General features: G+C 42.6%; 3 protein-coding genes and 1 long non-coding RNA gene across 6 annotated transcripts in view; all 4 read right to left on the reverse strand.

Moving 5' to 3' along the window:
* Positions 1 to 17,181: 17,181 nt before the first annotated feature.
* Positions 17,182 to 47,019, reverse strand: LOC149461159 (monoacylglycerol lipase abhd6-A-like). The gene is given in 8 exon segments (XM_089678765.1): positions 17,182 to 20,629; positions 21,477 to 21,577; positions 23,247 to 23,301; positions 32,991 to 33,151; positions 36,793 to 36,925; positions 42,264 to 42,377; positions 43,908 to 44,064; positions 46,534 to 47,019. Coding segments are annotated over 8 exon segments (1,104 nt in total). The 5' UTR covers positions 46,740 to 47,019; the 3' UTR covers positions 17,182 to 20,452.
* Positions 47,020 to 48,362: 1,343 nt separating this feature from the next.
* Positions 48,363 to 49,039, reverse strand: LOC149461160 (hydroxyacyl-thioester dehydratase type 2, mitochondrial-like). Its single transcript, XM_089678766.1, has one exon. It carries the CDS (start codon positions 49,037 to 49,039, stop codon positions 48,545 to 48,547), a length of 495 nt encoding a protein of 164 aa, XP_089534892.1. The 3' UTR covers positions 48,363 to 48,544.
* LOC149461161 (ribonuclease P protein subunit p14-like) lies at positions 48,970 to 57,935 on the reverse strand. 3 transcript variants are annotated; one of them, XM_089678768.1, is made up of 6 exons: positions 57,809 to 57,935; positions 56,980 to 57,092; positions 56,550 to 56,634; positions 53,359 to 53,435; positions 49,691 to 49,736; positions 48,970 to 49,108 (listed from the first exon to the last, which is right to left on the reverse strand). In XM_089678768.1, the coding sequence occupies exons 2-6, from the start codon at positions 57,069 to 57,071 to the stop codon at positions 49,052 to 49,054; spliced, it is 357 nt and encodes a 118-aa protein (XP_089534894.1). In that variant the 5' UTR covers positions 57,072 to 57,092; positions 57,809 to 57,935; the 3' UTR covers positions 48,970 to 49,051. The 3 variants fall into 3 exon arrangements, with proteins under 3 accessions (XP_089534894.1, XP_089534893.1, XP_089534895.1); XM_089678767.1 differs by having other exon boundaries at positions 57,758 to 57,845; XM_089678769.1 differs by lacking the exon at positions 57,809 to 57,935 and adding an exon at positions 57,459 to 57,737.
* Positions 57,936 to 70,027: 12,092 nt separating this feature from the next.
* The window catches only part of LOC149461162 (uncharacterized), a 3,559-nt gene continuing 1,497 nt past the window's right edge, over positions 70,028 to 72,089 (reverse strand). Inside the window, exon 2 of the long non-coding RNA XR_016312944.1 lies at positions 70,028 to 70,222. This is a non-coding gene — a long non-coding RNA (uncharacterized LOC149461162). The remainder of the gene's footprint in view (positions 70,223 to 72,089) is intronic.

Here is a 72,089-nt window from a genome sequence, read left to right on the forward strand (position 1 = left end):
TGGTATACTCTATGTCTTTTCTCTGAATAAAGTTTCCTGCTTCCTTGTTGCAGTGAAGCACAAAAGCACATGTGCACTGTCTGTTCTGTAGGGCTATATACAGATTTATAACACCTATACAAGGTGGAGTGATAACCAACTTGGTCCTGGAAGCTTCTTGTCTCCTCTGTATCACCAGGTATAGTACAATTAGATTGCTCAGTGAGATACCAAGGCTGTGCTGAAAACATTGCAAAAGTGCTAACGGGAGAAAGTCACTTCATCCACATTCCAGAGAGAACCTCATATGTAGGGTGGGTGGGTCTGCTGGGTGAATCAGTGCTGTGTAAGGCTCCGTTCACACCTATGCAGTTTGCTTTTTGTCCATTTTGCAGTGCTTTTCGAAGCTTGTTTTGCATTTTTCTACACGCTTTTTTGATGTGTTTTTACAGCATTTTGCATTTTTTTCTCTGCTTTTTAAAGTGGATTTTTTGTTTAGCTGGGCAGAATATTTATTTATTTCAGGTACTTATATAGCGCTGTAAATTTACGCAGCGCTTTACATATATATTGTACATTCACATCAGTCCCTAACCCTCAAGGGGTGTACAATCTAAGGTCCCTAACTTACATTCATACATACACATACTAGGGCCAATTTAGACAGGAGCCAATTAACCTACTAGCATGTCTTCGGAGTGTGGGAGGAAACAGGAGTACCCGGAGGAAACCCACGCAGGCACAGGGAGAACATGCAAACTCCAGGCAGGTGGTGCCGTGGTTGGGATTCAAACCAACAACCCTAGTACTGCCAGGCGGATGTGCTAACCATTTAGCCACTGAGCTGCCCATATAAATGCAAAATGCAAAACGTGGCAAAAAAGCACTACCATGCATTTCAGAAGATTCTCCATTGAACTCTACTGTAGCAAAAATGCTGCTTTTTGCTTTTGAAAAAGTCCCTGACCCTTTCCAAAAACGCAGAAGCTCAAAAAAACGTAGATGTGAACATGTTCCATAGGAAACTATGTTAAATGGACTGCAGTGCATTTCTGCAAAAAGCACTAAAAAACGCATTGGTGTGAACGGAGCCTAATGCAGGCCATAGACGGGGAGAAAACCGGACTTTTTTTAACAAAAAAAATGAAAAATCGGTCGTTCTATAGGCCGACGTTACCACCAACAGTAAAAAAAAAATCGGCCGATTTTCTTCCCGTCTACAGCCGGCATTTAATTACTTCTGTCCCTGAAGAGAGCCCCGCTATTATATTTGACATTAAAAAGTATTGTGGTTGCAACATTGTATCTATTTATATCCATTTCGGATACAGATGGGGTTTTTTCCCCGGATACAAATAGACACATTGTTGCAACCGCAATACTTTTTGATGTCAAATATAATAGGTGTGGCAGTGCGGTGTCCTGCCACAGTCAAACTCACGTTGAAAACCCTGGATTCTCAACCAGGCAGGTTGAGGGGCTCCAGAGAGTTAATGTATTGCAGAGGAAACTGGCTTTTCCGTTTCCTCATTTATCCATTAAGTTTGTTTTGGGATCTGGAGCCTGGAGATTTCAAAGAGATCTGGGAGGGATGAAATCTCCAATCCGGGGTCCGGGTTTTGAGAACCCCCAGCACAGTGATTGCACAGGTGTGTGCAGGCCTTTTTATAGAGTCCTGACCATAGTTCTGGGCTCCACCCCGGCAGATAGGAGTCAGGCGGGCTCCACCCCGGCAGACAGGAGGTCTCTGCCGTGGAGTCAGGTGGGCTACACCTAGGAGAGGTGGAAGCCAAAAGCAGCAAGGGGCTGCTACAGAATAGCTGTGTGCTAAAGGTTCGCTGGGTGCCAAAAGAACCTTTTGGGAAGAGTCTGCAGGAGGCAGACTTAAAACTGCTTGCAAGCCAGGAGGCTGAATACTATTAATTTGCTTGATGATGGATACCCCTGCGTGGGAAGCATTCTTGTTTATTTGAACTTTCTTGTAAATAAAATTGGGCAAAAAGGCCCTTAAACAGATGCGAGTTGCTGTGTTTTGAAGAAGAGCTCTACCACTTGAAGCGAGCTCCCACATAGGGGACTGGAATTCTTCTTCTTTATCTTCTTCTTCTTCTTCTTCTCTCTTCTTCTTCTTCTTCTTCTTCTTTCTTCTCTCTTTCTCTTCTTCTTTCTCTTCTTCTTTCTCTTCCTCTTCTTCTTATTTTTTTTCTTCTTATTATTTTTTTTCTTATTATTATTTTTTTTCTTCTTCTTTTTCTTCTTTCTCTTTAATTTTCTTCTTCTTTTTCTTGCAGGTCATGGCTCATGATCAAATTTTTTATCGGTAAAAAGATCGGCCGATTTGCCCATCATTGCTGCGAAAATCGGCCGATCGGCAAAATTTTTTTCCAAAAAAAAATCGGCAAAATTTTTTTCCAAATTAACCAATCAAAAAAATCTGACAAAATCCAGAAAAACAGCCGACCAATTAACCCATTAACGGTGCAAAAATTGGCCGATTTTCAACCCATCTATGGCCTGCATAACTCTATATCTCTTACTCAATGACTGCTGTACAAAAGGAGTTGAGAATATTCACACAACAAATCAAGTGAATTTTCTCTTCAGCATATCCCTGTTCACATATTGCACCTGATTGGACCAGCGTTTCTCATCCTTTTCTCAGTCAGGGCACCCTTTCGAGGTGGTTGTGTGCATTGTTCCAGGCTCAGGTTACCCTTTGATTGGTAACATTTATTTTTTTTACATTTTAGACTGGGGTGCTGCGGCATTTTGCATACTTGTAGTATGCAAAATGCCGCAGCACCCCAGTCTAAAATGTAAAAAAAATAAATGTTACCAATCAAAGGGTAACCTGAGCCTGGAACAATGCACACAACCACCTCGATGAAAGTACCTTCACATCAGAAGCCCCATCATGGTGATTCACCAATCACATCAGAGCCCCCCCCCATCATATCATCAGTGTTCTCCATATGTATTAGAGTAACCCTTAAATGTTAGTGTCCCCCCCATCATATGAGAGTACTCTGCATCTCAGAGTTCCCCCATCATGTCAGCGTACTCCCATAACGTCAGAGTCCCCCATCTCATCAGTGTTATCCCCATATATCAGAGCCCCCCCTATAAATCAGAGTCCCGCCATCAATCCCCTCATCTCATCAGAGCTTTCCCTATTTGTCAGAGTCCCCCCTATATGTCAGCGTCCCTCCATCACATCAGAATACCCCCATAAAACGCCAGAGTCCCCAGTCATATCAGAGTTTACCCCCATAACATAAGAGTGCCACGTCTCATCAGAGTTCTCCCTATTTGTCAGAGTCCTCCCTATATGTCCAAATCCCCCTATATATTAGTGTACCCCCATAACACCAGAGTCTCCCCATCTCATCAGAGTCCTCCCTATTAGTCAAAGTCCACCTTATACGTCAGAGTTCACCCTATACATCAGAGTCCCCCACATCATGCCAGAGTCCCCACATCTCATCAGAGTTCTCCCTATATATCAGAGTCCCCCCTATATGTTTAGAGTCCTCCATATGTCAGAGTCCCCCTATACATCAGAGTACCTCCATAAAGTCTGTAATAAATCTAAATTATGATTCGGCACTTATATTGATGGCAAGCTTGCAAAATATTTGGTTTTTATGATTAGTCATAATTAATATTAATATGTGTAAATGGTCTTTTGACAAATGGTAGTATTAGTATTCTTCAATTAAACTGAGACTGAAAAAGATATGAATAAGTTAAGCTGAACTAGCTAAATCAGTTGAAGGTTGAGTATACTATATTTAGGCATAAAGTATCTGGTAGTTACAGTATGTCAAGGTTATTAGAAGTGACTTACTATTACATTATGTATTTTAATAGTATCTGTGTGTATTTAGTATACGTTTCTAACATTGATACATATATAGTTTAGTGATTATACATTGATATGTTCTTAAGCTATATTATTCTTTAAATATATAGCTGAGGGTTACATCATTAGTACATCAGCATACATATGTTCCTGTCCATCAAACATCATATGTATAGCATCCCTTCCTTATATGAAATGGCTTTGCTAAGCAGTAATAATTTCCATAGAAGGTATTAAGATCACTAACTATGACGTACATTTGCCTCATAAAAGACAAGAAGGAACTCGCTCACACTCACGCTAACACGACACTCTTTCATACATAACACACACACACATGGCTGTTCATAAGAACTTTCTGAGATGCTGGAACAGGTGCTGCAAGACAAGAGATCATCATTATCGTCACGTCCGGCTTCTTCTTTCTCGGACTCTGTGTTGGACAAGGACATGGAGAATCGCACATGGCAAGGACAGCCATGACAGATAATGGTGACTTTATCTTTAAACGGTTGCCTTTTATTTCTACAGTAGTTTTATCTACATGGAACTGTTCATAATACGCTTTACATTGTTTATTTTACACCATTGTGTGATAGAATAAAATCACACTTCATTTTTTATTTCAATGGCTCTTTCATTCATTATCGCCTCAAGACACTAGAAGTATTATATGTGTCTAAAAATCCAACAAAGTCAGTGTACCCCCATCTGATTAGACTTCACCCTATAAGTCAGAGTCCCCCATCTCATCAGAGTTTTCCCTATATATCACAGTCCCCCCTATATGTTTAGAGTCCCCTATAATGTCATAGTACCCCCATAACATCTGTGTCCCCCATCTCAACAGAGTTTTTGTATACTTCAAATTTGCCCCTTCATGTCAGATTCCCCCATCACTTCTGAGTACCCCCACCATGACAGAGTATCCCCATCATGTCAGAGTACCCCCATAGCTTCAGAGTCTTCCGATCTCATCAGAGTTCTCCCTATACGTCAGAGCCCCGCATCACATCAGATTCACCTCATCATTGAGTCTTCTCATCACATCAGAGTCCCCCCATCACACAATCCCCTCTCCCCATCAGAGCACTACCATTTGGCTCCAGCAGGGCAAGCAGAGGGCAGAAGGTGGAATAGGTCTGGGGGAACCAGACTTCTATCCTCTCCTGAGTGCTGGGAGTTGGTCCTGTATGCCGCCTGCTCTGGATGAGTGTCATGAGTAGCCATGGAGCGGGTGGGTTGGTCACCTTAGCACCATATAACACTGTGTGTACTGTCCTAGATCATCATTGGTTGCTATGGTGCTGGTGGTGGGCCCCGTCTGCAACATGGCAACTCATTCCACTGCTCCAGGGCAAACTGCTTACGGCACCCAAGGGAACGTAAACAGCACCCCAGGGTGCCATGGCAGCCCAGTTGAGGAACACTGGATTGCATTGCATAACTCCAGAATAAGAAAATATTGTCTAAATATGAAATACATGTGTATTATTACTTGAATCGTGGTGTGTTTTGTGTATTTCTTCCGGATCTGTGCAGTAATTCAGTGTGACACTTTACCTCTGTGCAGGACCTTCCTGTAATAAAGACCAGTCACTGCTGCTCTTTCCTTGTGCAGGGTGTCTGGTCTTGTCTCCGCCCCCTCCTGTAGTTTTCCGCAGGCAGCCTGTAGTGGATGGGTTGTGCTGAACCCCACCCATAGCTCTGTTCTCTGCACAAGCTATGTACAGCACAGTGATAATGGCACCGCTACATTTACAAGGTAATACCTGGGTTTGTAAAGGCATTTAGTGCACAAAAAGTATATAACCTTTATGGCTATTGATGAATTTATTTACATGGAAAGTGTTCAGGATTTCAGCTTTAAATCAAGATGATTATTGTGTGTTTTGTAAAAAGAAAAGTGATTTTAACATATAATTGAATAAAAGGTTTTCTTTGGATATTATGAAATATTGTTATTGCATGACAGAAAAACAAAATTGTAATGCCACCTTTAACCCGCTAACAATATATGTGTAATAAACACTTGTCTTGGCTGCACACTCTGTAATATTGGTCAACATGTCCCACAAAGCTATTCTTGTAGTAGTTATTGCAGCATGAGATCCCAATCTCCAGTATGGGAAGTTACAAAAGTTATTTAAAAAATTAATCATTTGCACAGTCTGTGTAGGATTCAAAGAACAAATTCTGTGGAGGTCTTCTCTGCTCCCTGGGGCTCTAACAGGAAGACCCTCCATCCCCCTCCACCCCCTACCTATAGCACCATGATGGGCAGAAAACGTAGGCTATCTGGAAAAATGATAGGAATTATAACAAAGGCCCTGTGCATATTTTTTGCATATGAAACAAATAACCACTTGACTACCGGGCACTTCTACCCCCTTCCTGCCCAGGCCAATTTTCAGCTTTTGGCACTGTCGCACTTTGAGTGACAATTGCCCAGTCATGCAACACTGTACCCATATGAAATGTTTATCATTTTTTTCACACAAATAGCGCTTTCTTTTGGTGGTATGTACTCACCGCTGGGTGTTTTATTTTTTGCACTATAAACAAAAAAAGAGCAAAAATTTTAAAAAAAAAAGTTTCTCTTTTTTTCTATTATAAAATTTTGCAAACAGGTAATTTTTCTCCTTCACTGATGTGCGTTGATGAGGCTGCACTGATAGGCAGCACTGACGGGCACTGATAGGCAGCACTGACGGGCACTGATAGGCGGCACTGATGAGGTGGCACTGAAAGGCACAATTTATGAGCTGGCACTGATATGCAACAATGATGGGCACTGATAGGCGGCACTGATAGGTGGCATTGACTGATGGCACTGACTGGCGGCACTGCTGGGCACTGACTAGCAGCACTGCTGGGCACTGACTGGCAGCACTGCTGGGCATCACTGATGGGCACTAATGGGTGGCACTGCTGGGCACTTGTGGGTGGCACTGCTGGGCACAGATAGGCGGCACTGGTGGGTGGCACTGCCGGGCACCGATCATCAGGGCACTGATCATCAGTGCCCTGATGATCGGTGCTGATCCCTCCCCTGACAATTGTCGGTTATTGGCAGTACTTTCCTCATGCTGTGACAGTGTGAAGAAAGTGCAGCCGAGAACTGGCAACTGCATTTACCGGTGATCTGCTGTGTCATTGGACATGGCTGATCACGTGGTGAAAGGCCGCTGTGATTGGCCGTTTACCACCTCACATGATCAACTGTGTCCATAGGACACAGCATTCAAAGAGATTGCCGGGTGGGCACGTTCTAGGAGGACGTCATATGACACCCTCCCAGAACTGGCTGGCCGCAGCGAAGCCGTCATTCAGCTATCTGCTGTCGGCAAGTGGTTAATAAAAAAAAAAGACACAAATTAATGCAACTCTGTATTCATTACCATGTTATTATTTTATATGCAGGTGGGGTAAGTATTTGAATTTGAGTCAGTATCATTCTCATAAAATCCCCTGTACAGTATAGCTAAGACTGGTAGAGGGAGACGCAGCACAAGAAACCAATCAGTTGTGCTGTAGACCTTATGAGAGAGATAGAGAGATGAGCTCACCAGTTTTCCACTTCTCCTTTCACTGTCCAATTATAGGCTGGGGGAGGGACAAGACCAGGAAGTGTTACTGAACTTTAGCGGAGGGAAATCAGGTCTCCCGCCCTGGCAGACAGGAGTTTGTTGTATGATGGGAACAAATCTCAGGACTGGATGGGTAGAAGGTTATAAAAAAATATCTTTGGTCAGTAAACGTGATGGGTATGCATATTTGGATGACTATACTTACCTATGTTGAGCTTACCATACATCTGAAGAGCAGTACTGGTGAATAGTGCTGGGACTGATGTGGAGAGTTGCCTTTGAGGTTGAACGTATAGAGGGCTTAAAACCACTCTGAATATGGGGGTCTTTACATCTGGTAAGGCCGCATCTAATACAAACATTGGACAAACTTGGACTTAGCCCTTGGGTGGTTCAGTGGATATGCAGTTTACTAAAGCATAGATACCAGAGTGTGGCTGTAAATGGGGTTCACTCGGAACAAAGACCAGTCACTAGTGGTCTATATCAAGGCTCCGTACTAAGTCCTTGTCAGGGCAGGGCTGTGGAACGGACAGGTAGGCCTAGTGGCAGGGTAACGCACTGGCTGACGACAACCACCAGCAACAGACCGAAGTCCCTCAGGGCGCGGAGTCTAAGTCCCAGGCTGCCCTTCACCAGGGCCCCTGATGGTGGGGATGGACTTGACGCAGCCAGGAACCAGGTCGCGGCCCCCGAGACACCCCAGCTGCGGTAATGGCCGCCGCCAATGGCGTGTAGCTGGTGAGAATGACAATAGCGTAGTCAGGCAAGCCGGGTCAACAACAACGGGACAAAACAGTACAGAACAGTAGACAGAGAATCACAGGTCACGGGTCGGGTTCAGCAACGGAAGGTCAGATCGAAGGAAAACACAGAGAATGGTCTTAGTAACAAGCCGAGTCAGAATACCAGAAGAGTCACAAGCATATACACAGAGCTGTAGCAAGACCAAGACACAAGACACAAGTGCAAAGAGCATGTGCAGATCCCAGGCTTATATGTACTCAGCCACACCCCTCTGGGGGATGGACCTCAGAGACCTGAAGGCATGAAAGATTCCCATCATGCTCAGCAGAAATCCAAGATGGATGCCAGCACATGGAGTAACATAACCTCTGGGAAAAGGTAGGACCTTGACAATCCTGTTCTATTTAATCTATATGTAAGACTGGCCATACATTATACAATTTTCTTGAGCCAAAAACCATATAATATGAGGTCAAACCTAAATGACACTTTCAATTGTATGCAATTAGACAGGCCCTTGCATTACATAGTTGAAGGTAAATCTAAAGGAAATTGTAAGAAAATTGTAAGAAAATTGTATAGTGATAGAACTAAAGGTTTGTTGGGTAACGTTTGTCTTTTTGCTGATGACACAAAGGTGTGTGATAGGGTTGATATCCCTGGAGGTGTTTAACATGGAACATGATTTAGCATTGCTGGAAGATTAATCAAAAAAGTGGAAATTGCAGATCAATGTTTCTAAATGTAAAATAATGCACCTAGGGAGAAAGAATCCCTAGAGAGAGTACAACATGGGCCAGCACTACAGAGGAAAATAACTTGGGGGTACTTATTTCAGATGATTGCAAAATGAGCAAACAGTGTGGCCAGGCAGTGGGGAAAGCAAATAGAATGCTAGAATTCATCACTAGAGGGGTCACCAGCAGGAGGAAAGAGGTCCTGATTCCCCTACATAGCTCTTTAATTAGACCTCATTTAGAATGCTGTGTCCAGTTGTGGAGACCTCACTTACATAAATATATTGATAAAATCAAGAGAACAAGTCCAGAGGGCAGCATTTTCACCAGGAAATCAAAATCAAGAACACGGGGACATGACCCTAAACTAACTGGAGGAAAGTTCAAAACTAATCTCAGAAAGTAATATTTTACTGAAAGAATAGTTGAGGCTTGGAATAAACTTCCAGCAGATGGAGTGAGCCAGTCAACAGTAAATAGCTTCAAACATGCTTGGGACAAACATATGTTTCTATCTAATCCTCACTGTGGTGGTGGGTGACAATGATGTTAGCGGATGAAGAGAGATGTTGTGGAGAACTAATACTTTTGATTCACTCAATGTGGACTAAATTTGTTTATAATAGTTTATAATACTATATTTGTTTTTTTTCAGAGGAGGCTTACATCCTTTTCATTTTCTGTGGACTTTCCTTTATGCACAATTTTTTTAAAATATTTCTGTAAACAATTTTGATCATTTTATTAGTTTTATCAGCGCAAAACGTATTATTGTATTGCATGTAATTAGAGAGGATATGCTCTTATGTGTTCGCTGCTGTCTTTTAATTTATGTACAGTTTTGCATAGTTTCCACCTTGTTTTATTGACTGACAAATAGTAGACCCTTTAAGATGACCCGCTTTATATAGTACAAAATAATTTGCCCTTAAACATCTGTCATTGAACTACTGCAAAGAGTCAACTGTCATTTGATTTAATTTCCCTCAATGTAAGGCTGCACAGAGTCTGCTATAACTGTCAGTTGACTTTATTTCCTCAGCAGGGGCGGACTGACAACTCATGGGGCCCTCGGGCAATAGGGGATCATGGGGCCCCTGTGTCCTTGCCAGGGGTGTATTTACCACAAGGCAAACAAGGCAGTTGTCTAGGGTGGCATTTTTCAGGGGGGCAGCGGCATTTTTCAGGGGGCCGTGGCATTTTTCAGGGGGGCAGTGCCATCCCCTGAAAGAAGGAAAGGAAGAAGGGACACGCGCAGCATGGGGACCATGTGGGATCTGAGAGAGGCTGCGGGCTGCTTGATGGTGTATGCAGAGCCCGACTCTTGTTCCCAGGGAGCTGTGAAGGTGGGTGTCTTATCTCTTGCCAAGGTGGGGGGGGGGTTTGCCAGTGTATGGGGGGCGGTGGTAGTGGAAGGCTCTCTCACCTGGGGATGGGCGGGGGACTGGGGTGTTGTTGGTCAATGTCAGGCTCTCTTCGTGGGGAAGGGGGGTGTTTGCTGGTGTCAGGGTCTCTCCATGGGGGTTGTGTTGCCTAGGGCAGCACAAAACTTAAATACACCACTAGTCCTTGCCCAAACTCAAAAAAGCCTATGAAAAAGGTACCAGGGGCATCTCACGCGGCCCCCTGCTGACCCTGGGCCCTTGGGCAGTGCCCGAGTTTCCAAATGGTCAGTACGCCCCTGTTCCTCAGTGATCTCTTGTAAAGAGTCTGTCAGTTGAGGTTAGTGGAACTATAGGCAAATTAAAAAATGACGCATGCTGCAGTCTAGCATTAGGCTCTGTTCACACCAATGTGTTTTTTAGTGCTTTTTGCAGAAACGCACTGCAGTCCATTCAACATGGTTTCCTATGGAACATGTTCACATCTACGCTTTTTTGAGCTGCTGCATTTTTGTAAAGGGTCAGGGACTTTTTTAAAAGCAAAAAGCAGCATTTTTGCTGCAATAGAGTTCAATGGAGAAGCTGCTGAAATGCATGGTAGTGCTTTTTTGCCGCATTTTGCATTTTTATTCTGCCCAGCAACAAAAAAAATTCCACTTCAACAAAAAAAAAAAGCTAAACAAAACGCAAAACTCTGTAAAAACACGTCAAAAATGCATGTAGAAAAACGCAAAACCAACTGCAAAAAACACTGGAGAGAGCGTCAAACGCAAAATGCATATGTGAACCAAGCCTTAAGGGGTCATTCACACTATGGTGTAGAGACGTCAGGTTTTCTGCAAGCGTTCTGCAAGGGCACAACAGAATTCATTGTTCTCTATGTGCCCTGTTCACACCACACTAGTATCACGTGCAGATTTTTACTGTGCAGAAATCTGCAACGTGTATAATACTCATTGCAGAGCGCATGAAAACTGATGTAAACTGATGTCTCTGCAAGTGAAATCTGCTTGTCAGTTTCCATCAGTTGGTTCCAATGGTCCAAGCCCGTTGGCATTGTTCCTGGCATCTTCCCCCTTGGTCCTTCTGGGTGCCAGTCTACAGCCATTATGAGTGGTTGGCTCAGGAATACAGTCAGCCCGGCACGCTGCCTGGACACGCACAGCACAGTGTACATTCTGCAGAGGATTGCGAATAGACAGGTAAGTGTACTTTACTGTAGAAGAGATATTGCATGTACTCTGCAATAAAAAGCCGACCTGTTTTTAGTTTTTTAAATACAGTTCTACTACTAATGCAACATTCTTTTTTCTACACCCCCTTCCCCAGAAACAGTCATATCACCTGCCAGTAGATCTGTTATTTTTCCATTTCCTTCACCAGGTGCCCACACTGTTCATTCTGCACTGAAAATGCACAGCATCGTTGTCACCCTGTGGACAGGAGCTAACATGAAACAATCTCCTACAGGGTCCCTCCCCTCGGCCGCTCCAGCTGTCTGTCCGATCAGCCACTCTTCCATCCCCAGCGACAGCATTGAATTCTTCCCTCCTATTGGCCAACATCTGGCTAGGTTCACACCTGGCATTTTGTAAATGTGCGGGTTTTTTTGTGGCACATTTTTATGCTACACGTATAAGGCAGCCCATTCATTTCAATGGACTCCCCTACATGCTGCAGACACGCCAGAGTAACTCATGTACCCTTTTGGGAGTTGAACTTCATGCGTTTTTAAACCATGCACTTTGACATATGTTTTATCACATATGAAAATGCACATCTGCTTGCTGTTTTTGGGGTGCTATTAACAATGAATGGCATCATGAGTGTGACATGTTTTCCCTGCGTGCAAAAATGCGCTTTTGCAAGCGTTCACAAAATGCTCCAGTGTGAATGCAGCCTTCCATGGAGTCTGACATTCCCTGTACCTTTTATGCATGCACTAGGCCTGGCTACAGAGAGTTTTGGTCATCCCAGGCACATGCCATGAGAAACCCATTGCTGTCTATGGCTGGGCCTGGCACATAATAATTACTGACAATGCCAAGGCCCTAGTCTTGGACAGGCTGTGCCGTGAGAATGTTTATTAATATGAAGTCTGTATTACAATGTATTCTGTATATTTCATACATGTTATGGCCTTAGAGGTCGGACTTTTTACACGAGCGATAAGATAATGGCACAGAGCACAGTGATCTAGACTATAGGTCAGGAATGTAGCCAGATTATAATTCTCTCTACACTGGGATAAAGGTTATGAGATGTGTGCAGGGTTCAATGCAGAGTCCTGCCAGTCTTGCTGGAAGAGATCTCTAAAATATACCTACACTGATCAGCTGGAAAATTATGAACACCAACCTAATGTTGAGGAAGTCCCCCTTTTGACCCCAAAAAAACCCTGACCTATGGAGGCATTGACTCCACTGGACCTCTGTAGGGATGCTGTGGTATCTGTCCAGTTTGATGCTCACATACCAAGCTGCGGTTTCTAAAGTGAGCAAAATCCTCTCTTGTATTAGGAGAGGTATAGACTCCAGAGAGAGGGATATCATTTTACCCCTGTACAAATCATTAGTAATACCTCATCTGGAATATGCAGTTCAGTTTTGGGCACCAATTCACAAAAAGAACATTGGGGAACTGGAGAAAGTGCAGAGAAGGCCAACCAAACTGGAAAGAGGCATGGAGGAGCTCAGTTATGAGGAAAGTTACATAGTTGCATAGTTAGTCTGGCTGAAAAAAAGACAAAAGACCATCCAGTTCAAAAAAAAAAGTTATAATCCTATACCCACAATTGATCCAGAGAAAGGCAAAAAAAACCAGCAAAGCATGATCCAATTTAAAATATTAAAGGAATTTAATTTAAGGGGGGGATATGATCACCATGTATAAATACATCAGTGGTTCATATAGTGAATTCGGTGTAGATTTTTTTACCCTGAGGTCATCGCAGAGGACAAGGAGGCACTCTTTACATCTGGGGGAAAATTAATCTCCAAATACAGAAAGGTTTCTTTACAGTAAGAGCTGTGAAAATGTGAAATGGACTCAAGTGTTGGTTCTGGTCAGCTCAGTGGATTGCTTTAAAAAAGGCCTGTATTTTTTCTTAGATACACAGAATATAACTGGTTACTAACATGTTAACTTGATCCAGGGAATATCCGATTGGCTCTCGAGGGATCAGGAAGGATGTTTTTTCCCTGCAGGAGCAAATTGGATCATGCTTTGCTGGGTTTTTTCCACTTTTGACACATCAGCTTCAGGGACAATATGTACACTTGTTGCCTAATATATCTCACACACTTTCAGGTGCTATTGTGACAAGATAATCATTGTTCACTTTTCTTGTCAGTGGACAAAATGTTATGGCTGATTGGTGTGTCTTTTTGTCCCAGAAAAAAAACTTCCAATATCCTTGTGTAAATAAATGTGGAATATTTGAAAAATGAGAGTGCCACAACCCAACAAATGTTAGAGGTTTAAAACGCTCCCTTCACCAGCAACTAAGATGTCATTTCCCAGCCCTGATGAAGGGAGAGGAGTTTTGAGCCTTGGAAATGTGTTGACCTCTTCCTTTTCATGCCAAATAAAATTTCTCACTGGACTTATCAAACTTTTGTGATGCTCTCATCTTTCACATACCCCACAGACTACCCCCGAGATATCATTGTCATACCTCTGTCAACAGACAGCTGCCTTTCAAGACCTAACTTTGGACCACTGATTCTCATACACGCCGAAGGCCATTGGTCCTCCAATACATACTTTATTATACTGTGCTTACAGGAGCTAGTTGCTTTTTTTTTTTATCAAGCCCCTGTGTGAATCCAGCTAAATGTACTGACTTTAGCTTTACACAAGCATTTACAAGACTTTTGGCTTGCTAAAATCTGGTTTAACCTCCCTGACGGTATTCCCGAGTGTAGCTCGGGGTAACATTTCAGTACCAAAAGCGGTAACCCCGAGCTACACTCGGGCTTACCCTGCGGCACTGCTCCGGCATGTGTTCTTCACTTACCTTACCCTGCGCTCCCACGATGTGTCCCCTGCAGCGTCCCCGGCCATCTCCTCCGGCCGATGCCGGCATCCAGCTTCTGTGTCCTGTCCCTGTGACGTCGGGACGTACAGGCGCCGCCGCCGCCGCCGGCGGGAAATTTAAAAATTTTAAAAAATGTCACTTTTTTTTTTTTACATTTTACACAGTAAAACATTGCTGTTTCAACCTATTTCACATACATATTGTCCCTAGTGCTTTGTCCTGCGCCCTGCCTGCATTTTGTCTGTTCTTTCTGCCTGGAAACTGAGAAATGTCCATGGCGTCCAAAAAGTGTCCCTTTAGGTCAAAAGCGGTTTAGATCAGCTAGAGAACAGCGATAGTAAATCAGAACCACTTGCAGAATTGAGTGATAATGATTCGTGGGGGAAATTCGTCATCAGAAACTGAAAACGATTTTGCGACTGAGCTCAGCAATGTGCGAACTTGGCGCTCTATTTCACATTTCAGTGTTTTTGGTTTGATTATATTATTGAATTAAATTTTTTATTATTTTTATATTATTTTTATGATTATTAAATTATAATTTATGATTTTGTGTTTCAAATTTTATCATACCCGGGATGTTTACTAGACTCTTGTTCGGACAGATTTCAGTGAGTTTTTCCTAAAAATTACAGCCTACAATAAAAAAAATACATATTTCCATGCAAAAAAATGGTACCGCTTTCAGCACCAAAAATCTGAAATAATCATACCGCCAGGGAGGTTAAAGCTACAGCCTGCACCCTTCTACAATCTGTGTTCAGATTGGTTCTGAACAAGTGGTTCTAAGCTTGTTAAATGTTTATTGTTGATGCTTTGAAGAACAGTGTGCAATGTGAGCAGTACAGGCAACACCTTGCACCTCTCTTCTAATCGTCAGCCTCTCCGCCTCCAGCTTCAGTGTGCCTTGGGTGGCACTGATGGTTAGGCATGAGGTGGATGGCACAAGACTGTTCACCCGGAACGGAAGAAAGTATAAATCTGAACCTGGTGATAACAGGACACAAGACCTTTCAATGCTTGTCCCATATCTAAATCCTTCCTTTATCTGACGGATAAGGAAGAGGAAGTAGAAGCTAACCATTACCCAGCATGTTTTTAAGGTGACACTTCTTTAGGTGTCTTGTTTATTTACCATTATTACATATTATTAAGGCAAGTCATAGACGGGTCATTTATCGGCCGAATTTTCGTCCGCACGAAAAATCGGTCAATAAGCACTCCAGCCCGTCGGCCGTTTTTTGCGGATCTCCACATTTATTTTTATTGTTTTTTGTGGACATTGGTGGCAGCATCGCTGCCAGCAATGACAGATCTTTTGTTTATCAGACGATTATGCCCTGATTATCAGTATAAGCAATGTACTCACTGTATCCTGTCAGACAAGCCTGTTTACATGTGACTAGCTGTGATTGGACACAGCTGATCTCATTGTATAGGGCTGCTGTGATTTCCCCAAAAGACATTTGGACATTTGTCCAAAAGACACAGCGGTCACAGAGTGCACTCAATGCATGCTCCAGGGGGAGGCGCACATGTCCATTGATGTCCTCCCAGAACTGGGGAGCAATGCCTATAGTACGGACGGGAAAAGGTTTAAAAACATTTGTTGCATGAATATCACAGATTTCAAATTTTAGCCATAATTGCTGTAATAGATTCATTTATATTATCTTCATCTCCATGTAGTGGCCAAAATGCAACATAGTTTTCTGAAATAATGAGAAAATATACCACATCCAGGCTACTAGACGGAGGTGACTATTATAGGAATAAATCTATTTCAGAATTTACAGCCAAAATTCATGTGACCTGCACAAATGGGTGGGCATTTGTCCAACAAATGTTTTATAAATAGATCCTTTGGAGCAGAGTCATTCTGAAATTGTTCAAAAATGTTTGCAGTCTGTCATGAGGCCTTCTCCTGGGGAACATCTAAACCAGCCTTTCTCTACCTTTTTTAACCAAGAGGAACCCTTGAAATAATTGTCACATCTCAGGGAACCCCTGCTAAGGTTAGTCCATTGCAGGTAACTCGAAAAATTTGACTCCTATGAACTTTTTTGCTGTTCTGCATAGACATTTATGTACACATGGCACTTTCATTACTATGGTAATTGAAAACATTTATCTTACATTGGTGGTCCGTGGATGAATGTCCCCCTTATAGTGGTGGTTAGAATGCCACCCTTGAAGTCAGCTTTAAAGATCATTGGTGTCATTCTACCTGGCTCTGTCAAGTGATGATGGACCTGGAACTTTGTAGGCACCATCAGATGGGAGACCAATTAACCACAGCTCAAGGAGCCCCTAACAACTTCTGGCGGAACCCTAGCTGAAAATGACTGATCTAAAGGGTAAAATGTATATATTTTTAGGTATGCTGTGTGAATGGGAACATATAACAAACATATAGTGGGGTTTTCTCAAATTCGAAAAGTGTCTGCTTTGACATTAAACACAATAATTCCAGACTAGGTAGGACTGGAGGACATGGCCTTGTTAGGAGGGATGAAAGCGGTTAGAAGGAAGATTGGAAGAAATCACTTGGCATATAAAGTACATTAGATAACAGTATTTTCTATGTCAGTGCTAATTATTATAGCATGATTGATGTATTTCTATCTTACGGTTTAATTTCTGATGGTAAGAAATGCCTAGTTACTAAGCAACCTGCTGTTTATTGAACAAATTTGGGTAGGCGTTGTGTGGAGATCATAATTTCATACCGAACGTCAATTGTGGGAAAATGTGCACAGTGCCAGGACTTAAATGCCAGACAATTTGTTGGGTCTTGTGTTCAGTCTCAATAAGAATTACACTGTTCATAAATAAGGCTGACAGGTGGAATTGTTCTGCTTTTTAATGCAAAAGGTAGTTTATTGTTCCATACATTCATTCACGTAGGGTGATGGTCCCCAGAAATTGTGACACACTCATAAGTTATGCTGTTGAGCGGCTGGTAATAACTCATTAGTGGTTGTTAATGTATTGCAGTCTTAAGGTGACTTCAAAATTCTTAAAAACAAAAGGATCAACCCTGCCGCCGATCAAACACCGCTCTCCTCCACCTACAACCAGTGTTTTACTGCTTTCAAATTGTCTTTATTTTCATCAAACTGATAGATGAATAACATATTAGAAAGTGGCAGGTCATCTTTATTGCTTTAGGCAGTAATACATACAGCCCCAACCCACATCATTGCCAACATTCCAAGCAATAACCCAGGTGGCTACAGTAGACATCAGGGGATGCAGGGACCTGGGAATCGACCACTGGCTCTGATCCATCAAGTAGATAAAGTGGGTGACATAATAAATTACATACTGTATATGATGAACATGTCACTAGCAACTAGCAGCAGTTTTGTTATTCAGGGTCCCCCCCGTAACAGTTTTATTACCTGATCATGGCAGTAGATCTGTTGTATTTTCACTTCCTATAATAGGACAACACAGTTCGCTCTGCAGTTAAATCACATAGAGTGTTGTCACCCTGCGATTGGGTAGTCTCAAACCATGTAATCCTACATTGACTGTAAAGTCCAACCACGGGCACATAAAAAACTGTTCCTTGCAGCAGGGCTGTGCCCACACTGCAAGGGTTAATTGCTCATTTATGTCTAGGGGAATAATAACAGAAAATATACTTACTCGATCCTCTGCTCCTTCCCCCCCTAGACTAGTCCTTGCAGCTTCTGCACCCCTACATTCCCTGAGGTCATGAAGACCAGAGTAGGGTCCATAGACCTGCTTTGGACGTGAGGATGCCGAAGGACAGTCCACCATGGCAGGGGAGCACTGTCTGCTGGAGGATCAGGTAAATAAAACTTTCCCCTTTTCCCTAGACAAAATGAGCTGTAAAGGGGGGGGTCTGGGGTGTACAGCACCACTGCAAGGGATCATTTTTTTTATCTGCTTGAAGTTGGGCTTTAAGAAATGTCAACAAAATTAAAGCCAAACTGGTGATTACACTAAAAAGGCCATTACAACAGTTTTTTTTTTCTTGTGGAAAAATGGTTTAGGCTGGGTTCATACTCTTGCACTGTGGTAACACGTATTAGCCCTGGTTCACATATATGCAGCCGTGCGTGTCGCGTTTTGCGCGGGCACGAGAGCCCATTCATTTGAATGGATTCCCTTGCCCTACAGCACGCAGAGAAGAAATCCCTGCACTTCTCCTGAACGCGCAGCCCACACGGGAACCTCGGGTCCCAGTAAGGTTGCGTTTTCCAGTGCGGGCGGCATGCCATTAGAACTAATGGCACCCGTCCACGGGTCCGCATTTCTCTGTGCGGGTGGTGCGGCTGCATGGATTTTCGTGCAGATCTGCAGAGGCACCACCTGCACAGATGTGAACCTAGCTTAAGTGTACATTAATGCAACATGCAAAAACGTGTTTTGTGATTTGATGCACTGTGATGCCATTCATTCTTAAAGGCACCGAAACGCACCTTAAAAACAAATGTACATTGCAGCGCAGCACAATGGACAGTAATATACTACTGTGCGGTGTGCAGCATTTCATGATACAAAAATAGTACAAGCACCTTTTTTTGGTGCAGTAAGCAGGCCATTCAAATGAATAGACTGTCTGAATGCAACGCATGTAATGATCAGGATCACAAGCAGCAACACACATGCACTAACTCAGTGCAACAGTGTGAACCCAGCCTAAATCATATGAATCAGTACCCCTCTCGATTTTACACAGCTTGTTCCAACCCCTACAACTGATACCTGTGCGGGACAGCTTGGCCTGTTAAAAGAAGTGAAAAAAAAAAACAGCTATTGCCAGGATCAATAGGTAATAATTCTATGTTGGGGGGGGGAGGGGGGTGTAGCTGAGAAATACGTAAACAGCTGTGTTAATGCTAATACATACTGCATCACATATGTATTTTCTGATTTTGCCCATGGTACTATTAGGCATGCTAAAGTCACCTTTCAGGCACACGTGTTATAACTTGATAGGCCACTTTAGCTTTCTCTATGAACCATGGCAGTCATTTGAATTAAACTCCATGGAGTTGATTTACTAAAGGCAAATAGATGGCTCACTTTGCAAGGGAATTTGTCCCGGACTTCCATCATTCAATCATGTGCAAGCACAAAAAGCTGTTTGTTTGTTTTTTATTTTCCTTGTACAAGATTGGGTATTCTTTGCAAAGTGAAACTTCCTTTGCAAAGTGAACAGCCTATTTTCCTTTAGTAAATCAACCTCAATATTCTTATCCCACGTCTTGGTAAGAACATCCGATTGTAATATCTACATAACAAATAATATCCATATTATGAGATGTATACAAGATCATCAGTCTCAATGGCAAATACTAAAATACAGCTCTGTAAATTGTTCAGTCCTTTTTGTGGCTGATGTGAACATGAAAATTTGCATATCAGTTAAGGACATTAATTTGTATTTCTCTGAGTGTGATATTTCATGGAAGCAGGTGTGGCTTCTGATCATTTACATCATGCAGTCCCTTAGATCACAGTGCGCATGTTATCAAAGCTGATTGGTGTATTGTGTTGTCTACACAATACTGCTTTGAAGGCACGGTACCAAAATATTCATATAGTATATTGCACACATTCCAAGCAGTGTGCTCATACTTGTATATCTCAGCAGCTTGAAGGACTGGTACTTCCATTGCACAATGACTCACCAGCATCACAGTAAGGGAAGTCTTCTACCTTTGAGGCCCTATCAACAAATATTTCTGCAACAGCAGTACATTGCATATAATAAACAGGTTCAAAAGATCATCCTGCATTTATAGTGGTTTTAAAGTGTTGGGTGGAGAGTTTCGGTGCATCACATTTGTGACTGGTTTCCGTTTGCACGCTTTAAATTTTAAAAGATCATGTTGACTTTGGAATCACCATCAGCATACCATACCATAATCATCCATGTCCGTCACATGCATTATCGTAAGCCTCTGACACATTGGAAGGGATCTGCATGTGGACTTTACAGGCAGATACTGAAGTCCCAGTCTTGTGTTCACAAGGAACTAAACTACTTTCCTAAGAGTTCTACAAGATCCCCTGAGAAACTCAGAGTGGTACAGTATACAGAGAGGAGCAGAGTTGTCCCAGGCATTTCCTGATTGTTAATCATGTTTTTTATTGTTCTCTGTGGTTTGAAGGGAGGATAAAAAGTCCATCATGAGCTTGGCTGTTTTTCTGGGTCTTTCCATCACTACTGAGTGACCACAGTTCTCTAGGATCTCCACCTGGCTTCCAGGTATGGCACTGGACAAGACTTCTGCTCCAGAAACATCCAAGACCTGTGACAGAGGAATAATGAATGAAACATATTAAAGATGCAGGGAAATCCATAAACTGGAAGCGGTGGTTAGCTTATGCACTGGTTATAGAACGTAGAACTAGTTTGGGATGCTTTGGAGTTTGGGAACATTGTTGGACATTCTAAAATTACTGTTAGTTTAGGAAGCTTTAGAGTTTGGGGGCATTGTTGAACATTATAAAATAGAATTTTACCCTGCGACATGATCTAACATGCTGTACACCCAGGTATGAAACAAAACTCACTTAAAGTGTTACTAAACCCGTAACAGTAAAATCAGTCTGTATATGCAGTAAAGCATGCGTGTTATATTCACTGTGGAACCTAAGGGGCTAATAATCTACATTGTGTAAAAAGGCTGTTTGATCCTGTATTCTCTGTTCCTCCCCTTCTTCAACTGTCCCCAATCCATGTGCTGATGGTACAGAGCCCTAGGAGTCACTCTGCACATGCTCAGTTTAGTGTGTATTGCAAGAGAGTTTTTTTCTTTGGGAGGGTGTATGTGATCGGCAAGGGGCCAATCAGCACTGTCCAGACAGAGGGTTAGGGGTTATGCAGCCTCATAGGACAGTCAGAGGAGAATGAAAAGTCCTCCTTCAAGCTCTAACCAGTGCTCAACTAGGCACTGATAGAAGTCACAAGACTGCTATATACTGCTGATGAGAAAAGGTATTTAGTAGTTTATATTTACTAAAATAATAACATTTCCATGTTCTGTGTTCTGTGGGAGACCAGATATAGTGAATTCAGGGTCCTGGATTTAGGAACACTTTTAACTATGTTTCTATATACTATACATATGTCACAAATAGAGCAAAGAGACCCACCTGGTCCTGTCGACCCCAGATGATCTGGGTGGGAACTGTAATTTTGTCCATGCTTTTTTGAAGAATGTGACGTGATTTTTCAGCAACCAAATCTAAAAACACTGAACAAAATATTGCTTGTTAGTTGTCACCATTATCAACTCAACAACAATATGCTCACAATTAAAACATAGCTAAACTCAAACACAAAAATGTAATAATTAGCAGCTTACTAAACCTTAGATGGTGGCTGCGATAGTTTCCTTTTTTCAAGATTTTTTTAACTTTATTTTTATATGGTATTCGTGCAAATAGCACAGTTCCTATCCCTGAGTGGGGTGATGGGATTAGTAGTTTACATTAGTAGTTTACATATGAAAGATAGCATTTTTCTTGGTCTTTGTCGAAGTACTGGTAAACTGTAAAATATTACATTTTTGTTCTTAGTTATGATTTAAATGGGGCCTTTTGTAGAGTAAAGCTGGATATACACTATTGGAAAAAGCTGATACAGTCTCCACTGTATACAGTGCAGATGGAGGAATCTTCATCATCTAATTGGATGTGGGTGCTGATTGGCCAACAATTTTCCACTCTATTCTATTTTATTTTCAGCTCTCTCCCTTTTTTATGTACTCTTAAAAGTATCAATGTCCTCATGCTTCACTATGGGATTCCCCCCCCCCCTTTTTTTCCCTTTTTCTTTTATACGTCATGGATTTTGTGGACAACCTTTCTAATCTATTTTTTTTATGTTTTTGTGACTCTAATGTGTAATATATGTAAAATGATTTGATATAATTTTTTGCAGTCATATTATTCAGACTTCTGATTGGATTAATATGAATAAGCCCATATTTTAGTGCCTATCCCAAAGAAGCAACCACATATAACGAAACATGTTGAGTTTAAGCACTGTGTAAATCTGTAAGATTGTGGACTAGCGTAAAGCGGGCCATAGATGGATCAAAATTCAACTGGTTCAGCAGGGACCTGACAAATTTTGATTCATCTATGGGCAGGTTGCTGTACAGAAGCCTGTCTCTCAATGAACTTCTTTTGGAAGCCTGTTGACAAATTGTTGCTTGATCAGTGTTGCTGGCTATCGCCAGAGGTCCTGATGAGTGTATTCTGATGGTGCGGATGCCTTTGTGGATGGGGGAATTGATTTATTTTCTTTTGTTTAACCCGCTGATAGAACGAAAGAAAATGTATGCATGGCCAGCCTTATTTATTTTAGATGAAGTCTGTTTACTATATATATATATATATATATGTTAATTGCATTCATTGTTTACATACAATAATATATGTTTTTATTCTTTATAAATCACTGTGTTTGCGGAAAATAAAACCTTCCCTGGAGGTAAAAAGTAGCAACGTCTTTAGACCTTATTCAAACAGGCTGTTAATATGGGCGCTTCTGGTGCATTTTTCCGTTCCCCCAAAAGCCTAACAAGGCAGCAAGAGGGGATCATACACACTATTTAACTTGGCTTGTTGTATTGGCAGGTGGTGCTGCCTGTCAAACCTGTCCATTAAAGTTCATGGGACAGTGCTGCACCTGCAAGTCAAATAATGCTTGGCTTGTAGTTCTGGTGTGTTCGTTCCATGCAAAATTGACATTTGGCAAAAAAAAAAAAAGAAAAAAAAAAAAAAAAAAAAAAAAAAAGGCATTCAGGACTGTACATATTTATCCAATATGGATCACTTTTTAAAGACTGCTGCCATGTGAACCTAGCCGAATACAGTAATTTTCTAATCTCTTACAGCAGATAGACTGTCACTTACACGTTCTGTAAAATTCATTATGAGGAATGCGAACATCAACGAGTCCTTGAAGCACCTAGGAATAAAAATGTTTCAATTGGATTAAACATTAAGGATGTGTTACTAATTCAACTTAGAAATAATTAAGTGCAGACTGGTTTCATGGCTTTCCTCTGCAGTTTTTCTCTTTTTACAACACTGGGGCTATGAATGTAGCAGACAGATACTCTCATAGCACTTCCTTGTAGTTGAACTAGGACCTTTCATTAAAGAATATAAATCACAGCAATTAATTATACTGTATGTGCATTCTTAGATTGTAAGCTCCAAGGATCAGGGCCCTCCTAACTCTCTTGTATTGAACTGTATTGTCTCCCGTTATATTGTAAAGCGCTGAGCAAACTGTTGGCGCTATATAATTCCTGTATAATAATCTGTATCTGCACTTACAGTTTTCTCTCAGTCCCCCTGCAAGGGCCCACAAATACCTGTTGAACCTACCAGTGAAATCAGCCAATGCAGCTTCCTGTGATGGTGTGGCAATGATGCTGCATTGCTCCTGAAATCAGGGCTGAGTTGCCACTCTCAGGTAGGCTGTGCCACCTTGCACTACAGTGGGTTGAAAAAAATGTTATAGACAGAGGGTCAGGGGTTATGCAGCCTCATAGGACAGTCCGAGCAGAATGAAAACTCGTTCTACAAGCTTTAACCAGTGCTCAGCTAGACACTGATAAAAGTCACAAGACTGCTATATACTGCTGATGAGAAAAGGTATTTATCAGTTTATATTTACTTAAATCATTGCATTTCCATGTTGTGTGTACTGTCGGAGACCAGATATAGTGAATGCAGGGTCATGGGTTAAGCAACGCTTTAAATTACAAGTAAAAAATTAAAGATTTGCCATCTTAAAGGAAAAGGTTAATTGTGCCTAAGCAGCACTTAGAAAATACTACCATTTTTAATTCCTTCTCCAAAATAGTGCACATCCTGACATGTGACTCTGCCTAGGCACTGCTGGATCTACAGCCTCATTGTTGCACATATGTGAGAATATTTAAGGTATATCCTACCCACACCTGCCTCTAATGACTGATCTAGTAATTATATTTGAATTGAGTTTGGTGATGTCACTACTGCTCCCTCATTGTTCACCTGATGGCCTACTGGAGAGAAAGCTGTAGGAAACCAGAGGATCTACAGTGCAAGGATCTCCCTGCTTCTGCTTCCCTCATTCTGCTGATCTGTGCTTCCTCCACCTCTGTTGCTGCTTCCTGAATATCCCCATCCCACACCAGTCATAAGATCACAGCCCTCAAAATGGCGGGAAACAAAGCCCTGTTCTACTACCAATTGCCCCCTCCAACAAGACACAAGAGAAAAAGGTATGGTAACACAGCCCTGGGAAAATTATCATCTTTTTTGTGCACAAAAAAGGATTAGGATGGATTAGAACTTTTGGCAAAATTGGAATAAGGATTAGGTAAAGGTTTAGATTTTCAGATGAAAACGTAGGTTAGGTCAATTGCTGAAGATTATAGATCACAACGAGGTTTGGGGTAAAATCACATGCATCATAAGCAGTAGTGCCAAATATATAGTGGCAAGGTACAGTTTATTTGTACAAAGATTTCAGGAGACGGAAATGTTTGCAAGGACTGCCAATGCTCCCCAGCAAAATTAACTGCATCTGTTTTAAGAAGCTAAAAATCAAAGCACATATGAAAACCACCAAACCCTTCAGTCATCTTTTTCACATACTGTCTAACTCAGTTGTTCTCAACCACAGGACATGGCTGCGGCCCACTGCTGGGCCCTTCCTTCCTTTCTCCCAAGCCTCCAGTCAGCTTTGGATCCCTTAACCTCCTACAGTGCCTCCCAGCTTCCATAGTGCCACCTAACTGCCCATAGTGGCCCACAGTGCCTTCAAGCCTACTATGAGCCCTCAGCCTCCACAGTGCCCCCCAACCTCCCACAGTGCCAACTAGCCTCCCACAGTGCCCACAGCCTGCTGTAGAGCTTCCAGACCTTCAGAGTGCCCTCATACCACATCAGTGTCCCACAGTGCCCCCCAGCTTCCTCCCGAAACCTCATCCCCATCACGGCCACCAAGTCTGCTGAAGAGTCCCCCTACCAACTCCAGAATTCCCATCCACAGTGACAACCAGCCCCATCCAGACCCTTCCAGACTTTCAATACATGTTTTGTATTCCCAGTCATAGTTTTGGCTACATTTACTGGGCCCTGATCTCAAGGTTAAGAACCACTGGACTAACCTATAATGAAACTCCTAGTGTCTGATGCAGTGGATCAAGTATATAACAATGATGTTTACCCAGAAGCCTCTTCCTCAGGGGTACAAACCTAGGTAACATTATTGGACAAACTGTCTGTCTCTCCTAAATACTTGATAGAGGGCATTTTGTAGGAAGCTTTGAAATAAACACAGTGAGTTAACTCTGGAATTGCTGGAATGCTAGCCTTGAAACAAAATCCTTCACCTTTATTTTAGTCTCTTTGTGTACATCTGATATTGTTCCCCTATAATTGGTGGATAGATCTACACACTTGGCGCAGCAATACATCCTATTATCCTGTGATCTTCACATTTTCTCAGCTGGATTAATTTCTTGGAAATATTCTCTTTTTATCTCACAACAATTAAGGTTATTTTCTGAGGGCTACAGATAATGCCATTGGCTTTTCATGGTTTAATAATATATGTATTTATTTCTGAATGCCAATAATATGTCTATTGTTGACTACAATACCCACATATTTTCTATGTGCCCTAGTGATGACTGGCATTCTTCCAATTTGAAAAATGTCAAATCACTGCTCTAGTGTGAATGGGCCCTAATATCATGGGAAACTGCTTGCTATGTATCTGTGCAAAATAAAAGTCCTGCTTTTAAGCAGACAAGTTTAACATAATTCAATGTTCCTTTAAAAGAAATCCAGGGCTACTTTGCCATCCTCACAACTCATCCCTGCACCAGGCATCAGTGACATATTTGGAGGTATTCAAATTAGAGCAAACAGCTACAGGTGTACAACTATACTTCTGGGAGCTGGAAATTAAGGCATGGAGGTTCCATTGTTGTAATATTCAAAACATATCGCCATCAGGTTCTGGCCCTAACTAAAATACATATGTAGTGCCCCCTATGGGTGCTAGAGAATTAAATTCAGTTTGGCTCACAGTAGTGAAGTAAGCAAGTCTGATTGTGTTACTTTAGGTCAGGCTAGAGGACTCTACTGGTCAGGTCTCTAGTACATCCCCAAGGTTCTGGAGTCTTCCAGGATATTCTTCAAGCTACTGGGCGGAGGGGTGGAGACTGAGATCTGCATATCCATGGGAGTCTGGCCAACCCCAGGCAGGAGGCCTGGCAGTGTGGCAGACAGACCCATAAGTATGGAAGAGCCTTGCTAGCAGCAGGAGTCTGGGAGTTGGATGAAAGATGGATTGTTGAGATGCTTTCGTATAGCCTGGGAAGGGACTACAGGGAACTGGGACCTGCACCACAAGTCCTATCCAGAGGGTACCTTGTTCAGCATGTAGGACTAGCACAGTTACAAGGCCTGAACAAGCAGTCTTATGCAAAACCATAGGATACAAGGGAGAGGGCTGCCAGGTGCCATACATGGAATTCCTTGCTCTGAGATACTCTTCAAGGCAGCCAGGTGGGTGGGTAGTTTCCAGCTGGGGTCTGAAGAGATTTACTTAAAGGGAACCAAGTGCTCCTTTAAAGAGACTTTGTAACTGATCCATTAAGAGACAAAAGTCACTTTGGAGGGAGTAGAGTCCAGGATCCATCCTTTTTGTACATAAAATAGGAAGTTTGTCATCAGAGTTGCTGTTTTTAAGTCAAATTTGGCGTCCCATATACCAGGGCCCAAAATTATCACTCACCTGCTCGCATTTGGCAAGTGAAAATAATGTGGGGCGAGTGTGTCCACTTAGGGCACCAGGATAGGAGCGGCTGCTGACATTCCTCCGGTGCCTCTTCCTCCCCCAATGTTTTGCTCTCTCTCCCTTCTCCCCCACAACTCCGCCTAAGCCCTCCATCTGCTTGTATTTCCTGCATGTCGGTACGGGACTCAATGCTCTTGTGGGTTCCTGATTGTGCACTGGCTGTGTGGCGGCTCCCTGCGGGAAAAGAGTGCTCTCCCCCGCCTAGGGACTTCACTCCTCTGAGACTCTGCTCCATCCCCAGCCCAGTCTTGTTTTATTATGTCTCCCCCCAGCAGCAAGAGCAGGAGAGGAGAAAGCCAAGACAAAGAGCTGCCAGCTGGATGTGTAATAATGGGCTGGCAAGGTAGCAAACAGGAATACAACTGAGCCTGCAGATCAGAATCGTCCCTCATGTAAGTGGATGCTTACCATTTGGAGACACCTGATGTAAAGGGGGGCTCTGATGGGACACCCAATGTAAAGAGGGACTCTGATGGGGACACCCGATGTAAAGGGGGACTCTGATGGGGACACCCGATGTAAAGGGGGACACCTGATGTAAAGGAGGACACTGATAGGGACACCTGATGTAACGGGGGGCTCTGATGGGGACACCCGATGTAAAGGGAGACTCTGATGGGGACACCTATGTAAAGGGGGACACCTATTTTTGTACCTTAATTCTGCATAAAACATTTAACAGTGTAATTTCATGAGATAATTTATGGGGGCATGTTTAGGGACGGAATTAGGAGCGGGGCAAGGTAGGGGTTTGGTAAGGCAACTGGTGGCGAGTAACTCTTAAGGCCTGGCTAGTAGTTTTGAGCCCTGCCATATACCCCTAGACATTATCCAAGTTGTTTACGTGAAATAAAACAACAAAAACAAGCCCAAAGGACTAGATACTGACTCTGAATGGAAGTTGAAAAATGTGTTTTGCCTAGCTGTGCAGCTATAGGGGACCAGAAAACTCAGTGGCTCCTTATGGGGTAGTGCCACACATATCACTGATGTGGATTATACCTTCAAAGTGGAACTAGACTCTCTCAATCCACATGAACTATTTTTAATCCTTTTTCTGCTAGCAATAGTAAATAGATAGGAAGGTATATCATGTTTACTCATTTTAAACTTTTTTTTTTAACGTCTTCAGTTGCTTCCTGGTTCCTGGCCTAGGCAAAAATCATTTCATGAATCCCAAGAGTCTTCATTGCCATTATATTATTCATCTGGAGGAGGGAAGCAATGAATTTCTCAACTAAGCACACCCTCCTGAATTCACACCTGAGCAAAGGATTCCAAGAACTAAATGCTGCTCCATGAATCATCTGCCCTTACTGATGATAGCTACAGCTAGAAATGCTGGGGGGTATTTTTCAGAGCAATTTCTCAACAAAATAAAGCATGGAGACATAGTTGGATGGGTGTTGTTTGCTTTTATATGAATATTAATTAATTATAGGTCAAGTTTTTAGGGTGGAACATGTAGAACGTTCCATCTCCTGCACCTTCTTTCCCCCGATCCTCTCCCTCCATGTGACATCAGACAGAGGATCCACTCCCTGCACCTGCTGTCACTTTTTAAATGTAGCACGGCTGTGCAGGGCTGCGCTCACACAACCATATCATTCATTCACAGTTTCCTGTGACTGAATAAACTACAAGTACTGTCACCCACTGTGGCAGACATCTTTGCAGTTTAAATGAACTGTGTGCTTGCTGATCAGCATGCCCATAGTTCATTCACACTGCATACAGAGGTACGGGCAACAGAGCTGCACAGTGTGTGCAGCAGCCTGGCACGGCACCTGCGATCAGCTCCCAGTTTTATAAACCATGTCCCATTTAAAAAAAAAATAATGCACATTTTTTACCTGCAAAAAAAATTTGCATTTATTATTTTTATGTAAAGGTGAACTTAGCCTTTAAAAAACATTTTCAGTTTAAGTTCTGCTTTAGGTTCGGAATTATGACAGGGAAGTTTCACTGCTGGAGTATCATTTTCATGACATTTTAGAAAAGAGTGGCTCATTGGGTCCAGCCCTAACCAAAATATCACATTTCAGTGGAATGGCCCTTTAAATGTTACTAAACCCAGGACCCCGCATTCACTATTTCTGGTCTCCCACAGTACACAGAACATGGAAGTGCAATTATTTATTTTAGTAAATATAAACTGCTAAATACCTTTTCTCATCAGCAGTTAGAGCAAACTTCTAGCAGTGTCCAGCCGAACACATGTTAAAGCTTGTAGTTTTCATTTTGCTCTAGGAGGATGCAGAACTCCTGACCTCTGTCTGGACAGTGTTGATTGGCCCTGTGCTGATCACATGCACTCTCAAAAGAAAAAATAAAAACCTCTCTAGCAATACGCACCAAACTGAACATGTGCAGAGTGTCTCCACACCATATGTCTTATCAGGAGATAAGAGGGGGAGACTGGAAGAAGGGGAGGATCAAGGGGAGGATCAAAGTCAGGATCAAACAGCGTTTTTATACAATGCAGAGGATTAACCCCTTAGGTTCCACAGTGAGTATAACAAGCATGCTTTACTGCATATACAGACTGATTTTACTGTTGTGGGTTTAGTAACACTAAATGTAAAAGGTGTAACTTCTATGTTTCCTATAGGAATTTCCCATACAGAAAAGTTCCAGATAAGGAAATGACCAGGTTTCCTAGATACAGTGTGCCTCCTTTCTACTCAGATAGACCAGAGTTATGTATTATGGCTGAGGCACTAGCTGAGAGCCCCCAGACGCACACATGGTTCTCACTGTCAATCCCTGCTACCCACTGCCATCTGTGCAGACCAGGCTGAAAATAGCTCAGATTATGCTGTATTATGAAATGAACATTAGCTCGGTCTACCCATACGAAGAGAGATTTTATCAGCAGCAGATCTGAAAAAAACGTCACGTGGTCAAATCTAACAAACAACAGCGTTTCCTGGACTGTCATAAATAAAAATGATGCTTGAAAAACTTTCTTGCCACCAGGTGCTTTGATGGGTCTCATTTATCAATATGTCTGTTATGTCTGGGGAACAACTAATCAGATTCAAACCAGGAACATTACATTTGGACAGTGGATGGTTCAATTACTGTCTCTGGGCAATACATAAAGTTCTCATTGCAAAGTCTATTAGGGGAATTCATAAAAGTGTCTAAGGTGTTCTTTAAAATTCTGATGTGACTCCACACAAATGTTGGTGCGGGCAACAGATTCATGTAGCTATTGTAAACAGGTTCTCCTGTACTGAGAATTACTTATTCTGATTTTACTGCACACTGTGAGCTTTCCACATGTGCACTAGAAGCTGCAGCAAGTCGTATCAAGTCAGCTTCATTTTCTGGCTGGAGGACATCAAGCATCACCTAGCACTTTTTTCCTCAGCCTGCCTGTCCTTAGCCCACCCCTTATTGGATTTCAAGTTTTTCAGTCAATGAGGCTCAGCATCACATGCAGGCATTAGCACCGCTTCCTGTTTTCAGGAAGCTATGCCTGCACCCTGTCAGCCCCTCCCACCTGTCATGATCTGCCAGATTGCATAGAGATACACAGAGACCAGTCATGTCACTGGGTCTAAAATAAGATATGTAATGAAAACAGAAATGTTTTATTTAAAAGAGTTTCTTAACCCCTTCACGCCTAAGGGTAAAACAAATCTAAATGCCTAAGCACAATTTTGCAACGTTGACATGTGTTAGTAAAGCTGTACATATCATCACAACTACTTTGTACATCCAGGTGAATTATACCTTGTTTTTTTCAGGACAAATTGGGCTTTCATTTGGTGGTAAATGGTAATGGAGATCTCCTGATTTTTTTTTTATTATCAAAGGAAAACTGGCCCAAAATAGTAAAAAAAAAAAATACTTTTTTTTTATTTAGCAGTGTGTTTCTTGCTACTACCATAACCTACCACCAAAGAACAACCCAAAAGAAATTCTCCAGCTCTTGACGATCGCAGCGATACCATATATGTGTTTGTTATTTGTTGTTTGTAGCCGTAGTACAGCCAAGAAACAATAGCGCACATTTTGTTTTTGTCTTTTTTTTTTTTACCTAAAACACACAGACACTGACATTAACACTAATCCTGACCTTTGACCCTGACCTTGACCCAAACACTAACCCTGGCACTGAACTAGATCAAACCTTGATCTAGGTATTTTTTCTTTTATTTTTTAATATTTATTTATATTTTTTTTTATTTTACAAACATTTTTTTCCCTCTATGCCAGGAGTTAGAGATACAATGTATCTCTATCCTCCATTCATAGAGAGAGAAAAAACAAGGGGGCCGTGCTGTACAGTGACTGATCACTGTGATAGCCAATCAGAGGCTATCACAGCGATCATGTGACCCAGAATCGAGAGTCCCGAGTCCCGATCATTAGAATGGGACCCGGTGCTCTCAGTGCGGTGCGCTCTCAGCACAAAGACAGGTGTGCAAATATGCGACCCCACCCTAAAAAGCCCAGTTCTGTGAGGCCACATATTTGTGTTACGTCGGTGCAAAATGGTGCAAATAAAAATGTTGCTGAGGGGGGAAAAGGAGGTGCCAGAAAAGGCCAAAACTACTAGATTAAACTTCAGCTTTAAAGTGATTGTAAAGGCTGAAGGTTTTTTTACCTGAAGGTTTTTCGTGCAGCAGCCCCCCCCGCCCCCCCCCCAGCCCTCTCAATACTTACCTGAGCCTTGCAATCCAGCAATGTGAATGACAGCCTCGGCTGTCCTGAGTCTCTGCCTCCTTATTGGCTGAGACAGCAAGCGGGAGCCATTGGCTCCTGTTGCTGTCAATCACGGCAAGTCAGCCAATGAGGAGAGGGTAGCTCCGTGTGTGATTGGACACACGGAGCAGCGGGTGTCCCCATAGCAAGCTGCTTGCTGTGGGGGCACCCGACAGACAGGAGGAGCCATGAGAGCCTGTAGGGGACCCAAGATGAGGAGGATCCAGGCTGCTGTGTGCAAAACCACTGCACACAGCAGGTAAGTACAGACATGTTTGTTATTTTACAAAAAAAAAAAACCCTTTAGAATTGCTTTAAATATTGTACTCAATAGTCACAAAGAATATAAATGCACTTTGTGTTCCTCAAATGCTTTTGCAAACCCAGTTATTACCTTATTAAAAGTAGCAGTGTCATCACTGCTGTGCTGTACGTGTGCAGGAGGGACCCAATAGACCTGATCACTTGTGTTTAGACAATATTTGCTTATCCCAAAGTTGCGTCTGTTTAGAATAAAAAACTGTCTTGTCTACAGTGATAAATCTGAATTTGTAAATCTGTCTCAGATGTTTTCCCAGTTTCATTGGTGCAGTGGAGGTCCGCAAATAAAACTATTGCACAGGCTAAATGAGAGGCAACCTGATCTGAGTCTATACGGGCTATACGGGCACAGTGGCTAAATGGTTAGCACTTCCTCCTGGCAGTACTAGGGTCAATGGTTCAAATCCCAGCCACGGCACCACCTGCCTGGAGTTTGCATGTTCTCCCTGTGCCTGCGTGGGTTTCCTCCGGGTACTCCGGTTTCCTCCCACACTCCAAAAGACATGCTGGTAGGTTAATTGGCTCCTGTCTAAATTGGCCCTAATATGTGTATGTATGAATGTAAGTTAGGGACCTTAGATTGTACACCCCTTGAGGGTTAGGGACTGATGTGAATGTACAATATTTGTATGTAAAGCGCTGTGTAAATTGACGGCGCTATATAAGTACCTGAAATAAATAAATAAATATTATATGTGTCACCAATTTACTCAATAAATGTCCCCCAGTTCTGTGTAGTCAGCACCATTTACCTGCTGTGGAATCTTAAAGCGGACATACGAGCACAGTTTCATCATCTGCTCCATCTCTTCTGCAGTGGATGGAATGAGGGGGATTTTTGGATTTTCTTCTCCAGATTCTTTTAAGTCCTGTAGCTGTTTCAGGAATTTGCTTTCTGTCGGATACTGTAGACCTAATCATTGAGAATTAAAAAAGACAAGAAAAATAAACAAGAAATGGCCACATTTCAATACATGTATGGCAATTCCTGTTCAGGAGAAGTCGATCTATCGATTGACTTTTCATAAACGAGATTGTTGGAAATTCCCTGCTTGATCAGCCATGCTGCCAATGGGCTGCAGCACTGATCAGTGTATTCTGATGAAGGGAGAGTCAGCTGTCAGATTACAAAGACACAAGGGGAGGATTTTTCCATTCACCTCGACTGTGTGGATGGGGAAACCAGCTCAGTTTTTTTCTGAGTAATGAATGGCCAGCCTTAGATAGCCTTTTATTTCATCAGGTTCGGTCAGCACCAACTCGCAGAGATTCATTACCCCGCGGAGTAATAAAAACCAAAAAAAACTGTCATATACAGTATTGACTTTTTTTGGTTAAACGTGCATTAATTTGACTAATATTGGCTTACTTGGGGGTTAAAGTGACACCATCAGCACAGACTCACTTATATAGAATTACATACCTGCTGAAGGAAATCACTGTACTTTGGGTAGACCCATTTGTTGAAAAGCCGTTTCTATGCTAGTTACTTGGCACTGCAGGTATTTGACCGGTCAGATGGGTGGAATACCTGGTTCCCCACAAGCTGTGGTTCTTCCTGTCAACTCATATGTCCTGTAGTGATGTATGAGACGACGGGAAATCCACAGCATGCGGTCAGGGAACAGGTATTTCACACACCTGGAACTGGCAGCGTTTTAACAAATGGGCCACTGAAAAGGTATAGTGACTCTTGTATTAACATGCTTGTTTAGAATTCTATAAAATGAGTCCTGTGTCGACAAGGTCACTTTAAAGAATAATTTGAAAAGCAGATTTACAGGTAGATATAAAAACCTCATAATAAATCAAATTCTGCAGTCATTAAAAAATCCTTAAAGCTGAACTTCAGCCGGCTTCCAAAAGAAAAAAAAAAAAAAAAAAAAAAAAACACTCGATATTGCCTCTTCCCAGTCCCCCATTCCCCACACACACTCCTTGCTCATAAGCATTCTGTAGCTCATTCTCAAATATAAATAAAGTTTATAACACAAGCTATGGACACGGGATGCATAGGTGTTCTGTCCATCTGTATGCAGGCAGCCCAATTTATGGGCAGCACAGCGGCGTCAGACCCCCAGCCCTTCTCACCAACTTGTGACTGAAGGACTAGCCAATCTAAAACCGCGCTGTCACGTGCGTAACAATGCCACGCTCAGCTACAACCTGCACAAAGATTTTCCAGCTCACTGGACCACAATCCATGTGCCGCAGCCTGAGAGCGATTGTTACTGGGTCAGGTTAATTACGCAATTAATCCTTCACACTGCCACCACCGCCTTTTTGTACAGAGTAGGAGGAAACTGGCCAATCTTAGTAGTAACACTATGATGTTTGAATAAGCATCTGTATACACACTGCCACCGCAGGCAGATGTATGCAGAAGTTTAAATCACACAGTAGCGCTCTTCAGAGACAGGGATTCTTGGTTTGCATTAAAGAGCTTTAGAAACAGTTAAACACTTTTCAGAAAATAGGATTTATTACTAAAAAGGTCAAAATGGTGCAATAAAAATATTTACAGAAAAAGCTGTAGCATATATATATATATATATATATATATATATATATATATATATATATATACATATATATATATATATACAGAGAGCAATAACACAGCAGAGAAGTTTAGAGAGGTAGAATACTTGCCAGACTAATGGGTTTCAGCAGATTCAAGGGTCCTGAGCAAGAGGGTACCGTTTCTCCCAAAGTTGGTTCCTGATGTGAAGAAATCTCTTCATCTTTTTCCCCAGGCATACCAGCCTTTTTCTAGGAACCCAGCAGGGTGTCTCCTTAAAGCAGAGAACCAATTGCCTCATTTGGGGAGGGGTGTTTAGGCGGGGAACTCAGGCTATGACCAAATCCCTCTCAGTTTATATCATGGTCAATAACCTTCTATAGGTGCATGCAGCAGCCTAGCCACTGGCAAGATAATATTCAGAATGATATTCTGAACGTCCAGACACCAGATATGACATATCTGGCTGTGACGGTTAAAGAGATATAGCTTTCTGCTCCCGGGTAGACGAAATCTAGGGGTGTAAGGTATCAGGTGACTTGACCTCTCTGAATATATGCTTTGTATTCTTGTACGTATTTCTTACGAGAAATTATGAAAGTGTATGGTCTCCAAATGAGATGTTTTACTGCTATCCCGGAATGCTTTTGAAGTCCAGTGACTGACGGGTTTATAGCTTTACGATCAGCTTCAGAGCAAGGAGTGGGACAGACACCCTGGCATCAGCTAATTGGGTTTACAACCATGAAGGGTATCCAGCTGTGCCCTGTGCACTCCTGAACTCAGCCACACCAGACCACCTGCCACTCAACAGAAAGGGAGGGGGCTGGTTTTGTAGTGAGAATGACACAAGATGGAGGATCTTTAGCAACATGGACGTCCGCGTCCATATTTGTGCGCACGATTGCTACAGTTAGCACTTCCGCCTGGCAGTACTAAGGTCATTGGTTTGAATCCCAACCATGTCACCACCTGCCTGGAGTTTGCATGTTCTCCCTGTGCCTGCGTGGGTTTCTTTCGGGTACTCCGGTTTCCTCCTACACTCCAAAGACATCCTGGCAGGTTAATTGGATCCTGTCTAAATTTTCCCTAGTATGTGTATGAATGAATGTAAGTTAGGGACCTTAGACTGTACACCCCTTGAGGGTTAGGGACTGATGTGAATGTACAACATATATGTAAAGCGCTGCATAAATTGACGGCGCTATCCAAGTATCTGAAATAAATAAATAAAATAATATCTATTGGGATGCAGTGGCTGCCTGGACACAGCCACTAATACCTATTGTACATCAGTGTGGGTGCTGGTGCATTTGGGTGTGTGTCCCTGAACTCACACTGTCTGCATTCTGGGATACACATCTGCACCCGCATGGATGTCAAATTGGGCGCAGTGGCTGTGTCTGTTCAGCTGCTGCATCCCAGTTGACATGAAAGGGACTGCCTGCATGCAGATGCACAGTCCTGTGCAGGCAAACACACCCCTTTGCTTGGCTGCATGCTTAAGTACATAAGAAAGTCCTTTTCGTGTCACAGTGCTCTGATCTACAGAGTTGAAATGCTGGTACCTCTAGGATTTGGGTGGTGAATAGTGAAGGTAAAGTAAAGGCATCAGAAAGCAAGCAGTGAGATAACATTTAGGAACAAGTGGTGGTTATATAATCATTTTTATGCCTATGAGGATCTGTAAAAACATAATTAACAGTTTTTGTAATATAGCTACACTATTTTTTTTTGTTGGGGGGGGGGGGGGGGATTTAAAATTATATATTTATTTCATAATTTAGAAAAACAACTTGAAATGCTAAATAATTATGAAATACTTATACTTTTCTATTAAGTACACCCTGTTATTTTTATTAACATGTGCCTACAAAGTCGACAATAGCCTGTCAGCCTGTAGGTCATATACGTATCTGACATTCCAATTGATACTTTACATAATAACATGATTAAGGGTTACATTCATACATCACAGGAAAGCACAACTGATCCAGCCCAGAAGTGGTAAACATGTGATTATTGGGACTTACCTGCAGGACAAATTAGAGTCAAACTGCCAATGTCTTTTGGATACTGAGCAGCGTATACCCCGGCCACACTACCACCCATCGATGTACCAACAAGATGGAAAGGCCTCTTGTTCAGGTTTATGCTCTCAACAAACTGTCAAGGAAGAAAACGTGTTATCCTAAATATGACACATTAGCTTAATGCAAATCGGTTTTGCCGGTAGTTTTCTGGGGGAGGCTCCGACACCACAGAACAACACAATTGTAAGTAGCAGCAGTTGAAGAACATGGATGAGACTCTATAAGAGGCAGACAAATGGTACAGGTAGAAAAGAGGAGTAGCCAAACACAGAACACGGGGAGAAGACATAGAAGGCAGAGTAGGAGCTGATCTTTAACCAGGAGGAAAGATGAAGAGGAAGAGAAAGAGCTTATCATAGATTGGAGACTAAAGAGAGGAGGAAGAGTGGGAGCTTATTGGGAACAGTGGGAAAGAGAGAGGAGCAGAGTGGGAGCTTATTGAGGAAGCAGGAAAGAGAGCGGAAGCAGAGTGAGAGCTTATTGTGAACAGAGGGAAAGAGAGAGGAGGCAGAGTGGGAGCTTATTGAGGATGGCTGGAGGCAGATTGGGAGCTTATTGAGGATGGCTGGAGGCAGATTGGGAGCTTATTGAGGACGGTGGAGAGGCAGAGTGGGAGCTTACTGTGGACCATGGGAATAAGAGAGGAGGCAGAGTGAGAGCTCATTATGGACTAGATAAAAATGAGAGGAGGCAGAGTAAGAGCTGAGCATGTTAAGAAGTAGGTGCTATGCCAAGAAATAATCCCCACAAAAGGTGGAATGTCGGTGCTCTGGCTCTGTGTGTTTTCCCAGCAGAGATGCAACTGAATGATTAAGATTGGTATAGCTGGCACTCGTCTTCCCGAATAATAAACTTTATTGAACAAGTAAAATGTGCATATAAAATGGCTTACGCATTTTGGCAATAAGCCTTAGTCATAGCCATGACTAAGGCTTATTGCCGAAGTGCGTAAGCCATTCCAGAGCCAGGAAAAAGAGGGGAGACAGAGTGGCAGCTTTTCATAGACCAGGAAGAAAGGGCAGAGGTAGGAGTAAAGAAAGGAATATGGGGAAAAAAAGAAATGAGGCAAAGTGGAAGCTGATCATGGACTTTCTGAGGAAAGCAGAGGAAACAGAGTGGGAGCTGATTATAGATTTGGGGAGGAAGAGGAAGGTGAAAGAGCTGGAGTCAATCTTTGACTGGGGAAGACAAAGATGGAAGATGGGAGCTGATCATGGACTGGGGGGGGGGGGGGGGAGGGAAGGCAAAGTGGGAGCTGATCATGGATCAGGAAAAAGAAAATAGACCAAATGGGAGCAGATTATGAATCAGGAAAGAGATGAGAGAGAAGGCAGAGTGTTTGCTGCTCATGGAATAGGAGGTAAAGAAAAAAAGGCAGAGTGGGAGCTGATCAAGGCTCTTAATTTATGTTAAGTACATGTAAAAGTGCATTAAAAATGATCTGTCAGAGAGGAATAACCCATGAAGATTTTGGAAACATTTTCATTCACCATTTCCCATTGACAAACAACAATTGCTTTAAAGTGTACCTGTCAGCTTTACTTACGTTACCCATAAACAATACAGTGTGGTCGATTGTGTGAGCACTATCTAGAAGCCAAATTTTTATTCTCTTTTTGGAAGTTGGTTGCATAACATTAATCCTTGAAATCCTTTTCTAATGACCCATGCACACGATAAGAAAATTTTGTGTCAATTTCCGTACGAGGAACAATCGCCAATTATCTGATAGTTAGTATTGTGCTTTCAATAGCCAATTCCGACTTTTCGGACAACAAAAACTGAGGGTGCAAGCTATAAAACTTTTATTGTACGTAAACACAATGTCCGATTTTCATTTAATGTGTACAGTAATCATATGGAAATAATTGAATAGAAAAAAAATGAGCGTGATCAGAAGCAAAGAAGGACCCTACACTTCCTCTTCTACTAGTACGTAGCTACATTTGCCTACTTTTTCCTTTGTCAGGCTAGCATTTTCTCACAAGTCAATACCATTCCGACTACATCATGATTTGCGCTTTTATGAAAAATCAGACATTTGGTCGTCCAATTTTCTCATTAAGCTTTAGAACTACAGAGGGTGGTGCCCAGAGCCAGGAAACACTTGGCCTGATGTTCTGAGTGATCAGATTTTGGGTTTTTAACAAAACATGAATACTGACATTCAAAGGGATTTCATAAACATGGTAGCTAGCTGGACAAAATGAATGCCAAATGTAGGCAATAAAAGAAGTACTTCTGAGCTGTATTTTCTAAATTAAGAGGTAAATCTTGATGGCTTGGAGCATACCTTTGAATTAGTAACATTTTCAGGTAATTAGGTTACAATGGTAGTACATTCAAAGATGAAATGATAATTATGACATTAATTCACGAGGATGTGTTTTGTTAAATTCATCACAACTTTGCCTGAGCTTTTTGATTCTATTAAGTGAAAGATGAAGCAGATGGAATGTAATCATCTTAGACGTGGCATGACAGGGAAGATTTTAATCTGGGAAGAATTAGGGAGCAGTGGCAGATCTGTAGAAGAGAATGTGACGTGTTTATCAGCAAGAGCAATTTATCAGAGTGCTGTTAATGTGATTTTGTTGTTCTTCCTCACATCAGATTTACATTCACAAATACATTTATGGAACAGTTACGTAGTTGTGTTGAAGCTGGCTTCAAGGTTGAGCAGAGCTTAGGGGCTCACCAGTCCTCTGTTTTTAAATATCACATCAGATGATAATATTTTAGAAAGCCACAAACTAATTCATAGCTGTGAGCACTGCTGTCATCAGGGGAGAATTCTGACCAAATAATTACATTAGTTAGGCATTGCATGTGATGATCTTCAAATGAATCCTACAAAATAAACTTCAGCTCATGTAGGGTTCAGTATGAAGTACGTTTCGCATTTCAAGCCTAAGTTTGCATCTCTTAAAGAGTAGCTCTCGTCCATGCCTTACATTTTAGTTTTAAATAGACTGAAGAAGGATTACAATCTATGTCAGATTTTTTACTGCTGTCTTCTTTCAAGTTGAAAATGGTTGTAAACCCTTACATATACCCAGAGAAGAGAATAGCCTCAGATGATACACAGAGATGATATGTAAGCTGTACCTGTTTATCTGCAGCCCTCTGTCTTGTACAGCCTTCTAAAGTATACACTTTACACAGAATTTCTGATTGTCAGAAGTTGGGGGGCTTTGATGTCACGCTCCACAGCACAGAGGGAACAGCTGTGGAATGGACACCCCCCTCATCACAGTCTCATAAGGAAACATGGACAGCTGAGGCTGTCTATCACAGGCTGTGTCCTGGAGCATCCTTCCCTTCCCCCTGGATCCCTTGGAGTCGGCATCAACTGTCAGAAGTGCAGATAGCAGAGGAAGGAGAAAGGAGACAGAAATCACACTAAGTGTTTTGGATTGAGGCATGTACACACTATAGAATGGTTTGCTTTGTTCATTTTTTTATTTCGGCAGTGTACAACCACTTTTCTCATTATACCTTGTCTCTGGAATAGCAGTCACCAGAGAAAAGTCTTCAATAAAAACACAGAGACAGCAATATAAACCTGAGATAGGTATTAACTCTTCCTCCTTCTATCCAAAAGTAAAATAAAAGGGCCTCCTACCTAGACATTTGTTCATGTGAATATTGTTGAAGGAGAAAATCATCTCATTTAATTGTTATAGTTTCAACAGAAATCACATTACTAAATAACTAGGTAACTGGCCCCAAAGTAGGCAAAAGAGGATACCCAGAACAGCATTTTGTCCTGGATAGAACTTTATGTTAGCCCATCTTAATTCACCAATCCAATCCACCGAGAATGGTAACTTTTAAACAAAGAGTGATGCATTTTCATGGACACAGATTCCCATGACAGGCCAGATAGTAGGTGTTCCTATGGAGGTGGTTCACATACATGCAATTAAACTGCACTGCGTTTTGACTGCATTTCTAAAAGGAGTCCTGTGAGAGTTTGGAGCGATACACTACAAACTCACAGCTCATAGAGTATAGTGACCTTCTGAGATGAGAGGAATGGGTTTTTGCATAGAAGAGGGAAAACAGAGGAGGAAAACAAGAAAAAAAATATTCTGAACCAATGGACTGCAGACATAGTACAGGAGATGACCAGAGACTGCAGACACAGTACAGGAGATGATCAGAGACTGCGGACATAGTAAAAGGAGATGACCAGAGACTGCGGACATACTACAGGAGATGACCAGAGACTGCGGACATACTACAGGAGATGACTAGAGACTGTGAACATAGTAAAGGAGATGACCAGAGACTGCAGACGTACTACAGGAGATGACCAGAGACTGCGGACGTACTACAGGAGATGACCAGAGACTGCGGACGTACTACAGGAGATGACCAGAGAATGCGGACATACTACAGGAGATGACCAGAGACTGCGGATATACTACAGGAGATGACCAAAGACTGCGGACGTACTACAGGAGATGACCAGAGACTGCGGACGTACTACAGGGGATGACCAGAGACTGCGGACCTACTACAGGAGATGACCAGAGACTGCGGACATAGTACAGGAGATGACCAGAGACTGCGGACATAGTACAGGAGATGACCAGAGACTGCGGACATAGTACAGGAGATGACCAGAGACTGCGGACATAGTACAGGAGATGACCAGAGACTGCGGACATAGTACAGGAGATGACCAGAGACTGCGGACACAGTACAGGAGATGACCAGAGACTGTGGATACAGTACAGGAGATGACCAGAGACTGCAGACCTTTGGGGAGGGGGGGGGGGCGGGTACCCGAATTTGACAGGTACCCACTACTACTTCCGTGTAGATGTCCTCCCCCCTCCCTCCCCGTAGTATTGTGGGACATGCGATAGGTCCCTGAAGACTATGGGGCCATTCAGAAAGTGCAGCGCTTCTCACGCATGCACAGTGGGCACCCGGCTGTGAAGCGCAAGCTGTTACAGCCGGGTGCCGGCACTGAAGATGCCGGCGTGAGGGAGAGAAGACGGCCGGTGAAAGCGGAACACCACTGGACCGCGGGACAGGTAGGACCAAGGAGCGGGTTCTTCTGCACAGTAGAGCCAAGCGGCCGGCCCGGTATTCTGACACAGCAGCGGCGGGAATACCAGGCCAGCCGCTCCATATTCGCTCCATAAGACGCACACACATTTCCCCCCATTTTTGAGGGGGAAAAAGTGCGTCTTGTGGAGCGAAAAATACGGTATGTGTTTTGGGTACAATGGCCTTTTTACTTTCAAGATGAACAGTAAAATATAATCTCAGAATATAAGAATGTTCCAAAATCTTATAACCTAAAACAACATGAAACACCCCCTCCATCCACCCCAATCATTATTAGTTAATTCACCCTATTCCATTTACAGACATAACATAGTATAAGCAAGTACCTGGTGTATCCGGTTCACCTGTCCGATGACTGAGTAGTCATCGAAGGGTGAGCGCGTGGTACCTTCATGACCGGGTAGATCCACACAAATCAGATGCAAGTTCTTAGGAAGGAACTGTAAATAAACAGCATTTCTAAACGGACTATATTCACATCAGCAATATACAGTATATATACAGTACTGTGCATAAGTCATAGGCAGGTGTAAGAAATATTGTAAAATAAGAATTATTTCAGAAAAAGTGTTAGTTCCACTTATCAAAATGGAAAGTAAATGAGCAGAAGAGAAATCCAAACCAAACAAAAGTTTGGTGTGACCACACTTTGCCTTCAAAACAGCATCAATTCTTCTAGGTTGTACGCTCTAACAAGAAGGGCCCTCTGTTTCTTCTGGTACCAAATTGTATTAGAACTGTAATGTCTGCCTTAATTTTGCAAAGCGCTGCAAAAACTGTTGGTGCTTTAGAAATCCTGTATAATAGTAATAGGTGCACTTGTACTCTTGTTTTTGAAGGACCTCGGCAGGTAGGTTGTTCCAAACATCTTGGAGAACTAACCTCAGATCTTCTGTGGATGTAGGCTGCCTCAAATCCTTCTGTCTCTTCATGTAATCCCAAACAGACTCCATGATGTTGAGATCAGGGCTCTGTGGGGGCCAAACCATCACTTCCAGGACTCTTTACACTTTGTTCTTCTTTACACTGATGGTAGTTCTTAATGACATTAGCTGTATGTCTGGGGTTGTTGACCTGCTGTAGAATACATTTGGGGCCAATCATACGCATCCCCGATGGTATGGCATGATAGAGAAGTATCTGCTTGTATTTTTCAGCATTAAGGACACCATTGGTCCTGACCAATTCTCCAACTCTATTTGCAGACAGGCAGCCCCAAACTTGCAAGGATCCTCCACCATGCTTCACAGTTGCCTGCAGACACTCATTGCACTGCTCTCCAGCTCTTCACAAGCAAACTGCTGCCTGCTACAGCCAAATATTTCAAATTTTGATTCATCAGTCCAGAGCACCGACTGACATTTTTCTGCACCCAGTTCCTATGTTTTCTTGCATAGTGGAGTCACTTAGCCTTGTTTTCATGTCCTATGCACAAGGAAATATAACTGCAGCAGCTTTCATTTACCCCTCTACACCTGAATTGGTCTCTTCTAAAAGGGAAGAGCTTCAACACCTCTACGTAGTGTCAGAGCTGGGCCCCTTCCTCACACAACATCTCTACACCCAATCCTACTATTATCTGGCTCGACAGCCAGCAGAAATATGGTAGAGACATGAGGGTGCTGGCAATCTCCTTCACCACTAGGAACTGCTGGAACTTTGTATAGTCACCAGCACTTCATATAGCTAGGCACCAAATAGGAGAAGGAAAAAATGTTTCTTGAACTATATTGAGCCTTAGGACTCCTCTCCTAATTTTGAGGATTGGTTCTGCACCCCTTACCATGCTACTCTAGGCACTGGCCTGCAAGTACCATTACGATGAATAAAGCCCTGAATATAGGGAACTGGTCCACTTCTGCTTCACATATGGTTTATCAGGTTTTTTTTTTTTTTCAATCAACTCACTTCCAATATATAGCTATGAGCAATTAAATATTCCAATAAACAAGGTTAATGTCCTCTCTCACCTTGGCTATAGCCAGCCACATGTCCTTATGGGCAGAAAATCCATGTAACATAAGGATGGATGGTTTGGGCCCCGGTCTACCTCAACATGTGTAGCAGAATCTGTAGTTTCCATAGTTGGCAAATTTTACTTGCATTCCCAAGGCCCTGCGCCAGTACCTGAAACAAAGAACACGTGTCAGCACTGGAAATCACAATCAGACAAATTAAAGTGTTACTAAACCCAGGACCCCGCATCCACTATATCCGGTCTCCCACAGTACACAGAACATGGAAATGCAATTATTTTAGTAAATATAAACTGCTAAATACCTTTTCTCAGCAGTGAGAGCAGTCTTGTGACTTCTATCAGTGTCCAGCCAAGCACTAGCTAAAGCTTGTAGGAGAAGTTTAGTATAGGTCAAGTTTTTAGGGTGGAACATGTAGCATGTTCCAGCTCCTGCACCTTCTTTCCCCCCATCCACTCCCTCCATGTGACATCTGGCAGGGGATCCACTCCCTGCACCCGCTGTCACTTTTTAAAATTAGCAAGGCTATGTGGGGCTCCGCCCAAATAGCCACATCATTCATTCACAGTTTCCTGTAAGTGTTAATAAACCCAGGACCCTGCATTCACTATTTCTGGTCTTCCACAGTACACATCACATGGAAGTGCAACCATTTTAGTGAATATAAACTGCTAAATACCTTTTCTCATCAGCAGTTACAGCAGTCTTGTGACTTCCAGCAGTGTCCAGCCGAGCACATGTTAAAGCTTGTAGGAGTTTTCATTCTGCTCTAGGAGGATGCAAAACCCCTGACCTGTGCTGATTGGCCCTGTGCTGATCACATGCACTCTCCCAAAAAAAAAAAAAAACCTCTCTAGCAATACACACCAAATTGAGCATGTGCAAAATGTCTGTCTTCTCAGGAGATAAGAGCAGGTTGCTTGAAAAAGAGGAGGAACAGAGAAGAAAGGGTCAAAGGGCGTTTTTACACAATGCGGAGGATTAACCCCTTAGGTTCCACAGTGAGTATAACAAGCATGCTTTACTGCATATACAGACTGATTTTACTGTTGTGGGTTTAGTAACACTTTAATGAAATCAAATCAATTTTAGGGCTGAGCTATAATGAGAACTATGCCTATGACTGTACATTGATCTTGTCAAACTGTTAAATCTGTTAAAATAAATACTCATTTGGTAGTTAATTATCAAGGAGATTCCGGTTAGTCTCTTGGCAGTTTGTTTCAGAGTGATGGGCTTCAGAATGGGCACAACATATGGCAAAATATTGACAGGCAGAAATAACATAAGAATAGTATACAGAATCATCATATGCCTCGATATAGAGACACAGTGCAGATCAAGGTATGGGGAGTCAATCCCTGGGGTCAGCCCCCTGACCATGTTTATTGTGGTTCTCGACATCCTGAGTCCTGGCTCCCAGGAACTTTAGCTTAGTTTATACCATGCAAAGGGCAACCATGTGGTTGTGTAAAACAAAAGGTAACCTAATGCACATCCAAATCACAACCTCAGTGCATAAAGGGTTAATTCCATAGAACCACAGATTGGTTTTCCTCAAGAAAGACCCAGGAATCATACTTCCATAAATAAATAGTAGGCAGCACTCCAAACAGCTAACGTTTTGATTTTCATATATTTAAGAATGAAAGCATAGTATAAAAAACAGACAAGTACATCATTGTACATAGACAGGGAGGAGATCCAGGTTAAAAGAGTGCAGGGAGAAGAGGCTGTGGGGACTGGTCTAGCAGTGCTTAGGAGCCTGCAGGAGCAGAGGGTCGGGTAGGTAAAACTGCTTTAACAACCCCCTAGACATAAACAAACAGTTAAAGTATAACTAGGCAAACCTTCTTTTAGTTTTTGCATAGAGTGGAGAGGGATTAGAACCCCTGTCAGTTTTCTATTGAAGTCTGTGTCCCAGTTAGGGAGATTCACCTTCTCTGTTTGTTCGGTTTATCAGTGAAAGTACAAGAAAATCTCAAATTTTGGGCTGTCCCCAGAAAAGTAACAGAGGGGAAATCTTCCAATGGGGACATTAGTTCTGGTGACCTGGAAGTCCCCAAGGAATTCCCTTAATTTGCAGGGATTTCCAATCACTTCTTGTTTGACAATGGGACAAGAAGTGAAGGGAAATCTCCCCAATGGGACACAGATGGCATAAAATAAACTGAGAGGGGTTAATTTTGGGCTGTCCCCAGAAAAGGAATAGAGGGGAAATCTTCCAATGGGGACATTAGTTCTGGTGACCTGGACGTCCCCAAGGAATTCCTTTAATTTGCAGGGATTTCCGATCACTTCCTGTCTGACAATGGGACAAGAAGTGAAGGGAAATCTCCTCAATGGGACACAGATGGCAAAAAATAAACTGAGAGGGGTTAATAACCTCCCTTACTCTATCTAAAATGTAAAATAGTGTTGCCTGTAGTTCTACTTGAACCTTTGCAGTGTGCTACAAGGGATGATTTCAAGTTTCCTGGAGTTCAGCCTTTAAGAGAACAGTCACCAGTGGGCGTTTGTAATCATCAGAATCACTACTTTTGGGCTCCAGGTACCATATACTAGTGTCCTATATTACAGTGCGTGCATTTTCATCTCACATTCAATAGCGCAGCCTTACCAATAATAAATCTTGATGAGAGCGGCGGGCCACAGGAAAAAGGAAGTCACAAAAGCCAAAATCGGGATCAGCAAAGTACCTCCAGCTATTAGGAACATATTCAGTACATCCAGGTCCATGGTCCTTAGACCTTGTGCGGAAAGAGAGGAAACAGACTTTAGTGTGAAATTCAGCAGTGACAGTACAGCACTTCTTCCAATATCCATACATCTGTGTGCAGAGAATCAGCGCAGGTGTCTATAGTTCTGTAGAACATGAAATGAATGGGCAGACATATAATTTTTATGACAGAAGAATCATGAACAGCTAATTCTCAGAGCAATCATCCAGCATTAAAAAAAACAACACTATTACTCCACACTAGATTTATTCTTATATTCCTTACTTGGGCACATTTAATTTCCAATTGTTCTGTATTTTTATTGACTTACAGAAATATTTGAACACCCTGCGATTTTGAAAGTTCTACCACTTAGAAATCATGGAGGGGTCTGAAATTTACATTGTAGGTGCATTCCCACTCAGAGACAGAATTTAAAAAAAAAAAATTCAGAAAATCACATACAATCATAAAAATCATACAATGCGATTTCCTGAATTTTTTTTTAAATTCTGTCTCTCAGAGTGGGAATGCACCTACAATGTGAATTTCAGACCCCTCCATGATTTCTAAGTGGGAGAACTTGCAAAATCGCAGGGTGTTCAAATACTTCTGTTCCTCACTGTACATTGTATTGTGAATCGTTATCTTTTAGTCCTCATGCACATTGGACGTTTTACAGCGGCTGTTTTTGGCTTTGAGGGTTTTTTTCTACAGCCAGTAAACCCCCAGCATGTTATCCTATGTGTCCATGCACGAATAGACTGTAAATCAATGTTGTCTGGCAGAGGTGTTTTTTGGCTGGAAAACCCCTCAGAACTAGTTGGTTTCTAGAAGAGTTTTTTAGCTATAAAAACGCTTTAACGCTGAAAAATAGTAAATCGTGGTAAACCAGCGTTTTTGGACTTTTTTTTTTACCACAAAAAATTTTTTGCGCGGTAAAAAAAACCTCTAAAAAAAATGCAAACACGAAAAAATACAGCAAAATGCCACTAAACGCTAAAAAACGTTTTTAAACATGACTTTACATACCAGCATTATTAAAACACCCAGTGTGCATGAGCCTAATAAATCCAATTTACAGAAACTTGAAACAAATCAGCACAGCCAAGAATTATAAGAAATTAAAGAACTACATATTCCAAAGTTGTCTCCGTGCTGAACCTTCATTTCTTAGCCACTGTACCTAGGCAAAGCCTTGTACACACGGGCCGAATGTCAGGTGGCATTGGCCGGTTCAATAGAAACTGGCCGACATTCGGCCTGTGTGTATGGCAGCCCGTCTGACAGAAGCCAGCCAATCGACCAGCTTCTGTCAAAGGGGCATGGTTGTGGGGGCCTGCGGGCAGGGGGCTTATCGGAATCTGGAATCCCCCTTTAACAAGGGGGCCCCCAGATCCCGGCCCCCCCATGTGCATGAGGTACATAGTACCGATACTCATTCACAAAAAGTGTAGTGTGCTAAAAAGACAGGACATAAAATAAATGTTATGTGCAATTAAACCATGGCAACATCTAATGTTTGTGTAGTATTATGTTCAGCAGACTGTGTTCTTCTATTGTTGTGACTTAGATGACGTTCAGAGCACATTTTATGCCCAACTCATGCAAAACTCCACGTAATCCCAAGGGGTTCACATACTTTTTCTTGCAACTGTACACTTATTGGTATTTTTACAAAAATATGTAGCAGAATACATTTTGGCCTAAATTTCTGAACAAACTTGACTTTTTTTTACGTGAATTTTTTTTTTTTATTGGATATGGTTTAGAGCAGAAAGTAAAAAATATTGTTTCCAAAATGTTGACGCAAAGTCTGCCATCACAACACTCTATGCCTAGGCAAGATATGGTTTTGAACAGAATGGACACATTTCAGCTTTTTTCCTTCTTTGCTGTTGAACTACAGAATCAGTCTTCAGGCACAAGAGCTTTTACTGTCCCCTCCATTACAGTCTGTCCGCTTTGCGTTGCAACACAAGATACTCTAATAAAAGCCAAGGATTTCTTTAGAGATGTAATCTGTGCTCTTGCTACAACCTCTTCCCCAGCATGTAATGGAGCTGGAAAGTGAATGTCCTGGGAGAGAAGCACACAGCCTCCCCCAGGTAGTTTAGTGCCCAGGACCGCAGACACTAGGCCATTGAGTAGAACACCATGAACAACAGGTTTCCCAAATCTTGTCTTCTTGGCAAACTCCTCATCCAGGTGCAGTGGGTTCGTATCCCCAGTAAGTTCAGAGAACAGGGCGACGTCCTTCTGAGTGAAGATCCTAAGGAGCTCAGCACTATCACCAACCCGCAGGTGTAAAGGCCGCCACAATGCAAAGTTGTACCATTTGTATGATGATAATGGACAGCTGGAAATACCAAGTATTGTTCCTCGGGTGACCAAGTTGCGGAACATTTTTCAAAATAGCTAGTCAAGGACTAGTTCTCTGCTGTTACCTGCCAGTGCCAACAAGAAGGGAGAAACCTATATATATAGAGAAAAAATAATACTTTATTTAATAATCAACATGAATCAATATGTTTGTATATTTTATAAACACTGCTTGCGTTTATAGTTTTATATGTAATTTTATATGCTTTTGAGACCTGTCATGCCAGGATGCAATATAATGCATACTGCAGGGGTGAACAAATGTAGATGAATTCCAGTCTGTCTAACCCAGGAGCCAGATACACTAACTAGAGTGGACCTCAAAAGGTTAGAGACATTGTCTACCTGGTTCCTGGGATTTGTTCAGCCCTGGCATTCTATGATGAAAAAAAAAAAAAAAACCTGATATGTTTGTGATGGACTGATCCCTTAATATTTAAATGCTACTTTATAGCTGCATATAAATACCAGGTATGCTTTCTTGCAAACATGAACTTGAACAGTAACAATAAATCTGTGGTGTGTTAGGTTTTGTTTCCATTCCAGAAGCTCAGAAGGATCACAGAACAAGTCTGTCCAGTTAGAAAGTTCACTGGCAGGAGCTTCTGATCTCAGACCTGCATGAAAACCCAGTGTTATTGTTCTGTACAGTGACAGCTTGTCAGATAGGTTTACCTGTAAAACACGCAAAGAGCACTCCTGGTTCTGCTTCACAAATCCACTGCAAGAAAAGAATGTCAACTTAATCAGACATGCAATAAACCATTGACAATACATAATATGGAGTTCTGAAAATACATTTACAATAGTGTGCTGCTAGCAAGTACAGAACTTTAAACTAATCACACAATTCTCCATAGATAAGATCTCATGCTTAGTATGTAAAGACTCCTTTTCAATGAAAGACGAGACCCCCTTGGATTGTGCAATTTTTAAATGTTGGGAAAACGATTCTAATCCTACCTCTTTGCATTAAAGCAGTCTCCTAACTTACTCATCTGCAATTAGAGGTTTGTTTACATACAGTGAGGAAAATAAGTATTTGATCCTCTGCAGAATTTTTAGGTTTGCCCACTTACAAAGAAATGAAGGGTCTATAGCTTTTATCGTAGGTGTGTTTTAAAAGATACAGGCAAAATATCAACCAAAATTCCAGAAAAAACACATGATACAAAACGTTATAAATTGAGTTGCAATTCAGTGAGTAAAATAAGTATTTGATCCCCTACCGACCAACAATAATTCTGGATCCCACAGACTAATCTGTGTACCACATGAGCACATAGCCAGTCATGTCAATTTAAGAAGGCACTCCCAACGACAACTTGTTATGTGTATAAAAGACACCTGTCCACAGAATCTCTTTCTTCCATTCAAACTCACCATTAAACCTAAAGAGCTGTCAAAGGACATCAGGGAAAAGATTGTAGAGCTGCGCAAGGCTGGAATGGGCTACAAGACCATTAGCAAGAAGCTTGGTGAGAAGGATACTACTGTTGGAGCAATTATTCACAAATGGAAGAAATACAAAATAACTATCAATCGCCCTCAGTGTGGAGCTCCATGCAAGCTTTCACCTCATGGGGTAAGGATGATCATGAAAAAAGTGAGGGATCAGCCCAGACCTATATGGGAGGAGCTTGTGAATGATCTCAAGGCAGTTGGGACCACAGTCACCAGACAAACCATTGGTAACACAATACGCCGTAATGAAATCCTGCAGTCCCCGCAAGGTCCCCCTCCTTAAGAAGACACATGTACAGGCCTGTCTGAAGTTTGCCAATGAACATCTAAATGATTCAGAGAAGGATTGGGACAAAGTACTGTGGTCAGATGAGACCAAAATTGAGCTCTTTTGCCATTAACTCAATTTGCGGTGTTTGGAGGAAGAAAAATGCTGACTGTAACCCCAAGAACACCGTCCCTACAGTCAAGCACAGAGGTAGAAACATTATGCTTTAGGGGACATTTCTCTACTAAAGATACAGGTTGACTTTGCTGCATTAAGTGGCTCAAGAAGAAGCACATTAAGGTCATGGAGTGGCCTAGCCAGACTCCAGACCTCAATCCTACAGAACATTTTTGGAGGGAGCTGAAACTTCAAGTTGCCAAGCGACAGCCATGAAACCTGAAGAGAAGATCTGTAAAGAAGAGTGGATCAAAATTCCTCCCGAGATGTGTGCAAACCTGGTAACCAACTAAAAGAAACATCTTACCTCAATGTGCTTGCCAACAAGGGTTTCTCCACCAAGTACTAAGTCATGTTTTGCTTGGGGATCAAATAGTTATTTTACTCGCTGAACTGCAGCTCAATTTATAACATTTGTATCATGTGATTTTTCTGGGTTTTTTTTATTGATATTCTGTCTCTATCATTTAAAACACACCCATAATAAAAATTATAGACCATTTCTTTGTAAGTGGCCAAACGTCAAATATCTGCAGGGGATCAAAGAATTATTTTCCCCACTGTATGTGTTTAGTTTTGCAAATAGTATAAGACCTTTTGAAAAAAATTGCAAATGTATGATCCTATGTGCTTGCTTTATAAAAAACATCCATCTTTAGAATTTTAGTTTACAGATCTATCCCCTATGGCAGAAATTCTCAACCAATGGAAAGTACTGATAGCCGAGACAAGCTGCAGCAATGAATCAATCATCTCTTTTCTAGCTTTTGTTTATTCGGCTGCGGCAGGAAAGAAGGAGGGGTAGGTCGGACCTCATAACTAAGGTTAAAAAGCACCTAAAACATGGGACAAAGTACTACGTGTACTTTGACTCACCTGGGAAGTGGTTCCCAACCACTGGGTGATGGCCTCCCTCCTCCCAAATTTCCAGCCAGCTGTAGATTGCCTAACCAAAATAGTGCCCTCTACCTCCCATAATAACCACCTCCTGTCCAGCTGTTGTATATAAACGTCTGGACGGTGGCAGTGCAGGGTCAGGTGGCCATTTATAAACAGCCTCCCTGCCCCCTGCTTGTGCCCGCTCCCTGGGAGCGCGCAGCACTGCAACCCGGTGCCCGCTGTGTCCTCCGGGTACAGTGGAATACCGATCGTCAGACGGGACCTCTGTGCAAGGTCCCGATCATGTGATCACTGATTGGCCAATCAGTAATCACATGGAGAGTAGTAAGCAAGATGTAATTTCTGACACCTCTGCTTACTATGTGTGAAATCTATGAATGATCACAGAGGTCACATGGTACAAGGCTATTCACAACAGCCTTGTACCATGTGACAAGCTGTGATCAATCACAGCTCACACAGTAGTTCTCAATGGCTGCAACAATGCAGCCAGAGAGAAGGAGAAATGTTTGCTTTTACAGCCTTTATGGGTGTAAAAGCAATCAGTGTAAAATAAAAAAAAAAATAAATAATCTTCATCACGCCCCCCCCCCCCCCACACACAAGTAGTACAGTGTCACCATGTTGACACTGTACTGCTAGGGTGACAGTATGTATATAAAAATAAATATAAGAAAATAAAATAAAAATGTAAAAAAAAAAATGTTTAAACATTATAATTTTTGGTTATAGACTAATTTGGGTTTTTTTTTTTTACTAAAGAGATAATGGAATAAATTTTGGTCAAGATTTATTATGAAATATTTATTTGCAAAATTTTATAAGAAAAACAATTTTTTTCAAAATTTTTGGACATTTTCATTTACATAGCAAAAAAAATAAAAATCCGAGCGGTGAATAAATACCATCAAAATAAAGCTTTATCTGTCTCAAAAAAATGCTAAAAAATTCATATGGGTACAGTGTTGCATGACCGCACAATTGTCATTCAAAGTGTGATAGCGCTGAAAGCTGAAAATTGGCCTGGACAGGAAGGGGGTAAAAGTGCCCGGACTGGAAGTGGTTTTAATATGACTTTTTTTTTGTACACAAAGTTGTCACTTTAATGATATATTGCTCGCACATGCCATGGGTATATGTGGAATAACACCCCAAAACACATTATTCTACTTCTTACAAGTATGGCCATACCACATGTGAGAGACATTTTGGCAGCCTAGCTACATACATGCCCCCAAAAACCAATGACCACCTCCAGGCTTTCAAAGGGCATATTTCCTCATAGTACAAATGACCCCTTTTGGAAAGTAGACACCCAAGGAATTTGATAAGAGGCATGGGGAGTATTTTACAGATAAAATGTTTGTCACCAGGGTTTTGAAAAAAAAAGAAAATGTTTTGTTTTCTTTCTTCATTTTTCAGAAACATGTGGCAACAAATTAGATCTGAAAAACACTCGCCATGCCTCTTAGCAAATACCTTACACATACATACATACATACACACACACTTCCTTTACACGTTCTTCACATACCTGCTGTTGATTCTCAATATTGCACACAACGTCTTATCATCATATTTTAACAAGTCCAAGGGACAAGAGGCTCCCACCTAGAAACAAAAACACAAAGAAAAGGATAACTCAGTGGACTGAATAGCAGAAATTGTCATGAACTAAACTGTATATAAAGGATTTTTTTTAGCTAGTGTAGGGAAAAGTTAAAACCTCTGTCATGTTTTTATTGAGGTCTCTGACTATGATAGGTAGATTCACCCCTCTGTCATGACAATAAATGAGCAAAAATCCAAAATGTAAGTGTTGTCTCCAGAGAAAGAGGTGAGGAAAAGTCTTCCAATGGGGACAGCTGTTCCTGTGGCAAATTTCTAAATGGAATTTCTGTTCCCTGAAATGGATTTCCTCTCACTTTCTGTTGCATTTCCAGGACAGGAAGTAATGTCCCCAGATGAGCAAATGCAGCAAAATAACTGCAAAGGGGTTTTAGCTCTTGATACTCTTTCCAAAACAAAAAGTGTTGGCTTTACATATTATGGCCAGGGATGAAATATTTTATTCATAGGGGCTCATTCATACGAGTGATCAGACCTCATCCGTATAAACCCAAACACTTATTAATTACACAGGTTCTGTGGCTGATTAAGGAGGCAATTAAACTCACATAGTGCCTTGTCTGCATTAAATAAGCCTCAGAACCGGTGTAATTAATAAGTGTTCGGGTTTAAAAGGATGAGGTGGCAACCCTAGATCAGACCCATCCTCCGATCTAAGCTGCTGCCTGCTGCGTGTTATCCAACTTGGAACTTCATACAGACAGCCCACAGAGGTGGATGCACGTGCAGCGGCTTCACAGACACAATCACATGTCATAATTTCACATGCAAGCAGGTGCATGGATCCGAATGCACAGGTTCTGTGTTCGTGCAGCTACTGCGTGTGAATCCACTTCTATGAGCTGCCTACATGCAGCTCTGAGGTGGATTCACGCACAGAAAATGAGTCCTTAGTGTCTGTCTATTAGTTGCTCTTTACACCAGTTAATAATGAGACAGGCAATTATAACCAATCACAGAAAAATAAGATAAAATCACAGGTAACAATGGAGTATTCTGCATGTCACAATCAGTTAAAAAGGAAACTACAATGCACCCTCAGGCAGTTCTCAATTTGAGTTAAAGTGGTTGTAAACCTCTGACATGAAATATGAACAACATATATCCTTCTATATTGTGTATTTGTATCACCCAGGGCACTAAGCGTAATTTCTTTTTGCTGCCTTGTTCCTCTATCTGCAGTCACTTGTGACAAGTTTTCCTGACCCCAAGAGAAAAAAGATGACAGGAGAGGGCACATCCTGTAACTGACAGCCTTGGCAATGTTCCTGTGTGCTGTGTGAAGGAGGGTGTGTGTCCCTTCCCTCTAATCGGCTTTGGAAACGCTTCTCACTGAGTGTAACTTCAGCTCCCCGACCCCTGTAATTCAGAGCTGAGAGATCCTGTGTAAATTCTGCACTTTGAATGGATTTAGAGGACAGATAGCTGTAGATAAACAGGTCCAACTTATGAAGGAGGATTTGTTTCATCTCTGTGTATCACCTGAGGCTAGTCACTTCACTGGGTATGTGAAAGGGCCAATTCACACCATAGAAACGCAGTCCAGATGCGCTTTTTCACCCTTTTTTCTCTTCAATTTAAATAGGGACATGTGCAATTCAGTGCACTTTTGGTGCATTCCAGTGCGTTTTACTGCGTTCCAATACAGTTCTGTGCAGGAAAAATGCAATCTGTTCTACTTTTTTTCTGCAACTGGAACTGCAAGCACTGTCGTGAACTATGACATTGACAACCATATAACCTACTTTCTGTGTAATGTGGAGGCAGAAAAAAAGCAACTGAAATGCATGTAGTGTGAACTGGCCCTAAGGGTTTACAACCACTTCAATTGTTAAGAGGACCATTTTTACTATGAGTTCACATATTTACATGTGTTGTGCCTGCTGTGCCACATTTTTATGCTTTTTTTTCATGTACAGATAGGGTGGCCTCTGATAGAGTGGTTTACTGATTAGCATCCACATTGAAGAACCAAAGGGATAAAGACAATTATTCACAAACAGAATCAGTTGTCGTGAATCATTCCAACTGAATGATAGTCTTGCACTGAATACAACTGTAAAGCTAAGTTCACATTTGTGTGATGTGGTAATGCATGAAAAAAAATCACATGAATTCCCGCAATGAACAAAAAGCGTGCATCCTTTTTGCAGGCACATAGCGACACCCCAACACACCTTGCTAAAATGTGTGTGATGTGTTTTGGTGCAGTGGGATTAAGGGGAAAAAAAGTCAACTTTCGCACATGAGAAGCCAAACAAAATGAATGTATACCCTAAATGTGATGCACCAAAATACAGAAACACCTGCATAGGCGTGAACAGAGCCCTACACACACTGCACTGAGACTATGCACTACTAGATCCATGGAAACGTGGCTGCTATGCTGTATGCTTGAAATCAATTAAAAAAAAATACTAAAATCAGAAAAGTGAAAATAATTCCAATGATGGGCTCATGCACACAGCTGATTTGGGCCGTACACTGCCCAGACCAACATAGTTCTGCGGAGGTAACACAGGTGTTCCAATCAGCAGTGGAAGGGCAGGAAACCTGTATAAATCAATAACAGGCTGACAAGGTCTGTATCTGTTTGCATGTAATTGCACATGGAGTGGTTATCTGCTGTTCGGGATGGATGTGCGCTCCAGGACATGGACATTCTGGGGTTGATTTACTAAAACTGGAGAGTGCAATACCTGGTGCAGCAGTGCACGGTAGCCAATCAGCTTCTAAATTCAGCTTGTTCAGTTAAGCTTTGACAAAAACCCTGGAAGCCGATTGGTCTCTATGCAGAGCTGCACCAGATTTTGTCCTCTTCAGTTGCAGTAAATCAACCCCTCTGTGTCTATAGGCACGGATTCATCCCTGCACACATGACTGCTTTATATGTAATTACATCTGAACACCAGTGAACAGTGTCAGCCTAGTCGGCTGTGTGCTTTTTTTTTACTAAAGAGCATAGGAAGTTATGGTGATGGGAGATTAACAATTTTGTCATGTAGGGATGTGAAGAAAAATTCTCAGTCTTCTATCCTGGTACTGGAAGCCATAAAAGTGGACAGTCCATGAAGATCAGACACAACCGGTACTTACCTCTCCATGCAATTCCTTTACAGCAGACACAATCAGTGATTTGTACTGAGCTGCAGTCAGCTTGACACCTTCACGCTGAAATACTCTGCAGACCAAACACAAGTATATCAGTAAGTACACAGAGCTCCTATAATTAGGGATGAACACGGGCGTGGTTGGATCCTAGCCTGAACCCAGGTCAGCAAGCCCATCAGGAACTGTTACCTGTACTGGGCTAATCATCTGCAGCTAAGGCATTCCCCACTCCACAGCCAGATGTATACACGCCCCTGGTATATGTGCAGCTGCAGGGAATTACTCGGCCACCGATGATTGGACCAGTACAGGCGACAGCTTCCTGGCAGGCTCGCTCCTTGGGTTCAGACTAGGATCCAAATATGGCCAAGTTCATCTATAATTATATTTAGTGTATTGTGCCTGAGCAACTCACAGCTGGATCTTCAGGTACTGATACTCAGAGGGGTTCTTCAGCACAGTCCTTTCACATGAAACTGGTTCCGATGGAACGGGTCGCCCTTCCATGTTTACACAATCCAGTTATTTCTAGGAATATAAATCACAGGAAAATAAAATGCTTCCATTTAGATATATAGGCTCCCTAATAGAAACTAGTGGAAGTGCCCAAACGTGCCCCCTATGCTCCTTCATCCAGAGTGGGGGCACTCTAATACAGGAGGTGTGTTACTGGCCAGATCACCTGGTGAAAACAGAGGGGGAAAAAAGACTAATTTAGCACATCTAGTGAATGGTAAGCTGCAATATATTTCATGTTTGGGGATAATACCACCTTATTGACAGCTGGCATTATACAGCCCACTTCCTGTGAGCCCAGGTTGTCATGGACACACCACCCTTAGGGTGCATCATCATTGCCAGTCCTGAGCTCACAGTACACAGGATGGCGCTCACATTAGATCACTTCCGGGGACCTGGAATCTTTCTTCCATGAACCTGACACATCTGTACAGGAGAGCGGGCCGCACTGACATCCTCATCCTTCTCTCAGCTCAGTCATCTGGGAAGTACTGCAGCCAGCCAGAGCCAGGAGATGTGTATTGTAGGAGGAGGTCAGCCATGGCAGCCCCTGGCTTTCCTCTATCACATGTACACCAGCCTTTCTTCTCAGCTGTATAATCCAGACAACCTATAAGAATCACCATAACCCTCTGTACTCTGTATGTCCTACACCCCGGAGCCACTACACTCACCATCCCTCCACCTGGACACCTCTCACACCGAACACCAGAGGAAAGACAAACCTGCACATGGCTAACCAAACATGTCTGCACTGCCGGGGCAGCGAGTTCTCCAGGATCCAAGGCGACCGCCATATGTAAGAGGACCAAAGAACCATTCATATTGGCTGCAATGTCCTCCGCAAAATGGCTCCGAAATGGAGACAAAATAAGAACTACGCATGACCTCTATGGACTGTGTCCTGCGGGCGTAACTTTGTAAATTGTCCCCCTAGAAACTGTGACTTGTGACTTCCTACAGCTAAAGTATATTCTATGCAGTACAAAACCTGGTGTGTTACTGCCATCTAGTGGACAAATAGGAATTTACACTAGCGATAGAAAACATCACAATGCTATAGTTTTCACTCCTTACATTTCAGAACCATGAAATAAACTGGTTCAATAACCGGCGTGTTACTGCCACCTGGTGGACAGATAGGAAGTTACACTAAAGTCATAATACTGAAATTTGTTCAATAAAAGGTGTGCTACTGCCACCTAATAGAAAAATGGGAAGTTACACTAACATTACTATTATTATTATTATTATACAGTATTTATAAAGCGCCAATAGTTCGCTCAGCGCTGTACATTACAAAGGGGGACAGAACATGTGACAGAACAATACCAATACAATGTGATACACGAGGGGTTCGAGGGCCCTGCTCTTTCGAGCTTACAATCTAGGAGGGAGGGGGTGGTGGCACAGGAGGAGATAGCTGTGGGGGATGGAGTGGTAGGAAGAGTGGAGGAGGTCGGCAAGTTAGCAGGGGGTGGGGTAGGCTTCCCTGAAGAGATGGGTTTTCAGGGTGCGCCTAAAGGAGAGGAGAGTAGGTGATAATCTGATGGGTTGGGGCAGGGAGTTCCAGAGGATGGGTGACACCCTGGAGAAGTCCTGGAGGCGGGCATGGGAGGAGGAGACCAGGGAACTAGAGAGAAGGAGGTCTTGTGAGGAGCGGAGTGTGCGTTCTGGGCGGTACTTGGTTATTAGGTCAGTGATGTAGTTCGGGGCAGTATGGTGGACAGCTTTGTACGTCAGCGTTAGGATTTTGAATTTGATCCGTTGCGCAATCGGAAGCCAGTGGAGGGATTGGCAGAGGGGGGTGGCGGAGACAGAGCGGTTGGAAAGGTGAATGAGTCTGGCAGCCGTATTCAGGATGGACTGAAGCGGGGATAGCCAGCGGCGAGGCAGGCCAGTGAGGAGGGAGTTGCAGTAGTCGAGTCGTGATATGATGAGGGAGTGGATGAGCTGCTTAGTGGTTTCTGGGGTTAGGAACGTGCGGATTTTGGCGATGTTGCGGAGGTGGAGTCTGCACGAGTTTCTTAAAGATTGGACTTGGGGCTGGAAGGATAGGTTGGAGTCCAGAATGACACCCAGTACTCTGGCCTGCAGGGCGGGTTTGATGGTAGCGTTGTTGCATGTGACGAAGAAATCAATGGGGGGTGGTGTCCGGGCTGGGGGGAAGAAAAGAAACTCGGTTTTGGAGAGGTTCAATTTAAGGAAGTGGAGCGACATCCAGTCTGATATGTCGCTCAAGAAAACAGAAAATAAGCGAGCGCTTGAAATAGATATAATGAGCAGCGGCTGTACACCAGAAAGGCACCGTATCAAACCTTCAGGGACATAAATATAAAAAGGGGGGGGTGCAGCGCTACATCTTAGCAAAATGATAAATCAAACACAGATAATAAACAATAAAACAGTGACTGTGTGCTAATAGAGCCACTGGATGGTGGCTATGAAGTGAAGGAAGTGAAACAGTCCAATGGAGGAGTGCTCTTAAGATCCAGGATGATCCTCAGACGTCCAATATTAGGAACCGTCAGGTGATAAAAAATGTAAAGACTGCGCACTCACCAGATACGCAATCTTTATGCGCATTTGTGTATAATATCACTGGACCTCCTGTGTCATCATCCTGGTCTGGTCAAATCTGGTCAGCATATCCTCCCTTGCCTGATATCCGGATAGATGCAGCTATTCCATGGATCTGGCTGGCTCCCACCAGAACTCAAATAAACAGAAAAGGCCACATAGTGTGATATCCTCAGGTATCTTTATTGTAGGCAAAGGATAGCAGGAAAACCAACATGTAAAAAATTACTGACCCAGATGCAAAATCAAAGATGGCCGCCGGGGCCCCTCGTGGTGCCGGCGGTGAAGCGTCCAACCTGCTGTAGCTCTTCCTGACGCGTTTCGAGCGAAGGCTCGTACTCATAGGGGTGCAGCTTACAGTGGTGGACGCAAATGACAATTTTAAATACGAGCGATGGCGCATGCGCAGTACGCCGTGCGCCATCTTTCCTATGCTGAATGTCCGCGCGACGGGCGCCATTTTATTGTAGCCCAACCCGATGGCGCATGCGCAAACGCCCTGTCGTCGGGTACGCAGAGACAACCAGCAGAAACGAATGCTATGAGCACCAGGGATGACTCACTCATATGCTATAAGCGCCAGAGATGATCAAATCAATAATTTGACGCTATAGATCACCTATGTGGAAACCAACCAAGATAATATAATTATGGGCAAGAACAAAGATGGATCTTAATGAACAGATCCAAATTCATGTTATATAGCCCGTGTTTATCACAACAACAGTAATGCAAATGTATAGATACTCCGTATGAAAAACTATATTCACATAAATGAATTAAAAAATTATTAAGTTAAAAAATTAAAAGATTATATTCATGTGAGAACCTGGTGGTCATACATATGTAAACGTTGGCAAAAAGTCTGCCAAACATAAGTACCCATATATATAAAGTTATACCTGAATACTAAAAATCCAAAAATACATAAATCCACAGTATATATAATCAATACAAATATAAAATAATACATACATCTGTAGACCCATCGGTCATTAGTGCATGTAGAAAGTTAGAATAATAAAACATTAAATATTAAAATTACCTGAATAACAAAAATATATCATCAGAATAACAAAGGAATAAAGTTATATAATATTAAGTGAAATACACACTAGGATCAATGGCAAAAATACATATGTGTATATAGAAAGATATCTAGATAGTCCCAATCAGCTGTTATCAATGAAACTATTGATATCCAATTCTATATTAAGTCCATTGGGGCGCATACAGTCCATCTGGAATATCCATTTCGTTTCCATTTGCGAGACTGCTCTTTTCTTATTTATGCCTCTCCAATGGGCTTGCACTGTGTCAATACCCACAAACTGCAATGAAGATGGGTCCCTGTTATGATGGGTCCTGTAGTGTAATGATAAAGAATGATCTTTAAAGCCCTTTTTTATGTTGTTAACGTGTTCACGGAGTCTATCCCTAAGTCTTCTAATGGTGCGCCCAACGTACTGTTTTTTGCACGGACATTGCAAAAGATACACGACATTTTTGCTGTAGCATGATATAAAGTTTTTAATTTTAAATGTCCTGCCAGTACTAGTTGATAGAAAATTGTCGACCCTCTTTTTCCTTTTGCCATTACAGGTGCATATAATACACTTGTTGCATGGGAAGAAACCAGTAATATTATTCAAAAAGGAAGTGTTCCTAGGAGGGTCGATAATATTTGGGGCTATAAGATTTCTCAGAGATTGTGCTCTTCTATAAGTAATCTCAGGTCTATCAGGAAGGATATTAGTTAGCACTGGATCCGCCTTCAAAATCTTCCAGTTCTGATTAATGATTCTAGAAATCGTCCTGTATTGTCTAGAAAAAGTAGTAACAAAGGGGCAGATTTTTTGTGACTTTTGTGAGGTATTGTTAACAAGCAGAGAATCTCTATCCATATTTCCTATCTCATGCATAGTGCGAGTAAGACATATCTCATCGTATCCCTTTTCCAAGAATCTATTTTTTAATATAGATGCCTGTGACAAAAAGGTATCAACAGAGGTACAGTTTCTTCTCAGCCTTAAGAATTGCCCTTTCGGTATGTTTGAAAGCCATAGTGGATGATGGCAACTGCTAATGGGAATGTATCCATTCCGATCTGTTCCTTTGAAGAAGGAGGAGGTTATTAGGGTGCCCTCTTGGTTCATTAATGTCAGATCCAAGAAATTCACACTAATCTTACTGTAGTCAAAGGTTAATTTAATATTTAAAGTGTTGTTATTAAGGGTACCGAAAAAGTTAACCAATGTTTGTTCATCCCCTTTCCAGATAAGCAGTATGTCATCAATATATCGTCTATAGAAGTATAATTCTGGCCAATCCCTGGCATATATAATGTCCTCCTCCCATCTAGCCATGAACAGATTTGCCAGGCTTGGAGCGAATTTCGCTCCCATAGCCACGCCCCTAGTTTGTAGGTAAAAATTACTGTCATACCAAAAATAGTTTCTAGTCATAGCGAAATCCAGAAGGGTAAGTATAAATTTTTTATGAAGAAGAGGCAAAGTAGATTCATTAAGATAAAAATCCACTGCTTGCATACCCTCTGTGTGGTCAATGCTCGTGTACAGAGAAGCCACATCAGCTGTAACTAGAAATGTATCCTTATCAACATAAAGACCTTGGATGTCTTGTAACACTTGTTTAGTGTCTCTCAGATAGGATGGCGTTTTCCGTACTAGCGGTTGTAGGAAATAATCTATGTATTGTCCTACTCGAGAGCACAGAGATCCAATACCGCTTATGATAGGTCTACCGGGAGGGTTCTCTAGGTTCTTATGTATTTTAGGGAGAATGTACATAACTGGTATCCTAGGAGCCGATGGACATAAAAACTCCTTCTCTTTCTTATTTATAACATTATCCGAATAGCCTTTGGCAATAATGTTTTTAAGTGATTTTTTATATGTACTCAAAGGATTCTTTGGTAAACGGCAGTATGTGTCTACATCTCCAAGAATATTATATACTTCCTTATTGTAGCTATCTTTATTCATTAGTACAACTCCTCCTCCCTTATCCGCAGGCCTTATGACTAGGTCTTTCTGGTCAAGGAGGGAGTTAATAGCTTTGGAAGTCCCATGCTGATTTTTATGGTTCTTTACCTTCACAGCAGCTAAATCCTTCAGTACCGTTTCTTTGAAGGCATTAATATAACTATAATTTTGTGGGGGAGGATTGAATAGGGAAGCATTCCTTAGGTTAGAATAAGTGTTCATGCTAGTGTTATTTCTAGCGATAGGGTTCGAGTGAAAATATTTTTTCAAAGATATTGATCTTACAAATCTATGTATGTCAATATATGTATGGAATTTGTCCAATTTGTTATTTGGTGCAAATTTTAATCCCCTATCTAATAAATCCAACTCTTGGGAAGTTAATATTTTCCCACTAAGATTAAAAATCCCTTTACCCTTTATAGTTTCCTCTTTTTTGGGTTTGTTGACCCTTTTGCCTCCCCTTTTTCCCCTGCTCGAACGTTTCTTTTGCGTGAGCTTTCCTGGTCTAAAAAATGAACCGGAGTGGGATTCCAATTCTCATTTTGATATGTGGAATGGTTAGTTGTAGGAGGATAGTAAGTATCATTTCTATATGGTGGGGCATATGGTGGTTGCCTAAATGACTGCTGAGGTGTTCTAGGTGTAGGTGTCCTGAACTCATCCTGTCTATATGAGGCTCCATAATTCCTTCTCGGGGAGTTATAATTGCCATACCCTCTGTTATAATTATTGTTGGGGGGTCCAGTACCCTGTTGTTGAAATGGTTTCTTGAATTGGTTATCCCTATAACCTTGATTGGGATACCAATCATAGTTTCTTGAGCCTATATTGTTGTCTGACATAGACCTCAGTGGTTCAAAACGGTTGGACGTGGGTATATTACTATTATAGGTGACCCTAGTTTCCCCAGATGGCTGAGATTGGTGATGATATGTATGACGAGAATGATTGGGGACCCTCCCGCCTTTATTATTTTTCTTTGGTTTAGATGTATATGAATTAGTCTCCATGGGTATAGGAGGCTCATTCGTGGGTTCATCTAAGTCTGTTTGCCATTTAAAAACTTTATTTTCGGCATAGTCCCTATGATCACGTATGTATTTCTTACATTTTTTTGTCTTTTGTTCCTTTTCCGTGTGTTCTAAAAATTGTTTGAGTTTCTCAGATTCTGATTGATAGTCATTCCTATCTTTAAATGGAATGAGTTTCTCTCGTACTTTATTAATTTCCGTGTCTAGATAGATGATCTATAGCGTCAAATTATTGATTTGATCATCTCTGGCGCTTATAGCATATGAGTGAGTCATCCCTGGTGCTCATAGCATTCGTTTCTGCTGGTTGTCTCTGCGTACCCGACGACAGGGCGTTTGCGCATGCGCCATCGGGTTGGGCTACAATAAAATGGCGCCCGTCGCGCGGACATTCAGCATAGGAAAGATGGCGCACGGCGTACTGCGCATGCGCCATCGCTCGTATTTAAAATTGTCATTTGCGTCCACCACTGTAAGCTGCACCCCTATGAGTACGAGCCTTCGCTCGAAACGCGTCAGTGAGAGCTACAGCAGGTTGGACGCTTCACCGCCGGCACCACGAGGGGCCCCGGCGGCCATCTTTGATTTTGCATCTGGGTCAGTAATTTTTTACATGTTGGTTTTCCTGCTATCCTTTGCCTACAATAAAGATACCTGAGGATATCACACTATGTGGCCTTTTCTGTTTATTTGAGTTCTGGTGGGAGCCAGCCAGATCCATGGAATAGCTGCATCTATCCGGATATCAGGCAAGGGAGGATATGCTGACCAGATTTGACCAGACCAGGATGATGACACAGGAGGTCCAGTGATATTATACACAAATGCGCATAAAGATTGCGTATCTGGTGAGTGCGCAGTCTTTACATTTTTTATCACCTGACGGTTCCTAATATTGGACGTCTGAGGATCATCCTGGATCTTAAGAGCACTCCTCCATTGGACTGTTTCACTTCCTTCACTTCATAGCCACCATCCAGTGGCTCTATTAGCACACAGTCACTGTTTTATTGTTTATTATCTGTGTTTGATTGATATGTCGCTCAGTACGTGTGTGATTCGGGCTGAGACCAAGGGGGTGAGGTGGGGGGTTGAGAGATAGATTTGTGTGTCGTCGGCATAGAGGTGGTAGTTGAAGCCGTGAGAGTGTATGAGTTGGCCAAGGGAGGAGGTATAGATGGAGAAGAGAAGGGGCCCGAGGACAGAGCCTTGAGGGACCCCAACAGAGAGGGGGAGTGAGGGGGAGGTGGTAGCATTATAGGTAACGCTGTAGGAGCGTTGTGACAGGTAGGATGAGAGCCAGGAGAGAGCAGAATCTCTGAGGCCGAGGGAGTGTAGTTTTTTGAGGAGGAGGGGGTGCTGTGTCGAAGGCCGCAGAGAGGTCAAGGAGTAGGAGCACTGAATAGTGGCCATTAGCTTTGGCGGTTAGCAGGTCGTTGGAGAGTTTGAGTAAGGCGGTTTCGGTGGAGTGTAGGGGATGGAAGCCGGACTGTAGGGGATCGAGGAGGTTGTTGTCGTTGAGGTGAGAGCATAGGCGGGTGTAGACTAGGCGCTCGAGGAGTTTAGATGTAAATGGGAGCAGGGAGATGGGTCTGAGGTTGTTCGGGTCATTGGGGTCCAGGGAGGGCTTTTTAAGTATGGGGGTGATGTGTGCATGTTTCAGAGGGGAGGGGAAAGTGCCTGAGGAGAGGGAGAGATTTAAGATGTGGGTGAGGGAGCGTAGGATGGAGGAGGAGGAAGGTTGTAGGAGTTGTGAGGGGATAGGGTCGAGGGGGCAGGTGGTGAGGTGGGCATCAGAGAGGATCTTGGAGACTTCCTCGATGGTAGTAAGGTCAAAGGTGCGGAGTGTGGGGGGAGCTTCAGTATGAGGAATGTAGGGTGGGGTGGAAGAGGAGGTCAGAGCAGTGGTGGGGCCATGGGAGAGGGGTGATGAGGGGGTAGCTGAGTGAGGGTGAAGGGGCTGGAGAGAGTTTGAGCAGCGACGAAGTCCCTGCGGGTTATGTCGAGGGGGAGGGGGGATAAGGGGGTAGCTGTGTGAGAGGGGACGGGTTGAGAGGGTGTGTGAGTTGCGGCAATGTCCTTGCGAATTGTGTCAATCTTGTTTTTGAAGTGATTGGCAATCTCAAGGGCAGTGAGTGAGGTGCTGGGTGGAGGTGGGGGTGGAGAGAGTAGAGAGTTGAAGGCAGAGAAGAGTCGGCGAGGATTGGAGGAGAGGGCCTTGATGAGGGTCAAGAAGTAGGCCTGTTTGGCAGCATGGAGGGAGGAGGTGTAGGTGCGGAAGGCAGATTTATAGCTGGTGAAGGCTTGTTGGGATTTGGTTTTGCGCCATAGTCGCTCCAGGGCATGACTTTGTCGTTTGAGGGTTTTGGTGTGATCAGTCTGCCAGGGCTGGAGCGGTCGGGGTCTGATGTTGCGTGTGGTTAAAGGCGCTAGTGAGTCAAGGGCTGTTGAGAGCGCATTGTTGTAGGCGGTCAAAGCCAAGTCGGGGCAGGACAGGGGGAGGATGCGGTCGTGGAGTTGATCAGCTGCAGAGTGGAGGGAGGCAGGGTTAAGGTTGCGGAGGTTACGGCTGGTAGTAGTGTGACATTTGGAGGGGTAGGCGTTGGAGGACGAGGAGATAGAGAAGGTGATCAGGTTGTGGTCAGAGAGAGGGAAGGGGGTGTTAGTGAGGTTGTGGGGAGCGCAGCGGTTGGAGAAGACAAGGTCCAGGATATTTCCGTCGGAGTGGGTGGTGGATTGTATGCACTGTGCAAGTGCAAAGGAGGAGGTTAGGTGGAGGAGACGGGCTGTGTCTGGGTTGTCGAGGTTGACAGGGATGTTGAAATCCCCAAGGATGATGGTGGGTAGCTCAGAGGAGAGGAAGAAGGGTAGCCAGGAGGAGAAGTCATCCAGGAAGCGGGGTATGGATCCAGGAGGCCGGTATATCACAGCAATCTTCAGGGGGGTTGGGGAGAATAGTCGGACGCAGTGGGCCTCGAAGGAGGAGAAGGATAGGGAGGGGGGGGTTTGGGAGGACTCGGAAGGTGCTCTGCGGTGACAGGAGCAGACCAACCCCACCACCTTTACGACCGTTAGGCCTGGGTGAGTGGGTCCAGGTGAGACCTCCGTAGGAGAGTGCAGCAGGGGAGGTAGAGTCAGTGGGCTGGATCCAGGTTTCCGTGATCGCTAGGAGGTTGAGGGAGCGGGAAACAAAGAGGTCGTGGATGGCGGTAAGCTTGTTGCACACCGAACGGGCGTTCAGGAGTGCACATGAAAACGGGGGGGAAGGAGATTTTAGGGAGCAGGGGGACAGATACTAAGTTGCGGGGGTTGCAGTAGGACGTGGACGTGGGAGGGTGTTGAGCGGGTGAGGGAGGTGGAGGGCCAGGATTCAGGGAGATGTCCCCCGCGGCTAGGAGGAGGAGAAGGGTGAGAAAGGTGGCATGGGAGCGGGATGTGCAGGAGCATGAGAAACTCCTAGTGGAGGTGTTGGGGTCAGTGGGAGAGCGGAGTAATAGGAGGAGGTGGTGGGTGCCATAGAGGGGCGAAGGAAGCAGTGAGGACACAATATACAATTGTTTGGGGGGGCAGAGGGATATAGTGAATGGATTTTGGGAACGGAGGAGAGGAAAATGAGAAGGAGGAGTGGAAGAGGCATTTTGGGGAGGTGAAGAGAGCAATAGTAGGGAGATGATAGCAGTGAGGGGGAGATGTACAGGTTGTGGGGTGGAGCAGAGGGGTAAAGAAATGAGATTTGGGAACAGAGGATAGTAATATGATAAGGAGAAGAGGGGGTGTATTATATAAAGGTACACGGAGTGGGTCTCAGGCATGTAAGAGGTTTCCCAGGGTGATTGCTTGCAGTCTTCCAGCATGCAGTAGAGCTTCTTGCTGTTGTTGTGTCTTCCTGCTGCTTGAGTTCTCCTGCTTTAGTTCAACTGCTGCGTTTAACTGCTTCTTCTATGCACTCGTTCTAAGCCGCACTCAATCTGAAGCAGCACCCCCATCAGAGACTGTGCCCCCCATCAGATCATAATCATATACAGTACTGTATTTTTTACTTTATAAGATCATTGAAATATTTAAACTAGTTCAATAACTGGTATGAGACTTCCACCTAGTGGAAGAATAGGACATTACACTAAGGGAATAATATGTCACAATCTTTATGTTTTTTCACTCCTTACATCAGCCTATTTCAACCTTTTTCAATGCAGAGGAACCCTTGACATAACTTTCCAGTCTCAGGGAACCCCTGCTAAAAAGGACTTTAGTTACAATTCATGATACATTAGTGTGATAGTCAGAGGTAAGAATGCTCCCTACACTTGTGGTCATTGGGAAGAGTTAAAAGAGTGAAAGGGTGCTGCCCTACTTAGTGGAGGATATTTTTGTATAGTTTTGCAGCACTGGATGTTTCACAGCGTGCACTGAAGATTTACTGTGTTTTTTTTCTGTGTTTTGGGACTGTCATATTTTTGGGACTGAGTCACTTTATTTATTGGTATTTTTTGGTATTTTTTATCCCATTATACACATCATCATTATTATTATGTTCACCCCTGTCACCAGCACATTATAGTGTGCTGCCGTTTTTGTCATTGTTTGCACCCATTCACATGCTTTTTGGATATGTTATGTTTACACTTGGATGAGGGGCATATCTGTATTCAGTACATATTCTATTTATGTTTTTATGGCGCATTGTTCATACACTAAGTAGCGCAGCACCCTTTCATTCTTTTATTTGTTTTCACTATTTGGGAATATAGTCAGGTGTTTGCGGCCACTTTTTTTGGGGTCATTGCAGGTAGGGCACAGGATGACCACCTCTATACCATTAGGAAGAATTACCCCCTTACAGATAGCTAAAAAGATCAATGGTGTCAGTGGGAACTTACCTGAGAGGCAGAAACTACTCATTGCGCAAGGAACCCCTTGTTGAGAAACCCTGCCTTACATAGTAGAACAGTGGTCTCTAAACTGCGGCCCAGGGGCCAGATGCGGCCCTTTGATTGCCCTTATCCAGCCCTTAGGGCACAATTTCTCCAACTGACCCCAACGATGGGGCATTTTTTTTCACACTGACATTGAAACCTTTTCTACTCCCAATGGTCGCAGTAGCCCCCCCCCCCCCTTAAAGTTTGAAGGCATGTAAACTGGCCCTTTGTTTAGAAGATTTGGAGACCTCTGTTTTAGAACATTTAAATAAATAGGTTCAATAAACAATGCGTTACTTCTGCACCTAGTGGAGGAATAAGAATTCACACTAAGGTTGCAATTCATCACAATTATATACTGTATTTTTCACACCTTTCATTTTAGTGGTCTCCAAACTGTGGTCTAGGGGTTGGATCCAACCCTTTGCTTGTTTTTTTCCAGCCCATGGGCCGTTATACCCCCCACTGTCAGCTACAGTGGGGACTAGTTCCTGCCCCTGACACATACAACAAGGTACTATTCCTCCCACTGACCCCATCGATGAGGCACTATTGCTCCCACTAATACCAATAATGAGGCACTATTCCTTCCACTGACACCAACAATGGAGTACTATTCCTCCCACTGACACCAACAATGAGGCACTATTCCTCCTACTGACACCATCAATGAGGCCCTATTCCTCCCACTAATACCAGTGATGGGGCACTATTCCTCCCACTGACACCAAAAATGCAGTACTATTCCTCCCCCTATTACCAAAAAGAAAACATTGTTTACTACCACTGGCACCAAGACAATTTCTACTCCTGCTGGCCACAGTCTGCCCCTCCTAAAATTTGAAGGACATTAAACTGCCCTTTGTTTATGCTGAAACAGTTTTATTCGGTGTTTAAACAGTAAAAGTTCATGTCTATGTCCAATAAATGTACAGAGATGCATAGAGGCCAGAGTAATGTAAGATGAGACATCACAAGGTTATGAGAAAGTAAAGGTCATTAAGACATGTGAAGATTAGGAAAGCATTTGCAGATATTGTCAGCTCTATAACCATAAATAATATAATGTGAGAGATCACAATGAAAAAGTTATACTGGCTTTTTGTTTAGAAAGTTTAAAGACCCCTGTTTAAGATCATTGAAATAAACTGGTCCAATAACTGGTGTGTTACTGCCAGCTAGTGGAGAAATAGAAATTTACACTGATTATAATAAGCCCAATCATATACAGTACAGTATGTTTTCACTGCTTACATTGTAGAACAGACTGGTTCAATAACTGGTGTGTCACTGCCAGCTAGTGGAGAAATGGAAATCCACACTGAGGTTTTAATCCATCACAAAAATACATTATTCAGTCTTTGCATTTTAGAAGAACATTGAAATAAACACAGCTATACACTTAATAAGAATCTTATTTTGTTTATTTATTTATTTTAGAATGGCATGGTGCGTAAAGAAAGTGTATTTAGGACAGTCTCAGTTGAATAAACATTTGTATGTATATTTGTAATACGTTGAATCTTGTTTTCTCATTCCATTGATACATTCTTTTCTCAAGTCTTCAAATAATAGAGTATTCCCCTAGGTGCCACCAGTATCTGCAATGTGATGTCAAATTATTTTTTTTAATAATTATATTACAATGATTTTTTTATCATAAACATTTGCCATTTTTAAATAAAGTACAGTTTTCACCCATTTTTTGTTGCTTTTTAGTGTTGCTGATTTTCTGCATCTTCTTTGCAGCCTCTACCTGTCTACGTGCACACCAGCGATAGCTGTATGGCATTTCTCAGGATGGTGACAGCAATGTACCATGCCTGTGCAATGTGCATTTGAACAGTTGCTTGTAGTTTCAATTGCATTGGCATGTGACAGGGTGACAGTGCAGCTGGGAGGTAGAGACAGCATGTTGTCACCCTGTACTAGGAAGTGTCTGAACAAGGACTGTCATGTCAGGATCACCAGATAGTATTTTAATAAAAGCTGCAAATTTAAAATGGTTTTAAAAACCCTCTTTTCGGTTGCTTTAATATGGTAAATCTTATATGAGATTGTAGTGATTGGGATACATATTCTTTAACAACAGGGATGTTTTTTCAAATTGGCCTAATGCGTTAAACTGTCTAAAGAAAAAGTATTGATTTTTTTTGTCCCCAATGAACTTTTTGGTCTGTTAAATATAACATTTAATTCATTTTGTTATATCTGTTTATTAAGTACTAAAAAATCTTGTTGATCCTGCCAGAAATCTTATGAGCTGATAACGTACTGAGCTCTCTCTCTCTGTGTGGACTGTTATCAGTTACAATGCTCACAGCCATCTTTGTGGACAACAGAACACCCCCATGTTATGGAGAAGAGGAGAGGGGGAGATGTTCCCTAGTCCCATCCTAGGGTGACAACACTGCTCTATTGATAAAGTACAGAAATAAGTGTTGTCACACTAGGAATAGAAAGTGAGTTACCAGCAGGATCAATAAGTGAAAAAAAGGAAAAAAAAGCCTGAAGGAAAAAAAAAATAATACAGCCACCACATCCAAGGAGCTGCAATATATTACATTTTTATTCCTGAATTTAGATAAACGTTAAAGATTTTCATTAGAATTAGTTACTAGTAAGCCACGAGTCCACTTATCTACCAACCTACCCACCTACCCAGCTGGGCGTACTCACCTTTCCTTCACTCTTCCGCCACTTCATTCATCCACCAGTATCAGGAGCTTCTGGTAAGGAAGGAGCATGTGACTCATTTCCCCTCCCCCCTGCCTCCCTTGTAGAATGCTAATACTAGATTGGGGCTCAGCAACCCGTAGATTGCCGTCTGGGCTTGCTGACCCGCCACCCCAGAGCATTAAACAGTGCAATGCAGAGGGATACTTGTAAGGTTGGAGCTGTAGCAAGAACCCCACAAGCCGATGCCTCTTCTGTAGTGCTGGCTCCTGTCCTATGCGGAATGATACCAATGCACTCCACCTCTTATCCCAGCTAGCGACTTCCAACCACCCCAACCGCACCTTCTTTAGGTGCAGTGGCCAGGGGTGTACACACATCGCAGGAGTTATGCACCGTCATGGTTGGTGGGTGTAGCACCTGCCAAGCATGACCCATTCATGTAAATGAGGCTGCTCTGCAAGTACCCTGCAACCATGTGCAGTACAGCAAACAAGGGGTTAAAGCAGGCAGTGTTGTGTTGCTTTCCTACCACCCGCTTTAACCCCCTGGACCCCGCAAAAGCATGCAGTTGCAGGGCATTTGCAGAATGGCCCCATTTACTTGAATGGGTTGCGATTGGCAGGCAGTAGCACCCACCAAAAGCAACAGGGGGCTTAATTCTAACTGTAGCATGTGTACATCTTTGGCTGCTGCCTCAGTAGCTAAAGGGGGGAGGGAATGGGGGTGATTCAATCACATCTTGTTTGTTGCATTTCAAATCCATTGTGGTGGTGTATAGAGCCAAAAATG

Source organism: Staurois parvus, unplaced genomic scaffold, assembly GCF_062004578.1.
Source record: "Staurois parvus isolate SC_StPar_1 unplaced genomic scaffold, SC_StPar_1.0 ptg000209l, whole genome shotgun sequence".
In the NCBI taxonomy this organism is placed as follows: Eukaryota; Metazoa; Chordata; class Amphibia; order Anura; family Ranidae; genus Staurois; species Staurois parvus.

Excerpts from the sequence above, each read along its gene's own strand:
- LOC149461160 (XM_089678766.1), bottom strand. The coding sequence starts at position 49,039 with ATGTTCCGCAACTTGGTCACCCGAGGAACAATACTTGGTATTTCCAGC.
- LOC149461161 (XM_089678768.1), bottom strand. The coding sequence starts at position 57,071 with ATGGAAGGGCGACCCGTTCCATCGGAACCAGTTTCATGTGAAAGGACT. Across the intron at positions 56,635-56,979 it reads CAGTACCTGAAGATCCAGCT|AGTATTTCAGCGTGAAGGTG; the intron begins GTGAGTTGCTCA and ends TTTGGTCTGCAG. Across the intron at positions 49,737-53,358 it reads ATATTGAGAATCAACAGCAG|TGGATTTGTGAAGCAGAACC; the intron begins GTATGTGAAGAA and ends CTTTTCTTGCAG.